The sequence below is a fragment of the Carya illinoinensis genome, chromosome 8, assembly GCF_018687715.1.
Source record: "Carya illinoinensis cultivar Pawnee chromosome 8, C.illinoinensisPawnee_v1, whole genome shotgun sequence".
Classification (NCBI taxonomy): Eukaryota; Viridiplantae; Streptophyta; class Magnoliopsida; order Fagales; family Juglandaceae; genus Carya; species Carya illinoinensis.
In genome coordinates, this window is record NC_056759.1 from 6,979,371 (window position 1) to 7,032,381 (window position 53,011).

Sequence of the window (53,011 nt, forward strand, 5' to 3'; positions counted from 1 at the left end):
TTTCTATTAGTACTGGTTCTTGCCTCCCATGCTAGCTCCTCATCAATATCGTTACCCGTGACCTTGTTAGCTTAGGGTGCCAATTACACATTTAGTAGTTTAGGGTTTTCATTATCAGTTTTAGCAGTTTAGAATGTAAATCTGAAAAGACTGACAATTCATGAAGGGTACGAAATATAATTTTCGCTAAACTTTTTTTATTTATTATTCTTCAGATTTTTTAGTGTTCAATTCATGACATTAATTCATGTTAGCTTCTTTGTTGCAAATTTAGCTTAATGATTTCTTACTAATCGATTTACTGTCGTGATTGGATGCAGCAAGGGAAGACATGGGCATATTCCCTTTAGGGACTCTAAGCTAACACGCATTCTACAGAACTCCCTTGGTGGCAATGCCAGGACAGCCATAATCTGCACCATAAGCCCTGCCCGCTGTCACGTTGACCAATCAAGAAACACCCTCTTGTTTGGGAGTTGTGCTAAAGAAGTGACTTCTTACCCAAAGGTCAATCTGTTGATGTCCAGTAAGGCATTGGTAAAGCAACCGCAAAGAGAAATGGGTAGAATGGAGATCGAGTTCATGAAGAGCTTAGCACCAAATTCCATCACATATGATGTCATCTCCATAATGAAGGAGAAAGATCTCAGGATTGCGAAGGTACGATGAGATGAATGTTTATACTTCAGTCTCTACAAATTATTAAGAAAGATGACCTTTCAGCTAAGTGATTATTTTTTTTCCTTAAAAAAAAGGGAAAAAGTACTATACTTTGTATCCTTAAATTATCGAGGGTTCTATATCTTGCGGTACAAGTGGACTAAGGATTCTATATATACATCTAGAAATAATAAAATATTTATTATATCCTACAAAAGAAATGATAGTTGTAGTCTTAAAGTGTGTCAACTTCATACACTTCATTTAAAAAAAAAAATGAATAAATTTGTGACCCACAAAAAAAAAAAAAATCATTTTTCAATAGTATTGAATCCTATTTATTTTTTCAAAAGAAGTGTGCAAGGCTTCCACACTGTAAGACTATATCATCACACTACAATTACTAAAAATTTGTATTTTGCACCCACATTCGATTATGACCGTTGGGATGAATAAAAAAATAGATTATGTGACATACTCTTGGACCGATTTTAACGGAAGGTGGAAAATGTCAAATTTTGATAATTTGTAGGTGCAATGAGTTGATAACAGTAATTTAGGGTGCAAAGCAAAACCCATGATAGTTTGAGGATGCGAAGCATATTTGACCTTTTTGTTTTATTAGAACAGATCGGGTTTGCTTTGAAAAATTCAGATAAATGAGATTTGCCACAGTTTTTCTTTCCTATTTTTCAAGCTAGAGCAATGATCCCGGCCTTCTTGTAAATTTGTCGACTTCGTAAGGCACACTTTCTAGAAGTAGAATTAAAAGCTTTCCACCTAGTAATCATAGCATTTCGAATGGACATGTGACTTTTGACAAAAGACAAATATAATATATGGGACATCAATAGAATGAATTTTATGCTTTTCTTATGTGTCATGAAATCATGAGAATTTATATCCATGAGCTTGTGATTTGTTCACTTCTACCCCATATCGTGGGTGAGGCAAAAGACCCATAGAAAATGTCTCTTTTTAGAGACTTCTTGATGTTATCATCAGTTTTTTCAATTAAACATATTTTTCTGGCATGATCAATCTTTTACTTGATTTATGATTAAAAAGTAGTGCACAGCTTGCCAAAGCTTTCATTGGAAGGTGATGTACTGGCCGGGCTTGGAATTTGAAAAGGGGATTGGCTATGAGTCAGAATGTAGTCGGAAAAAAATAATAAAAAAGAAATGAAGTTTTACCTATATATAGTTGTTCACAGTTCAAGTATGTGCGGCCTTCCCATGCAGATGAATCAAGAGATTAAAGAATTGACTCGGCAATATGAGATGGCTCAGTCTTGGGTTGGGAGTATACAACAATCTACTGGAGATGAACAGGTTTTAAGAATGGATGAATGTCCTATATTCCATTCATCACAACTAGTCAATCCTCGTTTTCTCGGTCTTGTTCCCAGGACACACGGTTTTTCTAAAGATTTTTGCAGACCAAGTGCACGCAGTTTCAACAAGCAGTACCCCCAACAGTTTGCTGAGAATCATGAAGACAACTTTCTGCTGGATGAGAATCTTGAAGGCAACTTTCTACTGGATGAGAATTTTGAAGACAACTTCCTGCTGGATGCCGGTACCGTTGGCCCTGATCCATACGAGTGTTTGGATTGGACTGCTCAAATGGCTGATTCAGAATGTGAAGATGACTGGAAGGAAGTTCGATGCATCGACGTGGAGGAATTACGAATGGATAGAAAAGTAGAGGCCCCTCTGTCCTTACCTGGTCCTGAAGAAAAATTTGGACACTTACCCTTGACAGAGGTCATGAATGAAGATGGTGTAACATCCCCAAAGAAGGGACCTACGGAGGCAACGAATGGAGATGTTGCAACATCCCTAATGAAGGTATCTAAGGAGGCTATGAATGAAGATGCAATATCATCTCCACAGAAACGATCTAAGATGGTCATGCATGAAGAAGCAGTATCATTCCCTGAGAATGGAGCTCAAGATTTGAGTGATGTCAATGTAGATTACGTTTATGATGATCTAAAGCAAAGAATTCAGAGGATGCAAAAGGCTATCGACTGTCTTATTAGTTTCTGTCCGTCAGAGGATGCTCCTAGATATTCTGATGCTTATATGTTCCGCTCTAGAAGGCCAACATTGCTTAGAAGCAGAAGTTGCAGGGCAGTTCTCGTGACTATTCCACCTACTGGATTTGAGGACTTCCCTAGAAGTCCAGAACACCCACAAAAAATTAATTCCGCACCGAGGTTTTGTGTTAGCGATGAATATTTTTCTAGAAAAGATTCTCTAAAGTCTCTCAAGAGTTTTTACATAGAAGCACAGAACAGAAACAAGTCTGATTCAGAGCTGGATGCTTTTGCTGGACTGAATGAAGCCAAAACTACATCTGTTAAACGATCTGATGATATGGTGAGATAGCAAACCTCTCTCTCTGTGTCACACACTCCACCTTTGGGTCTCTAATTCACTTGGTTCTAATTCAAGTCTGTAAGGTTGGGAGTTTAGTATAATTCATTAGGGAGTACTTATATTCATCCTACTGATCATATCACTTAAAACTTATCACTTTTATTAACTACCGGAAAACGTGCAAGTTGATACAGCAAAGAAATTATGGGTGGGTTAATAGCCATTTTCAGCATTAAATACATATATTGTGCTCAATTTCATTATGGGATTGTCACGTGTCATAGGTGCAAAGGGCCGTACACAACATGAATGATGCCAAAGACAACGTAAACGAGATTAGCTTGGCTGAACAAGAGGGTAGTTTGCAGTCAACCTTAAACAGGCTCTCCAAATTTGAGAGGCAGAGAGGTGAAATAATTGAACTCTGGGATGCGTGCAATGTACCATTGGTCCACAGAACCTATTTCTTCCTTTTATTCAAAGGTGATCCTTCAGACTGCGTGTATATGGAAGTAGAGTTCAGACGGTTGTCCTTTCTGAAGGACACTTTTTCGCATGGAGCTAGCATGAAGGATAAGAGTGGAACTCTCACGAAAGCTTCAAGGTATAGGCTCTTCCATCTGGGAGATTTATCTTCTACACACACGTACGTACAAACATGAAACTGGAGTGCCGTACCAGTACCCCGTGACCAACCGAAACACCCCATCTATAGATTATTATTATTATTATTATTATTATTATTATTATTACAATATCATAAAATTACAGATTCCCAAACACGGAAATGATGAAATTGAGACTTTCGTAATCCTTAAAAAAATTACGTTATTTCTTGATAGGGTCCAGAAATTATTGCTTGAAGACAAAGGAGCGGTTGTAAATGTTTGTAGTAATATTCAGTTCCTTGTTTATTAGAAATTATAAGTAGTGTGATCATAACGCATGCAAAAAATGTCTAATATATTTGTTTTTGGTTTGTTTGGTGGGGCAGCGCGAAGGCTCTTGATCAGGAAAGGAAAATGTTGTGCAGGAAAATGCATAAGTTCACAAAAAAGCAACGAAAACGGCTTTACCGGAAGTGGGGTATTAATCTGAAATCAAAGCGGAGGAGCCTACAATTAGCATACCGCATATGGAAGGACACGAAAGACATGAACCATATATGGAACAGTGCTGCCCTCGTTGCAAGCTTGGTGGGGTTAGAGAACCCAAGTCAAGTCTGCAGGACGATTTTTGGACTCGGTTTCTTATCCCTACGGGAATCCCATAAATCCTCTATATGGAAACACAGTTTTCCATCTCTCTCGTAAGCTCGTTGGATTTAGGGGGCGTATCCATGTCAACTTTTAAGTATTTGATGTTGCTAAGTTGTCCAGTTCAAATTAGATCCACACAGTTGCAGTTTAATATGTTAATTGAAAGGTTTGAAGTAGACTCTTCTTACAAATTGAGCGCGATTCTTCGTAACAGCATGTATGTATATCTGCAATTTGAATGAAATGTACCAGAGGTTTGTAAAGCTTGAGGATTGTCTGATATTGTACGGGGCTTGTTTCGTCGGAAAGAGAGCAAGCGGAACGAATAAAAGGGACAAGTTTTTTTGGGGTCCCAAAAAAATAATTTTCAATGTGATTTATCAGTTGTTTTTAAGTTACATCCTAAATTACCAAATCTAATAATTTAGGCTATGATTGAACAGTAAGGTGATTTCAAATTATTTGTGAATAGTAAAAATAATAATTAAAATATTGATAAAATATTAAATAATAATAAAAAATATATAAAATAATAATAAAATATTAAATAGTAATTTCGGACTACCCAAACACAGCCTTGAACTCTAATATTCCAAGTTTTGATATAATTAAGATTAGATTGTTAAAATCAATTTAAAAAAAAAAAAAAAGGCAACACATTGATCTAGAGATTGTTGTAGTCGGTCTTCAAGGGAGAATCTTGCTGTTTGCTTGCTATATCCCTCGTACGTTCTTGGCATCTTGCACGGCTTGGCTCGTCCTTCGAGCCCTGCTTCTCCCTTCTCCCTCCCCCCTTCTAAGAATATAGCCTATCGTGAGGCATCGGTTTTTGGTACCAGCATGCAAAGGTTCGAGACCTTTTTACTCCACATTATTAATATGGAAAATAATATTATGTCGTCTATATTATAATATTACTCCACATTTAAAAAAATTAAATTGCATATTATATTTTGGATAAAAAATTAAAAAAATTATGATTATGAGATGAGATGAAATGAATTGAGAATGTTTCTCAATCCAAACAGGACCTTAATAGTTAAGGAAATGACTATATATATCGGAGTTTTTTTTATTTTTTAAAAATACTTTAATAATTTTAAAAAATACAATTTGTACTAATGGGCCAGTGGCACACCAAGTAGGCAAACTTGGATGATATAGTAGCACTACCCTATTAACATTATTAACACGCATGCAATGCGATTTATCAAGAATTAGTTTTTTTTTACTTTTTTTTTTATATCAATGGGTGTTCAGGTCAGTTTGCACGCATCTCGATTAATTCTATGCAATCTTAAAATTAACTATCAGGTAAATTTCTAATGATCTTAAGGAGATTCGAACCAGTGACCATTGAAGAGCAAACTCACTACAAGAAAATACACTTGTCCCAGCGTTTTTTGAACTGCTGCAAATAAACACGCTGCAAATGGGTATTATTTGCAGCGTTTTTCACATCGCTACAAATATGTTAGCACATTTATTACATATCCGAGAGGGGGGCACTGAAATTATTTTTTACAGCGAGTTTTATAGTAATAGTGACAATTAACAGCGCTGCAATAAGAAATGGACTTGTTACGGCGCGCCGAGCTACGTCGGGATGAAGCTGGGCGCCAAAGTAGTAAATACATTTTAATTTCCCCCCACCCCCCGCCCCAACATTTCGCAGGCCACAGTACCTTTCTTCCCCCGTGTTCAGAGAACTCCCTAACCGCAAGCTTCTTCGACAAAACCTATTTGCCCTACCTCCACCTGCAAATTGCGAGTTATACCAACTGATATTGTGCGAACCGAACTTGAAGCTAGAAGGATTCACAAGGCACACACTTTCACGGAAATTCTCTTTCAGTTTTCGGAGTCCCATTTTCTGACCCCCTTCCCCCCTTGTTCGTGTAAATTCCTCTGTTTTTGGTCTATCAATTTCGACTATAGAGCCCCCTTCGCTGAGCATTAGGTTTTGGTGCCCTGTTATGGTGCTGTTTACCTCGGATTTGGGCTTAAATTTGCAGCGTCGACCGATGCTGATTTTCAGCTCATAGTGGTCATTGTGAAGGTATTTTTCTTGTCCCTCTAATTTGCATAATCACTTCTTAATTAACTTTGTGTTCCTCCACCGATTAATGGCCACTAACTCGCTGCCTCCACCCATTTGGTGCTTGCGGAAGGAATTTCTGGGTTTTCCTCTTAGGAATGTAAACACCAGCCCATGTGTTTGACGCATTATTCTGAGATTTTTTGCACAAAATCCTCCTTTTTGTATATACTAATCCCCTCCGTTATTGTTACAGCACGATCCTTTTCTTGGTGGCAAAGGGTTATTGGTATCGCCTATTCCCCTTCATTTCCTCCACTCGGTTGGCATGATTTTTAGCTGGTAAGAACCTCTGTTTTTTTCCCCAATTTTATTCCCAGCGTTTAGGTCAAGTATAAATTAGCATAGACTCTTTGTACATTAATGGAACCTCAATCCAGTTAGCCTAAAGTAGCTAAAAGATACTGGGTAATTTGTCTCAGATATGCCTCATGTATTTCATTTTGTTTGAAATTGCTATTTAATTCCATGGTGTAACCAAAATTATAAGTTACTTCAATATCTTACTTCAAATTTAGTATACTTTGTGCACTAGTATTCCCTCATATTCTTTGAAATTGCTTGGAAATACTGAAACTTTGGAAGCTGAAATAATATGCTAACATTTGGTTGATGTAGACTTGTGTTAAAAAAGAATTGACCATAGTTTACTTGCAGCTTGTTGTTGGTGTCTAGTTAGCAAAAGAAAACATAAATAAGTAGATCTCTAAACTCTTTATTTGCAGCGTTTCATTTTCTGTGAAAACTACAAGTGTAACCCTCCCCTTCTCAATATGATCTTGTGGATAACCCAACACGCCCACATAAGCTTCTTTTACCCATTTGGAATGAAAAATTTAGATAGGAATTCTGTAGTTTCATCTCATCAAGTACTGCTCATGAGATTAAGTGATTATGGTTGTTGATAATAATTCCTCCTGGTAAAATTTGAAGGATAGAAATAAGATCTTAAGAACGCTATTTGTTGAATCATAAATGTATCTGAGAAATTAACTTAATTACATTCGGAATGCCAAGTTTTGAATAAACCCATGCACCTCAACTACGCTGATCATACGTTCGCATGAGATGTTATAAGTTTGAAACTTTTACAAAATCTACTGATATTGGATAAAATAGGGACTAATAGATATATCTAGTTTAAGAAAATAAAATGAAATAGATGTCTAATCTTAATAACTATTTCGTCCATGATTCATACAAGCAATGCAGTAGCCTATAACTTGACTATAATGGAAGTAATGAAAAACTGATTTAGAGTTGTTTTGCTTTTTTTTTTTTTTTTTGGTATGTTAGGGATAATATAAAATCAAAGATTTGCTTCAATTATTATCTGCATGAACTAGCCTCATGTATTGCTCTTTTAAAGAAGCAATACAGCCTCATCTTGATAAATATATATTTCTTTATCAAGTTTTTAGTTTGCTGGTCTGGGTGATGCTGGCACAAGGATGTTTAAAAAAAAAAATGGTTACTCACGGGGATTGCTTGGAGCACTGGATTTTTTAATGAGCCAGTCAGTGTTTCGAGAATTTGAGTGTTCGAAGTGAATTCTTGTTGATTGATTTTGCTTGGTTTTGTCGAGTTGGATTGAATTAGGATTTGTTGATTCTTAGTGCAATTAAAGATCTGGCTTTTACCCCCATTTTCAAGATTACTTGCAGTCAAATTTCTTTTAGAATTTTCATCAGAGACTCAAGCGAGGGATAGACACTACTTGGACGACAGTGGCCACTTTCCACGCCAGGCAAATTTTCAGCTTTGGAATTGGTTCTATCAAGCTTGAAGATTTGATCTTTGCACATTTATCTTTGTATCTTTCCCACGCAAAAAAACTCTCTGTTTCTAACGCCCATAATCAATATTATTTGTCAGCCAACCAAAAAAAGTGGGCTGGGCAAAAATCCAGCATTACAGAGATTGGAGAGAGGGTTTGAACTCAATAGCGAAGAACAAGAACTACAGGAAATAACGCTTCTGTAGTAGGGATCTGTTTTTTGATAGAGAGGAACGCAGTTTATTTACTGAGAGTTCGTTTTTTTAAAATATAATGTATTCACCTCAGCTAGCGTGCGGTGTGCTCTTGGATTTAAAGAAGCTTCTCCATAGCACTACTCCCACTGCATTCGGGCCCATTTCTCTCTCTTCTATGCCCCATTGCGCAGGGTTTATGATTTTAAACAAAAAAAACCCATTTTCTTGTGACTGTTTTCATTTATCTTCCTGGACTTTATCGTTGTATATCGAATAATTATATTATTTGCCAGTAATTTTGCTCATAAATCAGTGTACATGGTGGATCGGATGGTACTATGTTTCAATTTCAGTATTTCTATTGGATCATGTTCAAGAAGGGTTACGGTGATGGTTTTGTTGAAAATTCCTAATTTTCATGGCTTTGGGTTTTTATTTTATGGTTTTATTTATTTAGTACCCCGGTAAACAGCTTGGGGTTGGCAATATGTTTTCTCTTCGTTCCGATACTTCATTTGTTTTTTTTCTTTTTCCTTGTGGTAAGTGGGCATGTCTCATTTCATTGGCCGTTGTTATATATCATTTTTTTTTCTCGTATTGTTGATGAGAGAAGGTGCTTAGTTGTAATCCTACATTTCATCTAAAAGTCAGAAGTGCCTTGTTGTGTGGATTGGTTACGCACCTTCATAAATCTGCAGGTTATGAGCGCCCATTCCCTGAAAAATTAGTTCTTTCTCAGAATTTCGAGTTCTGGAATTCTATAACCAAAAAGTGGTTTAGGCTCATCCAAAATATGGCTTTTGGGGTGGAATTTGTGGCGTCAACTTATAGGGTTTATCTTTTTTCTAAAATCTTCCCTAGCTATAAGGTAAATATTATCCTAGTGATTTACCGGAAGCGTTTTCCAAAGCTGTAGTAGCAGCTTATTACACTGAATATTGGTTTTTATAATTGTGTAATGTCATAAAAAATTTAACACCCACTGATTTAATTATGACATGTACAGTTTTTTATTGTTTGCTGTATTCACACTCTGGTTCCTCATAGTGATCTTAACATTGGTCTGTAGATTTGTAATATATGTTTTTGTTACTCACCTGTTTTCCATTTATCAGCACTATAGTAGGTAGCATGTTGTTGTTTTAGTCTTTTGTGATATTTATTTCTTTAGGTCACTTACAATGTGTGGGGTAATTTAATAATGACATGTACAGTTTTCCTATAGTTTCCTAATTCCACACTCTGGTTCCGACTTTATGATCCTAACATTGGATGGTAGATTTTGGCTATTTTCTTTGTTCCTCACTTGTTTTCAGATTTGGTAGACTTTTAGAAGGCCACTTGATCTTTTCACTAATTTCGTTTCTCCTTCTGCAGATTGTGTGACCCATCGTTCCCTGGCATACAAAAGCCAAAGTCTACTCTCCATCTTTTCTGTCCGACTAACTTGGCACGGGCATTCCATCATCAGCACTAATAGCCAAATAAGATTAGCTTGGGACTCTGTTTTCTGCACCACAGGTATCTCTCAGCTAGCTAATTTTTTCCTGAGCTACCGGGATAGAATAACTCACTTAATACTCAGGGACAATATTATACATGTCATACACCTTTGCATGCTCATGCCGAGCCCTATATACTATAATAATTCCTGCTGGTTTTTTTGTAATTTCTCTGCTTGCCAAACACTAATTGATGGATCCTTGAATCAATGTCTGCAAATGTTGTGATAATTTCACACACATTGTATCAGTTATGGGTAGAAAGTGATTGGCTAAGTGTTTGTTCAACATTTAACACAATGCTAGTTTGGTTCTAGGCCTGATAGCTCTAATTGAGAGTAGATATATGCTGGAAAAACACTAGTAGTGACACTAGTTATACTTCACCTGATTCCAATGCAATTAATCTTATACTGAAATGACGAAACACACTATAACGACGAAAATTGAATAGAGTTCCTTCTCAATATCAGAAACCATGATTTCCATGCCAAAAATCTGTGAGATAGTGTTGCCCTATAAGGCTGGAAACTACTTTCAGCCCCTTCTGTTCTTCTTTGTCATTTTGCAAGTCCAGCTTCAACATTCCACACAGCGTGTCAAACTCATGTTATTATCATGGTTCTAGATGTTGCATACACCAAACACCATTATTGTATTTTCTCAATAAAAAATCATAACATAGTGAGTCAGGGAATAATCTAAATTTAAAAGTGAGTATTCCAACTTTTAAAACTGTTTTCCATGAATAATGTATCACGCAGTATTATTTAAATACTGTGTATTTTATCCAGTTTAAATTCCAAGCATATCATATTCTTTTTTAAAATAATGTACAGATTCTAAACCCCCTTAGTCTGTATATTAAACCTCCCTTCTTCACATATCCATGAAAATATTCAAAATGTGACACTACTTCCATGCCTCAAACCGGTGGTTATTCTTATTATTCTATCATAAAGTTTGCAAGTCATCATGTAATTTATTCCGCACTTACAATCCGATGTATCATTTATATGATACTGTTTGTGTCCAAACGCCTACCATGGCCTGAAATAAACACTATAACATAATAGTCCCAAGAAATGAATACGTTCATATATTGTTCTATGCTTTTGTTGTCGAGGTGATATTGTGTCTACCTTTTTTTTTTTTTTTAATTTACCTTTCAAGTGTATTATAATTAATAAAAACTTGGTATATTTCTCTTATTGATAGTTATTATGGATAATGTTTAGTATCACCTCCAAAATGATACTACTTCTTAATTTAAACATAAGTTTAAATATTACAAGTTTAAAATATTTATCATTGTGTGTGTTCAACTAGCAATTTCGTCCTACTTGTATCATGCTCCACATGCTAGTTTGTTCTAGAATCTACCGCTTTTATTATTATGACTCACCTTGACAAAACCACTCATGCCTTCTTCTTTTTATTAGATGGACAAAAGTTGGATGAGTGAAGGTGATAGACTTTTATCACCTATTTACGCTGAAGGGGTTAAAAATTTCCTAACAATGGCACGAACCCATTCCATGGGAAGTGATCGCATTCGGTGTCCGTGCCGTATATGCTGTAATAATCTCTTCTTGCCTATATTTGAGGTGGAGTCTCACTTGTTCATAAAAGGGATAGATCCAAACTACACCCAGTGGATATTTCATGGGGAGGAGGAAACTCTCCCCATCATTGATGATGATGACGATCCCGAAGTTGAAAGTGGAGACGTCTACATTGATGACATGAACCGTATGTTTGATGACATACGGGCAGCCACATGCGGAGATGCTCCTGATGACAACACTACATCACCAACTCACTCAGCAATACCACAGTCCTCCCCAAACCCAACTTTTGACCAATTACTAGATAATGCCCGACGTCCTCTTTTTGACGGCTGCACAAAATTCTCAAAGCTCTCTTTTGTTGTGAAGTTGTTACACATTAAAACACTTGGTGGGTGGTCAATCAAGTCTTTTGATATGCTCCTAAGCCTTTTGCGGTCAGCCTTTCCTAATGCTGAATTGCCACAATCATATGAGGAGGCCAGGACTTTGGAGCGAGGTTTGGGATTCACGTACCACAAAATTCATGCATGCCCTAATGACTGCATCTTATTTTGGAAGGAAAATGCTAATCTTAATGAGTGCCCTATCTGTAAGGCTTCGCGATGGATGCCAAATACACACGGGTCACGAGTGATCCCTCAAAAAGTGCTTCGTCATTTTCCTTTGAAGCCAAGGTTGCAGCGTCTCTTTGTGTCAAGCAAGATAGCAGGTGACATGAGATGGCATAAGGAGCAGCGGGTCACCGATGACACTAGTATGAGACATCCTGCTGACTCTGAGTCTTGGAAGACATTTGATCAAGCTCACCCCAGATTTGCTAGGGATGCTCGCAATGTGCGGCTCGGTTTGGCAAGCGACGGATTTAATCCATTCAACAATCTGGCTAAACCTTATAGCATTTGGCCAGTGATTCTTGTCCCGTATAACTTACCGCCGTGGTTATGCATGAAAGACATGTTCTTCATGACATCCCTCATTATCCCTGGTCCAAAATCACCAGGAAATGATATTGATGTTTATTTGCAACCGTTCATTGATGAGTTACTTGAACTCTGGTCACATGGGGTACCTACATATGATGCATCTACTAAGGAAATGTTCATGTTACATGCTGCCTTATTGTGGACAATCAATGACTTTCCCGCCTATGGAAATCTATCTGGGTGGTCAACAAAAGGGAAAATGGCATGTCCGTCTTGCAATGCACAAACAGATTCCAACTGGTTGAAGTATGGTAGGAAGCATTGTTACATGGGACATCGACGCCTCTTACCGAGAGATCACATTTGGCGAACGAGAAAAGGGTTGTTTAACGGTAAAGAAGATCTTCGCATGCCCCCAACAATGGTTGAAGGAGCGGATCTTTTAACTCAATTACAAATGCTTGGAGATATTCAATTTGGAAAATCTTGTAGGAAGAGGAAACGCACTGCAGAGGAGTTGAACTGGACTAAGAAAAGCATCTTCTTCAAACTACCTTATTGGTCAACTTTGCGGCTTAGACATAATCTAGATGTTATGCATATTGAGAAGAATATTTCTGAGAACATTTTGGGCACTCTTATGAACATTCCTGGCAAGACAAAAGATAATACTAATTCACGGCGTGATCTAGAGATCTTGGGCTTCAGAAAGGAATTACATTTGAAACGTGAAGGTGAGCGTGTTACAATGCCACATGCAGCATACACATTACATGGAGATGAAAGGAATAAATTTTGTGCGTGGCTTGCTGAGGTTAAATATCCAGATGGGTTCGCTGCCAATATCACTCATTGTGTATCTGTACGGGATTCCAAAATCTCAGGGCTCAAAAGCCATGACCATCATGTTTTGTTGCAATCACTACTTCCTACTGCTGTGGGGGGGTTCTTAAAGAGGGATATTGCGTTGGCTTTGACTGAACTTAGTAGTTTCTTCAAAGAGTTGTGTGCCCGAACACTAGATGTGAATCGTCTATCAAAGCTTCAACTCGATATCGTCACCATTTTATGCAAATTGGAGATGATATTTCCTCCATCTTTTTTCGATGTTATGGTCCACCTAGCTGTACACTTACCCCATGAGGCCATTATCGGAGGTCCAGTTCAATATCGGTGGATGTACCCGTTTGAGAGGTTTCTCGGGAAATTCAAACGGTATGTTAAGAATAAAGCCCGTCCGGAGGGTTCAATAGCGGAAGCCTGGGTTCACATTGAGTGTTTGACATTTTGCTCCATGTATCTCCAAGATGTGGAGACGAAGTTTAATCGACCAGATCGCAACATTGATGGTGTTGAAGAGGAGAGTATAGATGGGTTCAAAATTTTCAACCAGAAACTTCGTCCCTTGGGTATAGCTAATAATGTGCAATTAGAAGATAAACTCCACACAGCAGCCATTTGGTACGTGCTAAACAACTGTATTGAGATCGGACCCTATTTAGAGTAAGCAATCATTACTCTACTTTCGTGCTATCTCGAAACAATCTACTACCATTTGTCATTTAATTTACGTCACTGATCACAATCTGTTTCCCCATTTGTGTTCTACAAATGCAGGGAACACTATGAGAAATGCAAGGTGTCAAACCCGAATTCTATAGAGCGCACCCAACAAACTGAGTTTCCCATTTGGTTCAAGCAACGTGTAAGTTAAGAAACCTATTTAGACACTAATTCACGTTTTATACCAGACGCTGATATTATGATGTCACTGAAACTTACACGTTCACTCATTACCCCGATTGAATGTAGGTTCTGGACCAGCGTAGCAAGAATCCACTTGATGTGTCCCCAGATTTGTATGCGTTAGCTTGCGGACCTGATCGGTGGATTGCATCATATGCGGCTTGTATTATAAATGGTAAACGGTTCCATACGAAGTCTCGTGAACTTCGCCGACGTTCACAAAATTCCGGGGTGTTGGTAACTGGTGACCAAGATACTGATAATGTAGACTTTTATGGTGTTATCAATGATGTTGTGGAGTTACACTACATGGGGGGTCGTAGAGTATACTTGTTCAGCTGTGATTGGTTTGATGTTGGTGACAAAAAACGGGGGGTACGAGTAGACGATCATTTAACTAGTCTCAATATGAATAGGACTTGGTATAAAGACGAACCATATGTGTTGGCATGCCAGGCTTCCCAGTGTTTTTACATTAGGGATCTAAGGGAGAAAGGGAATTGGTATGTTGTGCAGAAGTACAATAATAGGAATGTGTATGATATTCCACCAGTGCCGAGGGTTTTAGAAAGCATTGATGGCGAATCGAGTGACGATGATGCCTATCAAGAGAATGAGTCTGCATATGACTATCCACTTTTGCATTGTGATGCATGTCCAGTGTCAACTCCACTTAGTAGGACTGATATAGAACCTTCCCTTATTGAGCCACGAGACCAGATGGAGTCGGGTGGTAATAGCAGAATTTTGGGAGATTTTATTGATGACGCTATGGCTCCATCTGGTTCTGGAGATGCTTATGGTGATTGGGAATATTCAGATGATGATGAACCATCCACCGAGGAAGAGTCTGACTCAGAATAACCAACTGACAACATAATGATATTAGGTGAATTCTCATATCTTACCAAAAGATACATAGTATTTCGATACTCGACAATTCTTATTAGTTTAATGCATTATGAAAATTGGAGTGTGCAGTTATATTTGTAAACTACACTTGAGGTTAGAGATAAGAGACTAATTTAATTATGATCTCAGGTCGGGTGAAGAAGGGTTCACATATTCCTATAGTGTTCTAAAGGAATCCGTTGCAATCCCATCTGAAGGAATTCACACTCGAGGAGCATGAACGGCTCAGGTTGATATTCAAACTTTTTTTTCGCTTTATATTGATTTTTGTAAATTATGATCCTAACACAAATGATATTTTCTGTTGGAAATGCAGGCGAGCCAGTGGGATATAGTGGCCGAGGTCGGCCCAGAGGCCGAGGATTCCGTGGTAGAAGAATGGTGCCTTACTCATGCCGAGCCCGCCGGCCACGAGGTGCTCGAATTAGTTCATATCATAGTCCTGATAATGTCGAGGAGGCCAGCTCGGATGACTCTACCCAACCCCCAAGCCATCCATGGGAGCCACCATGTGCGACCACAACACTGGAGGCAGAGCCTAACAGAGTCACCTCACCCAGTATAGTGCCGGAGACAAATAGAGTTCAAATCGGTATAGTTAACATGTTTATGAGTTTTTTCATATTCTCTGAATAAATATCATAGACTTCTATATATTTGTAAATTCGAATTCACCCTGACTACATATTAACACTATTATGTGATACAGGTGTGGATGCCCCAACAGAGCCTAACAGAGTGAGCGCACCCAATATAGAGGCAGAGCCTGCAAGAGTTGAAATTGGTACAGTCCACATATGCTGGCTGTTTTTTATGTATATTCTTAACCATTTACACAAAAATGGTTTTGGTATATATTTGTAAATTCCATCAGAACCTGTATGACATTATTGTTATTATGATATACAGGTGTGGACGTCCCCACGGAGCCAACTCAAGTGACCTCACATGATATAGAGGCAGAGCCAGCAGTTCCTCAGATCGGTAATGCTCACATAACCAGTTTTATTAACTGTAATGACATATTTTATCATGCTCCATATGCTCAGTTTTATATAACATCAAATAATGTAACCATATATATTTGATGGTATTTATGAACATACAGGTGAGGACATCCCCATGGAGCCTGTACCAAACCAGGCTCAGAGGAGACGTGGACGTGGCCCAGCCAAGTGCACTGAATTTGAAAAATTGCGGAAGCATGGAAAGGTGCTGTTGAAGATAAATAATGGAGAAACAGCACCATGCTGCTCAAATGCCAACATGTTTACAACACGATTAACATGGATAGTCAAACATCATTGTGACATGAGTTATGCAAGATGGAGCGATGTACCCCAAGCACATAAGGATGAGTTAATCGATCGTGTTCGGGTAAGACTTTTCCACTTTAATGTTGGTAGGTTGAAAGTGGTCGTAGTATAAATGAAAGATCTGTAATACATTTGATTATATATGCAGGGGGATTTTGAACTTGATTGGGAATTGGAGAACCATCGATTGACTGTAACGAAACAACTTCGGAAGCGATTTAATGCTTTCCACCATGAATTGCATAGGATATATTTATCATATGCCAGCCATGACGAAGCATTGGCTAACGGCACAGTTTTGGTCAGCCCCCTTGTTTGGGTGAAGCTATGTGGTAGATGGGGTAGCGAGGCCTTCAAGGTATGCATCAAGCGTGGTCAATACAAACTTATTATTTAGTTAGTTAATGTATCACGGTGTGGATTGGATGTTACTCAACATATGCGTGAAAATTGATAACATGTAATGGGAATTTCATGGCAGGAAATATCTACTAAAAATCGGGAGAGTAGGAAGAGGCTGGTTATTAACCACACAGCAGGTCGCAAATCCTTTGTGCGGATTCTTGAAGAGAAGGTACTAGGTTTAGGCTATTACACTTGCCTAATAGAATTCCGTAGTAAAGTATTTTCATATAGGGACAAAGCATCTTGTCCCTACTCAACGTATAGCATATTTAATTGTTATTCTAAGTAATACCGGGATTAAGCTACCAATCCCGGGGTATCAATATGTCGACGTCTCTTTCCTGACTGTGTGTTATACCATGCCACATTCCACACACATTTGGTAGAGGGCTGAATCGGCGAATATGGTAGACTTCTTCAAGGAAACCCACTGGTCAAAGAAGAAAAATGACTTTTTAACACCTGCCACTGAAGACAAATATGTGAGTAAATTCGTAGAATTCAAATATTTGCCTAACTTATTGATAGTCCTTTGATTTTTGATTGAATAACAAAAAATGCTAACTTAACTAGACATCATTGTAGTTAATGGATTTATAATGTTGTATTTCAGAAGGACATGGTTTCGAAGCTGGATGAACTAGAACCAGAGCAACGAACTGACGACAGGATAGCGGGTGTCTTCAGAGAAGTACTTGGTCATAGACCAGGTTATGCAAGAGGATTGGGAGAGATGGTAATCCCAGAGTCTACGAGACAAAAGACATTGGCACGAGAGAAAGAGTACCTAGATTTGATTGAGAAACATAAGAAGGAGGCTGAATCATCCAAGAGTGAGATGGAGGCAATGAAGGCAAACATGCAGCTTCTGTTGGAGAGACAAGCGGAAACCGACCGCTTATTGAGGGCTTTCTTCGCTGCTAACCCGACCCCCCTTAGTGAGTCTCAGCGAGAGACTCAATGAGTGGGGACATCTGAGAAGATAAGGGTTTGGTTTTTAGTGGAATTTTGGGTGCATTTTTTGTTGGGCCGATGGTGTTATGGCCAGTCGATATATATATCCAATGGAAGGCTATATGTATATGTTTTGTGGGAGCAAGCTGGGTTGGGTAAAACAGTTTTTTGGGCCCTGTGAGATATCCTTGAATATATATGTGTTCAGTTTGGGCAACCAACAATCCATGAGATTATGCAATGTGGTAATATCATAAAGGTAAATATCTAAGCCACCATTATCTTTATAAATTTAAACATATTGTAGTTGCTAGCTAATAACTCACTTATTACTTATTGAAGACTTTGAAAAGTAATGGTAATATTTCTGTTGGGCTTGACAACATTATGTACAGGATATGCATAATACCAAACCATGGAAAGGTCTGAATGGGACTGGGAATTTTTTGCAATTGATTGGCATGCTTGGATAAATAGTATGGTAAGGTGTGGGCCTGTGTGATGAGTGCCAAAATAGAGGATGCATGAACTTTGGACTACATCAAAAGAGGCCTCTGTTGATTCAGGTGATGTCTTCATTCCCCATCTTCTCTTCCACCCACTGATTATGCATCCAACATTTTCTCAATAAAAGGGATGACTTATATTTTAATTGACTGAGATAGCTTTTAGGTGGCAGTGATTATAATTGTGTGGAAAACACTAGTATGACAATTTTCTATATATGATAATTTCACGTATGAAACAAAAATCTATTTCCCTTCTTGGGATTCATGTAGTGTTAGTCGAAGTGATTACTGCATTTAATAACTATCTTAGAAGCTTTTTCAGATTTCTCTTTGCATATTATGGAAGCACTTTAAACATAATTGTGTAGAACCTAACGATTGCTTATAGGGCTTTGATGCGTTGGATGTTACCAAAAGATACCTACGTTACAAGAATAAATGAAGGATAAATAAATAAACACCATGATAACATCATTAGTAACAGGCCACATCATTTGAGCTGTGATTGTTAAAACACATGTTGCTACATGTAATGGAAAGGAAAGGAAAAGTTTTAACTGTCAAACATCTACACTTGTTATTAGCCTCATGTATTGGTCTATGAAAAATTATGAATATACTATAAAAGATTGCTGATCTAGTCACCATAATCATTGATCTCAGGTCGATTGTTGTAGATGTCAATTATTGGGGCTGATTTTTCAATTTGCTGCTAGTGATGGTTATTGAGGAATTTATTGGGCTTTTTATTTACCTACGCTTATAATGCTGAAACCAAAGGAAGGTGTGCATTTTAAAATGGGTTGTTTTTAAGGAATTTCTAATCGGCAATTACTGACTATGGTGTTTGATAGGATGAACACAACTAGATATTGTTGATAATTGGCATGATATAGTTGACATGATGGGTCTACTTGACATGATGGACATAATATAGTATTCTAGATATAGTTGACATGATAATGCTTTGATCTGTTTGATGCGATTCATCCAGAGAGAAAGAAATGACTGGTGCAGATTTTTTTTTAAATGAACTAGAGATTCTGCATAAGTTTTGAACCTCTGGTACAAGAGCAGAAGAAGGCCTTAAAGTATATTCTTTCTGTGATCTCTTTTATCACTAGATTGTAGCCCATTAAGTCTTAAGCTTCCAGGATTTTATTTGGTAGCCTATAACTTGAAGGAACATATGCTATAACCATGTGCAAGTAAAAAAAAGGAAAAGAGTAGGGATTCAGGAATAAATAGCAATTTATCTAACACGTGCAACAACCATTTGCAAGTAAAACCTACCAAAATTCTACAAAAGACATACAAGAGAATGACGATACAGATAAATTAGGCCCATGCAGACAGTGATTAGGTATACTTCACATTTGGTGTAGTTTAAATTAAAGATCTTTTTTTCATTATGCTGAGAAGAGTCTATTAATTGTTTAAAGAACCTGTATGCAGCAGCTTAAAAGCCTCAATGTCCTGTTCAATCAATCCTCCATCACCTCATTAATAAAGGCCTTCCATCTCTAAACTCTATTGTCAGTTCAAACATACACCCCAATCTGAATCTTCATTTATTAATGAGTTTGAAATGTGTATATATATAGAGTCTGGATTGTATAATTAGATCTTAAATGCAAAGTAGTTAATCATGGTTTTATTTGATATATATGTATATATTATATGCAGATAAGTAGATCTATGTGTAACCCATCTTTGCACATTGGTGTATTGCTGTCAGAAGATCCAGACTTTGTTTCAAGTGGACTGTTTTCATATGCACAGGCTGGGAATGCCAAAGAGTTGAAGCATGAAATTAATTTTGTACATTTGCAGCTGGATCTTTGTTTGCAACAACTAACATTGAAGGGGTACGCTTCCTATGGTAAAATTTCATGCATGGGGGGGTGCTGTAGATGTTCCAGCAGCTCTCGGGGTAGAAGCTTCATCATCTCCAGTTCCATGAACACCTAAACCTGCTGTATTGGGCTGTATTTATGGAGAGAACTTGAAATTTACACATGTATTTCCTGTTAGCTTAGCTCCGATACATAGTAGTTAAAATTCCCTTCCATTAATGCACCAACCTAATGTATTGATTACTAAAAGATTGTAACAATGTTGTATTGGATTACTGAATTTATATTATATTGAAAATGTTATGGTTCTTAAAAGGATGATATGCTTCTCTCTTGGATTGTGGTCTGAGTTGGATTGAATTAGGTACCAAACAGTACGTAACAATAACATACCGGGTATGTCTAAAAACAAGGTCATTCGCGGCGTTGAATGAGGCGCTGTGAAAAAAAATTTGCTTTATGAATGTTATTTGCAGCGTTTTATATCCCGCTGGGAATAATCTCTTACATTCCATGTTATTAGATTTTGCAGCGTTACAAACGCTGCTAAAAAGATATTCTCAACGTTATATTAAAACGCTACAAAGAAACAAGGATATTTGCAGCGTTCTAATTGTCTTTTGCAGCGTTTTATAGCGCTGCTAAAAAATTTATTTACAGCGTAATTTTCAAACGCTGTTAATAATGTACTGATCCTAGCAGCGTTCTTTGACAGCGCTGTAAGAGTTCACTTTATTTGCAGCGATTTTAGTGTTATTTGCGACATTGAAGCTACGCTGCAGAATGTTTTTCACAGCGTTTTATGGCCACAGGCAGACTGATATTACCAGCGTTTTTTTGATTTTTTGCAGCGTGACAAAACGCTGTAAATACTGGAATAAATCCAGCGTTTTTGGTCTATCGCTGGATTAATTTATAAGTGAGTATACAATTGCGACTATCATGCGGCGTATGAAAAAACGTTGCGAATAATTATTCCCAGCGTTTTTTGGGGTTTTTTGCGACTGTTAGTGGCGCTGGAAAAGACGTATTTTCTTGTAGTGACTCGAACCCTAACCAACTAAACTGCCCCCACAGGATTATCAAGAAAAAGCTGGCAACTACATGAGCAATATTGAAGCCTTTTAATACTGGTCTTAATACATGGATTGAGATTTTATCATTATTTGTAACCTCTGTACGTCCAGTTATAATTGCAGTATTCTTTCATTTCAAAAAAAATATTAATAATTGCAGTATTCTTTCATAAAAAATGAGGCCTATAAATAAATAAACTACACTTGAGAGAAGTGACTGAGACACCTCGGACTATGTCCGACAAGCCGCTCCATATCCCAATAGTCTTCGATCCTTAGCATCTCAACTCTCAAGTGCCAACGAATATCTTCGATTTCGCTTGATTTGAAGCATCTCTGTCGAGCCTGAACTTCTATGGTATGGGGACCTCGCCCCTACTCTCTTAATGCTTGCAACCATCGCGGTCTTGTCTTACTAAGTTACTGTATACCGCCAACAAATATCACTATATGCAATATTCATCCTGACACCATTCCTATGTTAGCACGAAGGAAGCTCAAGAAAGTTTAATGGTCACTTACGAAATTACCTTCAAATCGTGTTTGAGAACCAAACCCACCCCCAAAATTGTATTAATTAAATGACTTAGTTGATCAAAATTACAAGTATATTGAAATTGAAGTATAAAAAGTTAAGAAATTAATCTCAAAAAGCGAATCCACAGACTACTTTAATATGAAATCAAAGATGATCCTTAATTTTTTTAGAGGACGTTCTATTAGTATTATTATTATTATTAACAACATGCTGCTGACATAACACTTATTACAATTAATTAACAGATTTTTTACAGCAATAACTAATTTATTTATATTAAAATCAAGGGAAGTAAAAAGTTAAAACATAGGAAATAATTTAATTCTAGACTAAATTACGTGAACTATTTTTATATTTAACCTTCATTATTAATATAATGAGTCCCAATAAATTTATTGAAAAAATTCTGCCCAACAGCCGGTTAAGACACAACACACCGCACACCAAAGAAAATATCCGGGTCTAAATGCCAGGTCACGATTCTCCCCTTTGAGAGAGAGAGAGAGAGAGAGAGAGCTCGGTGTGAGAGAGAGTGGAGAGCTTGAGAGGAGAGAAACATGGATGGAGAAATAGAAATATGGAGAAATGGAAGGGGAGGGGGGGGGGGGGGGGGGGGGGGGGGGGGGACACTAACAGGAGTGCGGTGTAGGACAATTTATCGACCTAGCCATGCGGAATCGATATTGCGAGTCCAACTGGCTGCATAATTAATCCATCTGTTTGATTGTTTCACTATTAAACATAGTCCTAAAAATTAGCTGTAAACACGTTTGCGCACTAATATATACATTAATTTAATGTGATTGATTAAAAAGTAAATTTTATTAAAAATAATATTAATTTAAATTTTAAATATAAAAAAAATTAGTATTGATACGCAGATTAGTGCGCGACTTTGTTTGCATATAACAGAACTCGAAAAATAATTCTTCTTGGGTCATGGAAGCAGCATGCGAAGATAATTCTTTCGCTTTCAATTTTAACTGGATCCAGAAATCTAGCACGCAAAGGTTCTGCAACATTAGAAGTGGCAACATCATCTATTAAAAAGTAACAGGGCAGACAATTTAGAGCTCCCCCCATCACTTTCCTTAATTTTGTGGTGCTTTTCTGCTTAATTAGCATTTTAAAGAGCTTGGATCGGTACACTAAACCTGCAAGAAGGTTTAGGCTAAATCTCTACCACATTTTCAGCATGAAAAATTGAAGGTAAGCGAGAGGATGAGGACAAATCCTTTATAAAAGTATACACTATTTCTAGACAGCCCTTAATTAAATCCGCAAAATGCATAATCATATAGATGAAGAATTGAACGTCTTAAGCGGAAAAACTAATTTCTAATTCTATATCCTAGCACCATAACATGACACTTCCTGATAGAAATGGGAAGACAATCACCCTCATCAACAAGAATCTGTAGTAACACAGAAACAAAACACAACCACCCAGCAGAAGAATGTGCACATTCATTCAGCTCTTGACTGACCAGCTCGGGAAGAGAGGATGATGCCGACAATAAGACCATAGAGTGCCAATGCTTCAGCAAAAATAAGAATGAGGATCATCCCAACAAAGAGCTTTGGTTGTTGTGCATTTGCTCTGCAAAATATAATGGTTATATTAAGTGAAATCATCCTAATAAGAAACATTTTAATGAACAGAGTGCGGGTATATTGAGTGACATCTTACCACAACCCACAACAAATATTCTAACCCCAAAGGACCAGTACTACTTTGGAATGCTAATTTTTTGCTTTTTAACCCTAATGGCTTATATAACTGGGGAAGAAGGGTTTTTTTTTCCTTTGGAATTTTAAGAAGCCGGCTACATCACTTATGCCGTTCAGCTAGAGGTTATACCGTCAAACTAAAAAGACAAATTTTAGGTCAAATCAAAATCATATTCACCAGAAAACACAGCTTGCAGGATACTTAGGGTGTTGGAACATGTTGAAAAATCCACGAAAAATTAAAAATATTTAAGAATTTATTCATAAATGTCATTTGTACATCTTTCCACAGTACTTATTTTTATATGGAGAAGCATGCAAAAGAACAACCACAAATCTTACAAAAGAAACCGTTTGATTGTGGGGTAGGAGACAAGGGTGATGAGAGCAAGAGTACGAGAGAGATTTCTCAGGTAAATATCATGTCACCTATAAGCATTATAAAAACATTCATCAAAGAAAATGAAAAAATTGTTTCATTAAGAATTGACTCGCTAGTTGCAACATGTGATTGGGAATAAATATTTTACAATAAGTAGCATACCCAATACATGTTACTGATTCATAAATCTAATTGATCCCCCCCACTTCAGTTCCCGTCTCAGAACTAAGATGATCCCCCGTTTAAGGTAAGATGGGTCAAAATCAACTTAAACAACAAGTAGCACCCAAAATTCCCATATTCACTATTTGTATCCGAAATATAAGCAAATATGCCAAACAGTGATCCGCATCAATCACTTGATCCGATCGATCCACTCGAGCAAACCACAATCAATAAGTAAATTGACAACATGAGCAAATACAACTACATATATGTTAGAGGAGGGAGAGATATACCGAACACCGGCGTCACCAACGACTCCAATAGCCATGCCGGCAGAGAGGCCGGCGAGGCCACAAGCGAGACCGGAGGAGAGATGTGCGTAGCCATCGAAGAGGTAATAGGGTTTGGCCTTAGGGTTAATCCCGGTGCTGATGATGACGGCAATGATAAGACCGTAGATACCCAACACTCCAGCCATGACCACTGGCACAATAGACTTCATCACCAGCTCCGGCCTCATCACACCCATCGACGCCACGCCTACCCCACTCTTTGCAGTTCCGTACGCAGCTCCCATACCTGAAAGAAAAAGTTGCAGGCATTCGATGAAAACCCTAGACCCACATCAACCAAACCCTCGATCCATTCCCGAATTCGATCATTAATAAGCAAACAATAATCGCATAGATATAGAACTTGCTTACAGGAGAAGACGAGGGCAGCGGCAGCACCCAGGAAGCCAAAGAATGGAGCGGTCTCATCACCGTGAGACATTTCACTTTTGCTATAAATCTGAGAAGAAAATTTCCAGTTTTTGTTGTTGTTCCGTGGATCGCACCGTCCCAATCCTCGTATGCGAATGCCACTCTGCTCCAACCTCAGGTTCTCTTAGCCAAGCGAGGGACACAATTACAGAAACGACCTCGTCTCTCGAGGACTTGTTGGGCATGAAACTCTTTGTGGGCTTTGATTATTGAGAATCTCATAGGAAGCCCAAGAAAAGTTAGGCCACGTACGATTACAATACTGAAGTTATAGGCATATATTTTCAGCCACAAGCACTAATGTTTGCGGAAGAACATTGTTTAGTTTTCTACATACATGTGTATGTATATCTGTATAACAATATATGTGCATTACAACTACATGAGCCAAGCTTACAAGTCGAGTAGGACGTTATACGAGTTTGTTCGCGAACATTAATCGAGTCAAGTTAAGTTTTGTACGAGTTGTATCTTTTAATAATCGAGTATTATTTCATATTCACGAACGAGCTCATTTAATAAACGAATCGAGCACGAGTCGAGTTTAACCGAGTTGAATTCAAGCTACTTGTTGAGTAGCCTGTTCAGATACACCCCTATTAACAGCATACCACCCTTGTTAATGAAACACCAATAAAAGAACCTCCATCCCACCACTGCCAACATATGCCGAGAACTCCCCCCGACTTTTCAAAATCTTGCACGTTAATGAACTCGAAATAGGTCACAATCCTTTAGATCATCAAGATTTCACATCTGACTTGATTGCCATGTGCCTCTCAATCAATTTGTCCACAAAGGAACGGATCTGCAAGTTAAACACATGAGAACAGCTTAGAAGAAAAGAGGTACTAAATCATTCTGTTGATAATGATATCTGTTCGTGCCAGAAATAAAAGACTATAACAATAACTGTTGATTTTTCAAGGTAAAAGTGTCCCATAATTATTCAAATTATCTATTATAAACTTCAACGAAAGTATATTATGCAAGCCCCCCAGTGAAAGCACTAAGGCACGAATGCTTTTTCATGGGAATCAGTAAAGCCGCCTTTAATGACAACTATTTACAAGACGAGGAAGAAATTTCCCAGATAACTGGTTCTAATATTAAGCATATAAACGGAAATGCAAACCTTGTTCCTGCGCTTGAAATCAAGAAACTCTGAAACAGCCATGAATTTCTCTGCATCACTGGCCTGCTCCATGACCTGAAAATAGAACTAAGGTAAGAAGGGGCCCAAAATAAAAAATGGTTGTGACCTCCAGTTTAACCATGTCATATCTAATCCAGCTGCATTAAATTTTCAACATGATAGAGAAGGAAAGTAGAAAGTAGGGAGGAAGATGAAAAATCAATAACCTTAGTTGCAGTTTTCTTCATAATTGACTTGTATCCCTCCTTGTCAATTTTTCTTGCCTTATAAAGGGGCATGAGCAATGATGCAACATAATCTACAACAGCCTGTTTAATGCGATCTGCCCCTCGAGGATGATTTTTTACAGATTCCTTGTTTACTGTAACCTGTGAGATAGAACTCTCATTTGCCAGTCTATCATGCTTCCAGGTGGGTAGTCTCCAACTTGTGTTCGAATCTTCTTCATTTGAGCAAAAGAAATCAGAATCGGCAGCAGCTGCTTGAGATTGCCATCTGTCAATGGCATGATTGTCCTTTATCCCAACACTACCAGCCGAATCAACCCATGCTTTAGTATAAATACTGCTGTCCACAGCCACGCTTTCCCCAGAGTGCTCTCTGAAGTTCAAATGGCTAGCAATCTCATTTGAATGACTCCTCTGTGAGAGGTTATCCGCTGAAACTTTTGAACTATCAAAGTTCACACAAGCAGCAGAGAAATCAACTGACCAGTTCCTAACTTTGCAGTTCCTGGAGTCTATTTCTGATATACAATCTTGTCTTCCCAAAACACCACCAGACCACTTCCTTCGAGTATCAAATTCATCAATCTGGACATATTGATCTCGTCTAGCAAACTTGTGAAATGACGGTATCTTAGGTAGCTGCAATGATGTGTTACACTTGGCCTCTGATGCATATGCCTGCAACATACACAAGCGCTAAATTCCTCCAGCAACATTGTGAACAAATCAGAAAATCAAAGAGAGGAAAAGACTCGCATAGAAATAATAATAAGACTACTACTACTACTACTACTACAAGCCTAAGACATGTTACAATATGGGCACAGAAATGCAGTTCTACGGGAACCTACACTTACCAGATAAATGTGAACATAATTGAATGTTATCCAAACTTGCAATCACCTAGTAGATATTATTAACATAAGAAAAGAAAATGCAGAATCTCATTGCATTACTTCCTAAAGAGTATTAACACAATATGACATCAACAGCAAAGACCAGATGAAATAGCCTGTAGCTAAAATCTGACTGTCAAACATCGATCAACCTTGATATTTAGGTTCTCCAGAAATTTACTCCAAATTGATACTGGAATTAAGTCTCAAAATACCATCATAGGACTGGAAAGCTGGTAGCATTAGCTACGATGTAAAGAATAGAAATATTTAAAAGTGGAAGTGGTTGTAAATTGACTAAGCTAATAACCATGAACAATGCAATTTTTAAGGTAAGAACACAAAACAGTCACTCAAAGGCACTGTAACAAAAAAAGAGAAACAAACCTCAGCAGCTGCAAGTGCTGCCGCACGAGCTGCTTCTGCAGCTGCAAAGGCAGCTCGTTCTTCTTCAGAAATAGCAGTGTTGCTGTCCTCAGGCTCAGTATCCAATGCGTCTGTTGGACCTTGGGACCTTGATGTAAACTCCAATTTTGAGTCATTTGCAGCTTCAAGTTTGACTGCTCTGCCACTCACTTTCTTCACATTTGCATTCAAATGTAAATGACTTCCAGCAGATGCAAAGACCTGCAAGCTTCCTTTATTCTCTAGAGCACCATGATGTGTGTGCAGAGGCGGCTTTCCTATTAATGGATCTTTAAGAGATTTTCTCCTTGCTGAATCTACAGCACTTCCTTGCCTCAACTTCAACCCACCATTAGAAGCTTTTTCCTTGCGAAAGACTTCAAGCCACACATTAACCAGCTGACTTGCTATTGCACGTATATCACGGCTAGTATGTACACAAACTTTTTCTTTCACTGTTTTCCCTATGCCTACATCAACATTATCAACAATTGAATAACGATTTCAACAAACACAATCCATTCATCACCATTGTTGGTATTATATTTACCACTATAATGACTTCATATAAAATAATAATACAAGCAAATTCATGTGGGTAATTTACACCTAAGTTATGAATGATTCGCCTCTAATCAATCCTTATTAAACTTTTATAACAAAACATTTATGCCACAATTGTAGTGCAATTTCTTTTTATAAGAAGATTTTTTTTTTTTTTCGATAGATTAAGTAAGAAGATATTTTATTGATAGGTTGTATAACAATTATTTCAGCATACCTCAATTTAGCATAATTGTATACCAATTATTTCAGCATGCCTCAGTTTAACCATTCAAGTAAAGCTTCAATATTCGAAGAGCTATATTGTTGAAAATGTGAATGATTTTGTCTCAAGTAACTTTAGTTATCAACCTCCTGAAACTTAATGAAAGAGTCTTAAGAGGACAAGCTATAAATTAAAGCCAGATCAATATTTCTTTTTCTTCTTTTTTAGCACAGCCACACATCGATGAATATGTGCATGTTTTAATGCTGCATAGAAAACCAGGATAATAAATCAATACCTGACAAGCGCACAGCAAGTAAATCAGTTGAAACAAGCACAAGTAGACGAACACAATGCCGCAAGAGTTGAGTCCCATCCTTCCCCATTGAGTCCTGCCATCAGTACAATAAAATATATAGAATCAGAAACTTTGTTTGAACATTAAAAACATTGGAGGATTGACAGCCAAAGAACAATTATTAGTGAAAATTCCATATACCATATATATAGATATGGAACAATACTATAGAAGGGAAATGGTACCAGTATCCATGAGTTGAGTGTAGTAAGCCCTTCTTTGGTCCCAGCAAAGAATTTCAAGGTTTCAACGGAGAGATCCAATAACTCTTTGGCCACGTGCAATCGTCCAGCAGTGGTTTTTGCCTTAAAGAACATCTCCTGTAATAAAGCTTCCCTCGTCAAAATATGTGCTCCATCCAAAGAGTTCTTGTATAGAACATTAGATATATCGACTGCATCAAGCCTCTTTGTTATGTCCCTAACTTCATCTCTCTCAAAGTCACTGTGTCTATGTACAGCCTCCATTGCCTCTACTTCTGCAGTGTAATCATGCCCACTACTGAATATGTCAATTATACGCACAGCTTCCCGTAGCCCACTCATCATTGCACCACCAACTGTGTCAGGATGCTCCTTACAGGTGGCTTCACCGGCAAAAAACAAACAGTTATCTACAGGCCTGCCCAATAAATCATAATCTTCTCCGGATGCTCCAACTGCAACATAGGAGTAAGCACCATAGCTATAAGGATCCCTGCCCCAATCTGTCACAACCGATGCAACCGGATCAGGAACTGAAGCCTCTCCAAAAAGTTTACGGAGAACCATTAAAGCGTGGTTTACATGATCAGATGAGCTCATATTTTGGCCATCTATAGCTGCCTTGCCAACCACTAAAGCTATAAGAACCGGAGCCCCAACTGTTTTCCTGACATTCCAGAACATGAAGCACTGGCCCCTCCGGTTTGTGTCCTCTGCAGTTGCTCCAAAGTAATCCACAGAATCATCCCAAAACACTTCCGGAAACTCCAAAACCACTTTATTAAGAACTCCAAAACCAAGCCGCTGGATTGCAAAATGCTTCCATTGGGGCAAAGATGGGGAAAACTTTATGGTTTCTTCTTTCAAGCATCCAAGTGGCACTGTAACCAGGACAGCATCTCCAAAAAATCCAATTCCATTTGACGTAGAAACTTTGACTCTACAACACTGACTACCATTAGTTCCAGAGTCCTTGGTGTCGTACGAAATATCTGTGACTGCATGGTTCAGGTGAATGGCAAGTCCTTCTCCAAGAGACTCAACAACAGTGCTGTAACCCCCTTTAATCATACAATGAGCTCCTCCAAATCCTCCATAAACATCATCTTGGTTCCAGTAGGGAAGAGATACTTGCTTAAGCCGAGCAGCACAACCATACTCTAAGTTTGCAAAATGCCAATCCATAACCCTCCTCTCCAGAGGTGTCAAAATCTCTTCTTTAGAGCAATGTCTCTGTGGAAAACTGTCATCAACACTACCTTTTTCAGCATCAAAGAAAGCATTCACTGAACTGTGCACTTCAGTTTCTTCCCTTGTTCCTAATCGTGCCAAACGACGCCTCATAAGGGCATATTCTAAGCCATCCTCAAGAGACATTCTCATTGCGTGTTCCCCCTTTTGGGCAACAAGCAACACCATATCATCAAGAAGGCTGTTGTATTCTGCTTCCAATGCTTCATCCAGATCAGCAGGAACTTTTTGACCTGTAGCAATATCATAAAGAGGGCAGTCACTATTTAATACAGTCAACTCAAGGCCCAATTGAGCACAAACCAATGAGGAAGGATCTGGTCTTCTTTCAGTGGCCACATCAGCCTCAACACCAGTAATAATGCTAGCACCAAGATCCACTGGAACAGACAGAGATGAACAGTCTGTGAAGACTCGACCCCCTATCCTGCTCCTAGCTTCAAGAACGGTTACAGAAAAACCTTGACGTTGCAAGTGGCGTGCAGCAGTTAAGCCAGCAGGACCAGCTCCTACAACAATGATTTTCTTTCTGAACTCTAAATCACATTGCAGAGAGTGAGTCCCCTTAATGTAATCATCTGAGGAACAAATGGTATGTGAGTCATTCATTAGCTCAGGAGTGATGGCAGGGGGGTCTGTTGCACCACCCAGCATTTCACATGATGGACCAGTACTTAGGCATTCTTCACATTCTATCATATCAGATAATTCAAGTGTAACCGGAGTACCACGCCTCTTATCTTTAGTAGCTTCACACATCTGCTTTTCATTTTCAATAATAACATCACTCTTTGCTTCCATTGAAGTTTCAGCACTCTTAACCTGACCAACAATAAAAGAAACTCCATCCTCTAAATCTGCAACTGTAGCTCCAGAAGTCTCCTCGATATTTTTTTGTTTCAGAAGGTGATAGTTATGCCTAGCATTAGTTTCTGCTCTCTCCTTCTCAGAAGCAATTCCAACATTTATATAACCCTGTCAAAAGTTTCCAAGGATTAAACATAAACATGAAACAATTCATAGAGAAAAAATTACTCCCCCCCCCCCCCCCCCAAAAAAAAAAAAAAAAAAACTTAACCCAAATTACTTAAAAGCTAATAAGCAAAAAAAGAAAAGACAAGCATTAATATTGACAAAAAGCAAGGGCAAAGCATAAATAAACAATTGATGAATTTACAAAACTTACATTATGATCAAGAAATGCATAGATCTCCCTAATAAGTGTAGCGCGTGGTGGCTCATCCTCAAAAGAAGTGTCAGAGACCCCACAGTCAGCAAGTGGTAAAATGCGGCTAACATCTTTACTCCAAAGACTTAATATCTGATTCCTGCATTCCACCAAGCAATAGCTTTTAATTAGCAAAAACAGTTCCAGCTAAAAGATATTTAAATAGAGCTGTAACAGCTTAAACATTCCTGTCGGAAACAATAAGGAATTTGCAGGACCCAATCATTATTAATAATTAAATCATTTATGAAGCTAATAAGAAAGGGTCGGAAGGTAAGTTCATGAACTTCATAGAAAGGCATGTGGAAGCCACAATATTGGAGCTCTGCTTGGAGAAGCAAATCCATGACAGTTTTAAATGCAAAAACAAAGTAATCTTGGTCAGTTATGACAAAGGAGCAATAATCTAAACTTAAAAAGACAAAACGAAATAAGGGCACTAATGATAAATTATATATTACTAAATGTGGCACAACTAGAGACATCAGGGTGTAGCCTAGTGATAAAAAAAAAAAAAAAAAAAGGAGCTTGAAATGAGTTGTAGACTCAAACAATCTGGGTTTGATTTCGCACTAGGAGTTCCCCTACATGATTCATGGTTCTGGTTTTTTTTTTGGGGGGGGGGGAGGCCCCGGGGGCGCCAGGGGTTGTGGGGTGGGGGGGGATTGTGTATCCAGGATTACTAGTCCAAAAAGCCCTGCTTTGGTGAGGTTCTATGTCATAAAAAAAACAACCACCATTGTAGATCATTTACTCAGCAAAACATTCTTAAGATATAAGAATAAAAGGTAGGTAAGGAGGGGTGAGACCAATTAAAAATAGAACATGCCAAGAGAGCCAAAAGAACAATACTATCGGGGCTATTATTAAGGAAACAATGTACTCATTAGGTGTAGCCAACCTTTTTTTTTATGTAAGTAAAAGTAATGGGCGTAGCCAGCCTTTTTATCAAATAGATCCGCCTTAACCCATATGAAAGCTCAACACAGGGTAATGCTCACCCTTTTGCCCCAGCATCAATGCACTAAACATGAACTTAAATAGAAGGCTAGCAAAGCCAGCATGTAATATAAGTGTTCCATCATTAGAGTTCGCTTTTCCAGCTACAATTTCAATGACCAAGTCTTTTACAAGTTTCATCTATACCTCGATACTGTAATATAATGCAAAGAGAAGCAAATACCAGTTTCTTTATAATAAGAAGCAAATCTCCCTTGAAACTCATAAGTATATAATTTCCTTTCAGTCCAAGTCTAATAACAAACCTAGCTAAAGACTACATTTACAAAATGTCCAACTGTGAAAGGTCTTCAACGAATAAAATGGGGGCAGTGGTACCTAAAGGCATATCAACATCTTTCCAAGTCAGGTGGGAGAGAAACAGTAGTAAAAATTTTCTTTTTACAGTAAATCCTAAATAACAAAATAAGTGGGTCTAACTACTCAAAAGCACCCAAAAGAATAATCCTCTGTCCAGTTTCAAGTACATTCACCTGAAAATAACATGGGTTCACAACATGTACCCATACCATATCAAGCACAAGCAAGGTAATGCAACTATAACAGAAACTAAAAAGGTGTTTTTTTCCCAGGTTAGATAACACAGAATTAAAGTTTTTTTTATAAGTAATCAAAATTTTATTGAAGCATGCACAAAGCATAGCACAAGTATATGATGTATAAAAGAAACAATTAGGAATGGAAAAAAGGTGCAAGGAAATCATGATCATGATTTATTGAATATGATAGAAATGTAAAACACAAACTTCATAAAAATAGGACTTAGATTGAATATGAAAAAATATGAATATTTTAAATTAAAAAAGACGTTTGAAGAAAATGACAAAATTAACTCTTATTGCAGAAAATACAAATTTCTACGAGAAGGCATCCAAAAACACTACACAACGTGCAGGCATAAGGCCAGGTTTCAAAAGATAATAACTAACCTGTACTCCAAATATTCCTGAAGGCCACCTTTCCGCTTCAAGACCTCCTTAAATTTAATCTTCTCAACTGGACCAACTGCATGAGTTTTCAGTCCAGCTGATACTGCTGCTGCACCACCATTTTCAATCTCCGCAGAAGTATTTGAAGATGTATCACACTTCACTCTTGTTCCAAAAGAATGCTCACTGTCTATAACACCCTGACTTTCGAGAAAACCTTTCTCATTTAATAAATTCTCCCAATCAGCATCCCCCTCATAAGCCATATCTCCATGCCTATGCTTCTTAGGCCTGCGTGCAGCACGCTGGCCAGCTGATAGCTTTTTATCTTTGCTTTTGGAATCAGGCACAGATATCATATCTTCTGGGTAATTTTCATTTTCATCTCGAGTTATAGATGGAGGAGAACCTCTACAAACCTCTTCACCGACTGAATGATAATTGTGGCTATGAACATGAATACCTTTTGACACATCTTCTGAGGTTTGATTTTGAATGAAGGGAAAAGAATCATTCTTTTGCAGAGAATCTGAAGTAAGATCTGGCTCATCGGTGCACATTTTAAGATCATCACAAGCATTGCAAGTTTCTCCCATCTTCACATGGCAAGATGAATTTTGAGAGACAAATTTTGAGGACATCTCAAGAGTTTTTTTAGAAACCGAATTGTAAATTTCTTGGGAAGTGTATTTGCATGATTTGTTCAACAATTCACCTTCACAGCAAGTCTCAGAAATTTCAAGGTCTGCATTTGATACATGTGTTATCAAAACGCCCTCTGAGTGTTGGGTCAATGAATCCCTAAAACCCCTGTCAGAGTTGCCCTCGCCAAACTCATTGATCTCTTCCATTTTTTCTGGACCAGAGATAGAATTTGGCATTTCTACAACATCCTGCACCACAATGCTTGTGTTAAACATTGAACAAGGCTTTAATGTATCCTTGAATGTTCGAGTTCCCAATGCAGCCTTTTGGCTACAAGCAGCACAATTATCCTCGAAATGAATATGAGCAAACTCTCCATTACAAACTCCATTTGAGTTTTCGTTATTTATTTTAGATCCCCCTTGAGCATTTGAACCACAAGGGTCCTCCGTAGCCTCATCTTGGATCCCTCTAGAAGGAGATATTGAAGTTGGTGAAACTGCAGGTGGAACTTCTAAAATAACTTCGGAAGATAATCGGTGTCTATTGTCATTGGGTTTCATACTCTCCAGTTTAGCTGCTGAATTAGAAGGAAGCCTTCTCTTTGAATCATGATTCTCTTCAACGAAGTCAGAAATTTGAGAAGAACAGTCATCGGATCTTTCATTTCTAAATTTCAAACCATTGCAGCCAAGTTTTGAGGTAGAACCAGATCTAAGTCTCCTTCCAGTCCCAGGCTTAGAAACCCCTGAAACACTTTCAGAGCAAGGGTTGAAACCATCCTCCAAAGTCTCATCCTCTGTTTTCTGCTTTGAACTTGAAGATGCACGAGATTTCCTAGTGCCAGATTGTGCCTTGCGAACAAATGCTGATATTGAGTCTTCCAAAGGCTCATCCAAAAACTGAATAGGACCTTCCCCAGGCCACAAATTAGGCTCTTTCTCCCTCCAAGAACTACACCCAGATCCAAAAGACTCTAAATCAGTAGTAAATGCGGCATAAACAGCTGTTTTCGGTACTGAATTTATCTTGGGTTTCTTAACTTTCCCTTTACACTTGTTTGCTACCCCTACATCCATGGTCGTATCAGAACCATCATCACCCATTACATGACCTTCATCCACAACCTTAGATATCAGTTTTTCAACACATCCCCCATTGTTTGCAGGCCCATTCAATGATCTATCGGAAGAATCCACTACATTCAAAGAAGAACTCCTTCCCCTAACAATTCCAGATCCATTGTCTTTCTTTGGACCCCTCAACTTCTTCCTGAAACTCGCCAAAGTATCATCCATTTCACCCAAATTTTCAGCCTCAACCTCCAATTTCACTTCTCTAACTTCAAACTTCCTGAGCCCATCACCGCCACTCTCTAACCCTGACTTGACCTTCTTGGCATTTCTGGGTCTCTTCAACTTGAGCAAAGACCCAATTGGCTCATCCTCGTCCGACTCAAAACCAACCTCAGCCGGCTTCAATCTTTTCTTGGACCCACACTTCTTATCCTCCCCATCCATTTTATAAGCCCTAAATTTTAATAAGTCCTCTATAAGCCGTTTCGTTACCGCTTAGCCCATCCTCAGTGCCCAAATCAACATGAAACGATCTGGAGTGCGAAACATATTCCACGTAAAAAAACTTGAAGCTCATGTTTCGTAAAAGAATGGTCCTTCAACCATTAAACCCATATAGTCGAGCAAGATTGAAGCTAACCCAAAATTCCCAACACCCATCAGAAACCTAAATATTCACCAATATAAGGGAAACGCTAAAATTTGTAGATTAGGTTTCTCTCAATCAATAGCCTCTCTGAGCTTGAATCGAGAAATACAATGGAAACGAAAAAAGAAAAAGAAAGCCCTAGGGTAATCTAACAGAGTAACTAAGCCCTACAAGGAAAGGGTGACCGAAAGAGAGAGATGGGATGCCAAACCTGGGCGCCTTGAAGCTCTAGCTGTGGTGGCATTAATGGATTCGTCGAAGGGAGTCGAGTGCGCGCGTTAGCGTCTCGTTTGCGGGATTGCAAAGATCGGCTCTCCAAAGTACAAACTGCGCCGCGAAGACCAGTTGAATAAAAGAATAATAAAAATAGTATCGCTAATAGAAAATAACGACCGTATTAACGAGATAAACGTATTCTCACACCGGGCAGATGGATGCCAAACTCATGCGAATTTATTTCGTTTAATTATTATAATTTTTTTAAATTTTAATATAAAATATAATAAATAATTTAATTTTTTTAAATTTCTAAATAATAAAAATATTAAAAATAATATTCTAACAATATTTTATTTAACTTTTAACTTTTATCTCATATCAACTCAGTTCAGCTCGACATCCAAACGCAATAGTATTCCTACAATTCATATTATTATAATTAATAGTCATTCAAAATAATAATTTTTAATTTAATTTTTAAATCTTAACCTATTATTCTTTTATTTAAAATACATTTTTAAAGAATATTCCTCTTTAAATTTTTTATCATCATCTTCTTGTCATGAAATAGATAATATTTATTCGTAGTAAGATATAAGATATTTCAAATTTTCATTTATCAAAATATTCATATTCTTATAATTAATATTATTCAAAATAATCAATTTTCTATTTAATGTTTAAAATCTTAACCTATTTCTATTTTATTTAAAATAAAATTTAAAAAAATATTATAAATATATCATTATCTTGTTAAGACATATATAGTATTTATTCAGAGTAAGATATAAGATATTGTAATTACATTATAACCTTAAAAAGAAAAAGAGTTTATCATCCTCTGTCCTTTTGTGTCGGAGAGGAGGATGAAACTTGGCTTCTTTTCTCCTATCTATCAATTCGATTTAGGGCTATCTATCACTTTCCAACAAGCGATTGTCTATACACAGTTACACACTCCACTACACAACTCCTTAGTCGTCGATACATTAGTAAAGTGTAAAACCATAGTAAAAATCTCTACACTCAACTCTCATGTGTAGTTTAGCTTGCATACGACCACCACATGTCTTGTTCAAATAGCTACAAACGTCGTACTAATAGTTTCTGCACCCCCAAAATCTTTGAAATCTAACCCACCTAATCTCATTATTACTAACATGTGGCTTCCACGCCATGTCGTAGGCAAATGTAAATAAATCTGATCATTGCGATTCGGGCTAATCAATGTCATATATCCTACTATGTTATCACTTTTCCTAAGTGAAATTTTGAGCATAAGGATATCAATATCTTCTACAAACATCTTAGGCCAACAAGCTATAATGCACCTCCAACAATCACCGCCTCTAGTGTTGGCGCCACAATTCGTATAGCAAACTGTAAAAATCATCATTTAAGATGGCACATTATTTGTAAAGAATGGGTTGGAAACCAAATTTTTTTGTTCCAAAATCTGATTTATTTTTCTTTTGTACTGCATTTGTTGTAATCGGATGTTTGTCGGAGAATCACACTCCTTCATCATGCACCTTGATCTTTTTTATGTAAATGAAATGCTTGCTTTAGGAAACAAAAAGATATATGATATTTTAAAAATTTTCGTTTATCAAAATAATATGAAATGATCAAAATATATTATTTGTTACATTAAATTGATGCTATTTATTATGATTTGTTGAATAAATATATATATTTTTTAAAGCCTTTTTAGTTTAGTGAAAATTCAAGGAAGGTGTTATGTTAAATAAATAAACAAATGTGATCGCTTTTAAAGAATAGATAATAGATTTTAGTTTTCTATTGAAATGTTTAAAAGTTTTTTCTCCCGCTTCAAGTCTTCAACACGAGTTGTTCTGTGAGACTGATAGACTAACAAAATTTAGTTAAGGGTATGTTTAGTTAAGAGAAATTCTAAAAATGTTTGAGATTTTATTGATACTTTTTTACATATATTAAGACTTTTGTGAAAATAGATAGAACAATTTGAAACTTTAAATGATTGGATGAAACTTCAAACAGTTAAAACAATAAATTTATTTTACATTAATTTTTTTATAGATGTCTGGATTGAAGTATAAAATTAAAAAATACAGCTTCAAAAGATAAATAAAAAGTACATGTTTTAGAAATAAAAAAAAAAAAAAAATGCTAATATGCCTCCTGAGCTCGCCGCCCATATTTTGAACACTTATGTATTTAAATTTTTTTTAATTTTTTTTACTTAATAGCTAAGAAAATGAGTTATAGTGTATTAGTGTGTTTTTTAAAAAATATTTAAAGATATTTAAAAAATATGAAAAATAAAAGAACAAAAAACTAAAATATAAAATTTATCTTAGTGGACACATTCAGTAGTCAAAGATAAGCGGCACATTAGCATTACTCAAAAAATTAGATAACTAGCTGAATTGTTTCAGGACAATGACAGATGGTCACGGGCAATTTCCCTTTATTGTCAACTGAGATTATTGGTAACGAGCAAAAATACAACGAAACTATTCAATTTATCACTCATCTCAAAAGTTTAATTTTTTTAACAGGAATGACCATCATTTATTCATCAAAGAAACTCACATCATGACCAAATACATGCAGAGATATTTTCATATTAACTGTTATCTCATAAATCATATAACAGTTAATATATTTAGAGTTTCACTAGTATATTATTTTCTTTTATGATTGGTATGGTCTTCACTATTGTTAATACTTTCTACAAACAAACGTCTAAGAGACAACACTCTGTCTAAATAGAAACTCAACCCCACCTTTTATAGAAAAAAAAGACTCAACCTCTATAGACAAATGTCCAAGAGACGAACTCTTTTTTTTTTTTTTTACTAAACCATAAAGAAAGCAGTAAAATAGATGCGAAAAAAATGAATTACAGTTTAGACCACTTCCAGTAGACTTCTAACTCTGTGAAGGTGTATGAACGCAACATACTTGTCTCTTTTCAACCACAAAAATTAGATTTGATGGTAGTGATTTCGGTGATTTGGTGTGTGTAGGGAGAAAAATTGTCAGAATGAGTGGTACGTGAACCACGTGCAGTTTTGAGTAGTGCATGAAGACCACTGCGGTGATTATCTCAAAAGTTTAAATTGATAAAAAAAAAACTTAAAAAAGAGAGAGAGAGAGAGAGAGAATAATATAGATTTTATTATTTATATTATATTTTTAATTTTCTCAATCACGCGCGGGTCAAACTCTTATTTAATGAGTGAGTCCAACACATAAAATATTTAATTGAATGAAATAGAGTGTAGAGTCAGGACTCAAACTCTTTCTCAATAAATAAGTCTAACATATAAAATATTTAATTAAATGAGACAGAGTATACAATTAGGGTTCGAACTTAATACTTATACTCTAATGTCACTTGAAATTATTACTTATTCAAAAAGTATAAATTAATAGAAATATATAAATTTTATTATCTGAATTATATTCTTAACATTATTTACAAATTTTATACTGTTTATTACGTTGTTCCATACGGTGCAGTCTTTGTTTCTGTCCATGAGTTTTGCCCATATTTATAGCAAGGTTTATATATATATATATATATATATATATTACTTTTTTGGTCAAGGCAACTTCCTAAAAGTTCACAAATATTACTAGGAATAAATCCATCGGTATCTTTTTTTTTCAATAATTTGATACGATTAATGGAATAGAAGTAAAAGTAATATTATCCAAATTGAGATTCTCATTAGACTCGATTATTGAATAATATAAATTTTTATAGAAAAATAATATTTATAGTTGTAAGTGCATAAATACTTTACAATATTTTTAAAAAAAATAAATAAATACGAGACTCATGTAAAAAAAAATTTAATGATAAATTTCACTCTTTTTTAAAACAATTACATAATACTTACACAATCTATAATTATACAAAACATTACTCATTCCTATTCCTATAAGGCTCACATTACTTAATTAACATTTGTGAACAACGTTGTATAAAACTCCCTTCGACTCACATTTAATGATCTTGTGATTCTGTGAATAAAAATATTATGTTAATTTGTTTTTATCCGAGTTTGGACATAAGAATGTATTACTCAAATCGAGTTTAATCATTCGCAAAAACTCAACTTGAGTCGGGCTCGAATTACTCGAGTTGAGCTCAAACTTGAGCCAACCTTGATTGGTCATTGTTTGCTCGAATTTAGCTAGATTTCATTTTCAACCTTAATTCAAAAGGATATATAGTAATTATATAAATCAGTATACTCTACGGACTACGATATTAAATATTATTTGTGGACTATGTAAATTCCATCATTAAATATGGTTAGGAGAACATCTTCTATATCTATCCGAATGGTAAAAATTGTTTAGTTTTGCATTTGACCCATGATATCCACCATCTCCTGTTTGGAGGAAAGGAAAAAAAAGAAAAAAAAAAAAGAATGATAACCCGTACCAGAACCAAATGGAATTCTGCTAACTCAATCACTCAATGAAGAATAATAATATATATATAATTGTAAAGTGCGTAATAATTATGTAGTCGTTTTAAAAAATAGTAGAGCTCATTTAAAAAAAATTAATTTTTTTATATGAGTTTCGTATTTATTTATTTTTTTCAAAATGATTTGTAATACTTACACACTCACGATTTCAATGAATCATCTCATTAACAATAAAATCTACAAATTTTATTTTTAACGCTCTACCTATTTAGGCTGCATTTATAATTTTTTTCATAAAAATTACAAATTTCAATGAATGTAAATAAGTGGATATAAGTTTATCTTTTTTTATAAAAAAAGAAAATTAAAAAAATAGAGAACTTATTAATGATCGAGTTGAGATGAGTTTAACAACCAACCATAACTTTTTAAATTATTTAAAAATATGTAGTAAAATCTATTTTTTTTCCTTCTTATTTATCCTTTATAATCTAAGTTGATGGCTTAAAAATTGGACCAAACTACACAACAAGAATCTCGTTAGAGTAATGGTATTGACTTAGTCAAATGTCTTTGCAATCTAAATTTTGGCTAATAATCCTTTAAAATTGTTGCATTGGAAGAGGTAAAATGGTTTGTATTTGTTTCGAATGTTACGGTATATCTCCTAATATATATGGTTACTATTTACTCTCTGATTGATTAATTTATGTTATTTTCTCTCTCATCTCTTTTCCTCACGCTTAAACTCTTTTATCTCTTCGATTGATATGTTTATATTTTTTGATGCGTGGATTATTAAAAATTATGAAAAGTAAAGTAAAAAATTAGGTCAAAAAAATAAAAAAAAAGATATATATATTAATGTATAGATAAAAAATTTAAAATTTTTATAAAAATAATAATATTTTATTATTATAGCTAGTGATATGATTAATTTAAAGTGGGATATAAATTATTCAAAAAGTGAAATTTTATTCAAAATTTGCTTAAGGTACCATTTGAATAGTAAGTTGAGATAAGATGAATGGAGATAAAAATTAAAAGTTGAATAAAATATTATTAGAATATTATTTTTAATGTTATTATTATTTTAAAATTTAAAAAATTGATTTTTTTTTTAAAGATTTTGTGTTAAAATTTAAAATAATTATAACGATAAAATAAAGTGAAATAAAATGAATACTTTTTATATCGGGCCTAAGCCTTTAGCTATGCTACTAATCATCTTTAGAAAAGGTTAAGACACAAGCCCAGATTTCAAATAGAAACATTCAGATTCCCGCAATGACCCGTGTGCTCCTCACCCATATTCATAGTCCAATCGGCCCAAAATGATATCAGATTCATAGTCCAATCAAGTTCACTTCCAGTTCCAATATTGTATCCAACAAAATACGTTATTTATCAGCATCCTGCGTCATCGGTATATAATAAAAAATAATTTTTAAATAATGAGAAAATAATTAAAAGAACAACTAACAAACAGTGATATTCTATTAGACGCATGGTGTAATTAACATATAGAATGTATATTTTTTTGATAGAGGAAAAATATAGAGTCAGTTATTTATTTAATGAATGAATCTCTATCATTACTTGACTTGGACCTAGAGGCAAACCCACAATTCACAAAAAAAAAAAAAAAGTTACCATGCCGCCCGTTAGTGACCACTCCTTTTGACCATTAAGTAAATTTTTTTTTATTTAATAATTAATGAAGTAATTTTTAATATATAGTTATATTTTTTTATTTTTTTAAAAATAATAAAAAAATATGAATAAACAAATAAGATAAAAAAAAAAGATAAACTTTACTATTAACGGTAAGATGCAAGCGGCACACTAATTCGATTCTTCACAATAATGAAATGACGTGGCACCCCTCCGGCCGAGAAGATCAAAGGGTTGAATACGACATCCCACTTTGCTGCTTATTTCATCGATATATCCACGTTGTTGGCAGTTTGGTTGCCCAAGGATCGGAGCACCTACCTATGCTATTAATTTGTTTACCGACAGAATATATACATGCTTGTTTTTTTAAGGAGAGAATTAAGGAGAACGGAATAATAATGTTACATCATCGTCCTTCCCGGAGGACTCCTCCCTAGTTTGCTGACATTTCATTCTACTACCTAAAACTGTATAATATTATTAGAATTCCTGGTTATTAGCATAAGAACTACAACCTTTGACCCAATTTTTAATTTTTATAATTTGACGATCTAATTGATTTTATTTTTGGAAATAAGAAACTCAAAATTTAAAAAAATGGAAAAAATTAAGTTGGCAAATTCGTTGAATTAAATCATGTGTTCGTGTCATTTGTTATGGCCAGTAAGTACATAGCATGGTTGGTGGTCTTAATATTAATTAAGAAAAATTCTATACACCATACTCTCATTTCACTAACTAAGATGTGACATATTTATCATGATTAAGTGATCATTTATTACATGTTTCATTATCATTTAATTGTGATGAATGTGCTATATCTTACTTAATAAAATGAGAGTAAGATAACAATATGATACATAGCATTACTCATTAATTAATATTAGTTTTCAACTTCATAATGCTTTTACTTCTTCACTTAGCTATGATTCTCTAAAACAAAATATGATGTGGGAATTTATTTGTCATTATTCATGGAGTAATGCTATACAATATATACCACACTATCATCTCACTATGTAAGATGTGACATATTTATCATAATTGGATGATAAATAATCATCTAATAAAGGATCATCTAATAATGATAAATATATCACATTTTATATAATGGGATAAAAGTAAAATGATAGTGTAGTATATAAAATTTTCCTATTCATGAGCTATGTTAATCACAATACCGCTTGCTCCATATGATCGACAATCCCAAAACTCGATTGATAATTAATAGCTTCGAGTCTTGTGACCTTGCTTCATGCTCAATGTCATGGCCTCTTATGAAGGACACAAGAGTACTTCACATCCTCTAAATATATATTTTGTTCAGAGTTCTCTAAGATGGCATAAAGCTTTTGCACCAAATGGACGTAAAATGATGTTAGATCGATGCAATATTTTCAATTTCTAAATTTCATGGGAGTTAAGAAATTAGGATCACGGGCTGATCAAGGCCTTCGAATATTGGCTAAATTCGAGAACTAGCCCGATGCCATTTTGATGGTTTCAAACTTTTTTTTGAACTCATTTGGCCTAAGAGTAAGATGAGATAAAAATTTTGTAAATAAAAAATAATATAATTTATGAATATTAGTAAGATAATTTGAATTAAGCAGTTTTTGAATTTTGAGAAATAAGAGATAAAAAATTGAATAAATTAAAATATTGTTAGAATATAATTTTATAATATTATTTTTATTTAAAAATTTGAAAAAGTTATGCAAGTAACTTATTTATGTTATTTGATTATTGGCAATTTATAACTTACACGATCCGACTTCAATTGCTTGGCACAAAATAATAATCTACAATCATAATCATATGCATCCAATATCATATTTTATTGTTCTTATCATCCTCGAGCTAGGAATGTACGTACGCAACCGATTTTTTATTTTTTATTTTAAAAAAAGAAAAGAAAATAAAGGCTATTTGACTAGTTTATATACATTAATTCCATAGAAGATCAATTGGGATAACGAAAACAAAATTAAAGAATATTGGGGAACGAACCCAAATAATGCTGGTTTGTGTACATGAAGTCAAATTATATATCACACGATAATCGTGCTTATATATATGATGATTCAAAGTATACTGTTTGGTAAGAGAATAACGTGACCAAAATTAACATTACGAGAAAATATTGCTCGACCAACTCATACGGAATATTGCTATATATTGCTAATCTAACCTCCAACATAAACCAAGTATTTAAATAACGATTTGATCATTTGTCGACCCAACTGACGAATTCCTATGAACTCCACGAACGTCACACCACCAATAAATGCTTATAAAAAATATTTTTCATTTTTTAAGAAATTAGGACAACATTGACCCAATGCATAGGATAACGTATGGGAAAAGAACTATCACCAGGGAGAATGAAGATTCTCTATATATTTGTTTTAATTCCTATCAACTATCTGTATGGATCGAGTTCCCATTGTTCGAAACAATAATGATATATATGGATAGTACAATCGAAGCTGAGATTTACATATTATATATGTTTATCTAAGGTTAGGTTTGGATAGTAAGTTGAGATGAGATAAAAGTTGAATAAAATATTATTAAAATATTAATTTTTTAATATTATTATTATTTTAAAATTTAAAAAAATTGAATTGTTTATTATATTTTACGTGAAAATTTATGAAAATTGTAATGATAAAAATAACTCTCTTCGAATTGAACAAAAACTTGAAGAGCTTCTTTATTCCTTGATTCGTATTTCAAGGAGAGATCAGTTTCTTTTCTAAGATAATTTGACATATTTAAGGCCCTTTAGTTATGTAAAATAATGTTTGAAAATTCTACCCTCTATAAAGATCAAAGATATAAGTATATGAACTCTAATAGTTTCCTTTTTTTCTCATTTCTTTGTGTTCTATTCTACCAATCTCTCTTCTTATTGTTCTTTTCTTTATTTTTGAAATTTGCTGAAAAGCATCTACAATCTCATTATAATATACTTACATATTGTAAAACATATTTTTTGTAATTCTCTTCTCTCACACATACAATTCACTCTTTTATATTGCGTTAATGTTTTAAATTATTCTATTCTCAAGCTAATATATAAAGCACACTATCTAAATCACTTAATGGTATGATTTTATTAATAAGATTTAAATTTTAAAATTTATCTTTCAAATCAAAATATACTACATAAGCAATATGTAGTGTAGAGTTTTTATAATAGTAATACTCTATTTCTTTCCACAGCAGGTATGTGAAGCATGTGACGATTAGACCCGTGATCTCTCCATCAAATTTTGTCATTAAAAGAAATGATATTATAAAGAGATGGCATGCCAATTGAGCTCTAAATAAATTCTTGTAAATCCATACCCTTGGATCACTCTCTTCCAAAAGACTCAAAAAAACTTCACTAGATTTTACGGTCAGTGATCTTCACATGAGGAGTTCCAAATTTATGCATATTGCTATAAAAGTCATGAAACAAACTTCAAACTAAGAATAAGCAAGAGAATAGAATGTGATATCGAATACATTTTCATAAAATTCTCACTAAAATAATGATTCAATGCCTAACTATTTGCTTATTTATTTTCTTGCTGAATATATTGAATGCCTTGTCATAAGAAGGAAAGAAACGTAAAGAGAGAGGATTATGATCAATCAACCTAATCCTCATCCTAATAAAGTTGACTTGCATGATCCTGATGTGACCTCCAATACATTCTTCGGATTCTACAATGATTGGTTCAGGATTAGCTCTCGAAGTACAATTTTGATAAGCTAATGTTGGGCCCACACCCTAGTCTTTCTCTCCCTCTCCCCAAGTACTTAAGAGGATGACATTCCGACATTCTCTGCACTCGAACAAGGCAAAAAGCAATACACAACACCAATGGCACGAAATCACGTGATGCTTTCCTTCCTCGCCTGGCAGCTGATCCTCCTCTCTGCCAAACCTTATCTTAGTGACGCCGCTGGCGGGCGCTGGCAGCTCTTGCAAAAGAGCATCGGCATTACAGCCATGCACATGCAACTCCTCAAAAACGACCGCGTCATCATTTTCGACCGCACCGACTTCGGTAATTCGAACCTGACCCTGCCCGGCGGTAAATGCCGAACCGTCCCGAAAGACTGCACTGCTCACTCTGCCGAGTATAGCGTCATCACCAATACCTTCCGAGCACTTTTCGTCCAAACAGACGTTTGGTGCTCCTCTGGGGCAGTCATGCCCGATGGCCGTCTGATCCAAACCGGTGGATTCAACAGTGGTGCACGTAGAGTCAGGACATTCATACCTTGCACCGGCTGTGACTGGACAGAGACACCCAACGGATTAGCAGCTTCGCGATGGTACGCCACAAATCATATTCTTCCCAGCGGACGGCAGATTATAATCGGCGGGAGAAAACAGTTTAACTATGAGTTTTATCCCAAGAGCAGTGGCGTACCTAATTTGTATAGTTTGCCATTCCTATCGCAAACCAACGACCCAAACATAGAGAACAATCTGTACCCATTTGTGTTTCTTAACGTTGATGGGAATTTATTCATCTTCGCAAATAATCGATCTATTTTGCTCGACTATGCCGCCAACAAGGTCGTGAAGACGTACCCGGAAATACCGGGCGGGGATCCGAGGTGTTATCCAAGCACTGGCTCGGCAGTGTTGCTTCCACTCAAGAACCTGCAAGCCACGTCTGTAGAGGCTGAGGTTTTGGTTTGTGGTGGAGCTCCAAAAGGGGCTTACACCGAAGCCAACAACGGTAACTTCGTGGAAGCTTTGAACACCTGCGCCAGGATCAAAATCACCGATCCAAATCCCCAATGGGTCATGGAGACCATGCCTATGGCCAGAATCATGGGCGACATGACTCTGCTTCCAAACGGAAACGTCTTGATAATCAACGGCGCATCAGCGGGGACGGCTGGATGGGAAATCGGTCGAAATCCGGTCTTGAATCCTGTCATTTACCGACCTGACAACAAGTTGGGTTCACGTTTCGAGCTACAAAACCCGAGCACAATACCTCGGATGTATCATTCGTCGGCCATTTTGCTTCGGGATGGTCGAGTTCTCGTTGGTGGGAGCAACCCTCATCCGGGTTACGTATTCACCAACGTGCTTTACCCTACAGAACTTAGTTTAGAGGCATTTTATCCTCCATATTTGGACGCACAATTCTCAAATTTGCGTCCACAAATTGTATCACCTCCTTCCCAGACCAAACTTAACCCTGGCAGAAAGCTAGCGGTTCGCTTTTCAGTCGCCGGTGCTTTGGCTCAAAATCAGGTCTCTGTGACGGTGGTGTCGCCGTCTTTTACCACGCACTCGTTCTCCATGAATCAAAGGTTGCTGGTACTTGGTGCGGAGACGGTGACAAGTCTTGGGAATTCTACGTATGAGGTACAGGTTACTACACCGGCCGGCTCGGGCTACCTTGCACCATCCGGATATTATCTTCTCTTTGTGGTTCATCAAGAAATTCCTAGCGAGGGAATTTGGGTCAAACTACAGTGACAAACAGTACTACTGAAGTGTTTTCTTTTAAATTTGATTTCTCGCACGGTTTGAAAATAAAAATGTTGGAGAAAATAATATTATTGTTCCAGGCCATGCATGTAGTTCAAACACAGTAATTTGTAAATCGCATGCAGAATTGTAATATATATAGTACTGATCATTATAAATAAAGTCATGAGTATTAATTTTCTTTTAATAATAATTAGTTATATGCATGCATAGCTCTTAATTAATCCTTGTGTAAGGCTAGCTAGGAAACAATAAAAATTTAATTAGAGGAATTATTCCTTCAAACTCATGAATCTATTAACTAATTAATTATTGATCTCATGCATCCTTTGAACATGCACAAAGAGGAGTAACGACACGAACACATCCTCGTTCGTTTAATATCTAACAACCATTTTATATCATTATTAATCTAACATGTTCCTTTAATCATTTTGACAACTTTCTAGCTATTTACTGCATGCATCTAAAAATAGAGGAACACTCTTTGCATGCATGTTTCGTGCTAAATCTATTAGATCAAATACTCTCGACCAATGATCTCATTTTAGGGAAATTTTGTAGTACACCCAATAGAGTTTATAGGTTTGTAGTACGCCCAATAGAGTCTTGCACCTTTTTTTTAAATGCGAATAAATTTAAAATTTACGTGAAAATTTATTATTTTTAATATTAGACTCAATTTTTTTAATAAAATATGCAAAATTTGGAGAGTACTCTTAAAATATAGTTCTTTCACGTACGGTTTTGACATTTGTATAGCATCGTACAAATATCAGATGTATGTCCTCTTAAAGTTTTTTCTTCGGCATTTTGTTTTAATGAAAGGTTAACTTACCAAAAACATATTTTTAAATATTTGATCTTTTACAAAAAAAAAAAAATGTTTGAATTGACTCCTTTTTTTTTTTTGGGGGGTAAAAGCTTGAGTTGACTCCTTCAAATCAACTAAATTCATTAATTATAAGAAAAATGAATTTTTACGATTAATTTATTGTAACGAAAAGATTATTTACAACTAAAATTAGTTATGAATAACTTTTTCGTTATTATAAATTGATCGTAAAAACCTATTTTTCTTGTAGTGAAATAAAATTCATGAAGAAAATGTTTCTGAGATTTATATTTGTACGCACACCTCATTAGCTAGCTAGTTCCATATTTAATGATTTGGTGAAGTACTGCCTAAATCTCACGAGCACGTTGATATAGACATTCCAATTTATATTAATAAGCCGGTTCAAACCAGCTTGATCAATTATATATAGAGATATTTTCAAAGATGATCATCAGTTCATAACATAACGTCCAAAACCCTAGCACAAGAATATATAATATTATACACACGCTCAACCTGCCATCTCCGATCATGTAGTACGTGGTATATTGGCTAAACTCGAGTTAATTAGCCCCATGCCATTTCGTTGGTCTCCTCACAATTCAAATTTTTTTTGGGCTCGTTTGGTCGGAGAGTGAGATGAGATGAAAATTTTATAAATAATAGTAATATAATTTATGAATAATAGTGAGATAATTTGAATTAAGTATTTTTTGAATTTTGAAAAATGAGAGATAAAAAATTGAATAAAACATATTATAAAATTAAAATATTATTAGAATATAATTTTATAATATTATTCTTATTTAAAAATTTGAAAAAGTTATGCAAGTAACTTATTTATGTTATTTGATTATTGGCAATTTATAACTTACACGATCTGACATCAATTGCTTGGCACAAAATAATAATCTACAATCATAATCATAACATTAGACATGCATCCAATATCATATTTTATTGTTCTTATCATCCTCGAGGAATGTACGTACGCAACCGAATTTTTATTTTTTATTTTAAAAAAAGAAGAGAAAATAAAGGCTATTTGACTAGTTTATATACATTAATTCCATAGAAGATCAATTGGGATAACGAAAACAAAATTAAAGAATATTGGCCGGGGAACGAACCGAAATAATGCTGGTTTGTATAACAAGAAGTCAAATTACATATCGCACGAGAATCGTGCTTATATATATGATGGTTCAGAGTATACTGTTTGGTAAGAGAATAACGTGACAAAAATAAACATTACGAGAAAATATTGCTCGACCAACCCGGCCATTCGGAATATTGCTATTGCTAATCTAATTAACCTCCAACATAAACCAAGTATTTAAATAACGATTTCATCATTTGTCGACCCAACTGACGAATTCCTATGAACTCCACGAACGTCACACCACCCACCAAATAAATGCCTATAAAAAATATTTTTCATTTTTTAAGAAATTAGTACAACATTGACCCAATGCATAGGATAACGTATGGGAAAAGAACTATCTCTAGGAAGAATGAAGATTCTCTATATATTTGTTATAATTAATTCCTATGAACTTATATCCCTATGGATCGAGTTCACATTGTTCGAAACCATCATACATGGATGGTACTATTGAAGTTGAGATTTAAATATTAATTATCTTTATCTAATTACTCTCTTCGAATTGAACAAAAACTTGAAGAGCTTCTAATTAATCCATGATTCGTATTTAAAGGAGAGAGTTTCATTTCTAAGATAATTAGACATATTTAATGCCCTTTAGTTATATAAAATAGTTTTTGAAATTTCTACCCTCTATCTTCTTATTGTTCTTTTCTTTATTTTTTAAATTTGTTGTAAATCATCTACAATCTCATTATAATATACTTACATATTGTAAAACATATTTTTTGTAATTATCTTCTCTTGCACATACATTTCACTCTTCTCTATTGTGTTATTGTTTTAATTTATTCTATTCTCAAGCTAATATATAGAGCATACTATCAAAATCACTTAATGATATGATTTGATTAATAAGATTTAGATTTTAAAATTTATTTTTCAAATTAAAATATGCTACGTACGAAGTGTGCAGTATAGAGGTTTTATAATAGTAATACTCTATTTCTTTTCACAGCACGTATGTGATGCATGTGATGATAAGACTCTTGATGTCTCCATCAAATTTTGTCATTAAAAGAAATGATATATATTATAAAGAGATGGCATGCCAATTGGCAATTGAGCTCTAAATCAATTCATGTATATCCATACCCTTGGATCACTCTCTTCCAAAAGACTCAAACAACTTCAATAGATTTTGTGGTCAGTGATCTCTATAAGAGGAGTTCCAAATTTATGCATATTGCCATAAAAGTCATGAAACAAAGTCCATAGCTAAGAATAAGCAAGAGAATAGAATGTGATATCGAATACATTTTCATAAAATTCTCCCTACAATAATGATTCAATGCCTAATTATTTACTTATTTATTTTCTTGCTGAATAATATACTGAATGCCTTGTTATAAGAAGGAAAGAAACCTAAAGAGAGAGGATTATGATCCATCAACCTAATCCTCATCCTAATAAAGTTGACTTGCATGATCCTGATGTGACCTCCAATACATTCTTCGGATTCTACAATGATTGGTTCAGGATTAGCCCACGAAGTACAATTTTGATAAGCAAATGTTGGGCCCACAACCTACTCTTTCTCTCCCTCTCCCCAAGTATTTAAGAGCATGACATTCCGACATTCTTTGCACTCGAACAAGACAAAAAGCAATACACAACACCAATGGCACGAACTCATGTGATGCTTTCCTTCCTCGCCTGGCAGCTGATCCTCCTCTCTGCCAAACCTTATCTTAGTGACGCCGCTGGCGGGCGCTGGCAGCTCTTGCAAAAGAGCATCGGCATTACAGCCATGCACATGCAACTCCTCAAAAACGATCGCGTCATCATTTTCGACCGCACCGACTTCGGTAATTCGAACCTGACCCTGCCCGGTGGTAAATGCCGAACCGTCCCGAAAGACTGCACTGCTCACTCTGCCGAGTATAGCGTCATTACCAATACCTTCCGAGCACTTTTCGTCCAAACAGACGTTTGGTGCTCCTCTGGGGCAGTCATGCCCGATGGCCGTCTGATCCAAACCGGTGGATTCAACAGTGGTGCACGTAGAGTCAGGACATTCATACCTTGCACCGGCTGTGACTGGACAGAGACACCCAACGGCTTAGCAGCTTCGCGATGGTACGCCACAAATCATATTCTTCCAGGCGGACGGCAGATTATAATCGGCGGGAGAAAACAGTTTAACTATGAGTTTTATCCTAAGAGCAGTGGCGCACCTAGTCTGTATAGTTTGCCATTTCTATCGCAAACCAACGACCCAAACATAGAGAACAATCTGTACCCGTTTGTGTTTCTTAACGTTGATGGGAATTTATTCATCTTCGCAAATAATCGTTCTATTTTGCTCGACTATGCCGCCAACAAGGTCGTGAAGACGTACCCAGAAATACCGGGCGGCGATCCGAGGTGTTATCCAAGCACTGGCTCGGCAGTGTTGCTTCCACTCAAGAATCTGCAAGCCACGTCTGTAGAGGCTGAGGTTTTGGTTTGTGGTGGAGCTCCAAAAGGGGCCTACACCGAAGCCAACAAGGGTAACTTCGTGGAAGCTTTGAACACCTGCGCCAGGATCAAAATCACCGATCCAAATCCCCAGTGGGTCATGGAGACCATGCCTATGGCCAGAATCATGGGCGACATGACTCTGCTTCCAAATGGAAACGTCTTGATAATCAACGGCGCATCAGCGGGGGCGGCAGGATGGGAAATCGGTCGAAATCCGATCTTGAATCCTGTCATTTACCGACCTGACAACAAGTTGGGTTCACGTTTCGAGCTACAAAACCCGAGCACGATACCTCGGATGTATCATTCGTCGGCTATTTTGCTTCGGGATGGTCGAGTTCTTGTTGGTGGGAGCAACCCTCATTCGGGTTACGTATTCACCAACGTGCCTTACCCTACAGAACTTAGTTTGGAGGCATTTTATCCTCCATATTTGGACGTACAATTCTCAAGTTTGCGTCCACAAATTGTATCACCCCCTTCCCAGACCAAGCTTAACCCTGGCAGAAAGCTAGCGGTTCGCTTTTCAGTCGCCGGAGCTTTGGCTCAAAATCAGATCTCTGTGACGGTGGTGTCGCCGTCTTTTACCACGCACTCGTTCTCCATGAATCAAAGGTTGCTGGTACTTGGTGCGGAGACGGTGACAAGTCTTGGGAATTCTACGTATGAGGTCCAGGTTACCACACCGGCCGGCTCGGGCTATCTTGCACCATCCGGATATTATCTTCTCTTTGTGGTTCATCAAGAAATTCCTAGCGAGGGAATTTGGGTCAAACTACAGTGACAAACAGTACTACTGAAGTGTTTTCTTTTAAATTTGATTTCTCGCACGGTTTGAAAATAAAAATGTTGGAGAAAATAATATTATTGTTCCAGGCCATGCATGTAGTTCAAACACAGTAATTTGTAAATCGCATGCAGAATTGTAATATATATAGTACTGATCATTATAAATAAAGTCATGAGTATTAATTTTTTTTTAATAATAATTAGTTATATGCATGCATAGCTCTTAATTAATCCTTGTGTAAGGCTAGCTAGGAAACAATTAAAAATTTAATTAGAGGAATTATTCCTTCAAACTCATGCGTCTATTAATTAATTAATTATTGATCTCATGCATCCTTTGAACATACAGGTCATCAGCGAGAGCACAAAGAG

General features: G+C 36.2%; 6 protein-coding genes across 7 annotated transcripts in view; 4 read left to right on the forward strand and 2 right to left on the reverse strand.

The window, feature by feature from the left end:
- Positions 1-4,569, forward strand: part of LOC122318143 (kinesin-like protein KIN-7C) — a 7,264-nt gene extending 2,695 nt beyond the window's left edge. The window contains exons 9-12 of the mRNA XM_043135323.1: positions 321-660; positions 1,905-3,047; positions 3,332-3,651; positions 4,042-4,569. Coding sequence (XP_042991257.1) covers positions 321-660; positions 1,905-3,047; positions 3,332-3,651; positions 4,042-4,360 — 2,122 coding nt within the window. The 3' untranslated portion in view covers positions 4,361-4,569. The remainder of the gene's footprint in view (positions 1-320; positions 661-1,904; positions 3,048-3,331; positions 3,652-4,041) is intronic.
- Positions 4,570-12,165: 7,596 nt separating this feature from the next.
- LOC122274345 lies at positions 12,166-14,984 on the forward strand. The gene is made up of 3 exons (XM_043083392.1): positions 12,166-13,748; positions 13,992-14,079; positions 14,187-14,984. The coding sequence occupies exons 1-3, from the start codon at positions 12,166-12,168 to the stop codon at positions 14,982-14,984; spliced, it is 2,469 nt and encodes an 822-aa protein (XP_042939326.1).
- A 7,924-nt stretch (positions 14,985-22,908) lies between these two features.
- LOC122318986 (V-type proton ATPase subunit c1-like) lies at positions 22,909-24,883 on the reverse strand. The gene is made up of 3 exons (XM_043136822.1): positions 24,669-24,883; positions 24,258-24,543; positions 22,909-23,286 (listed from the first exon to the last, which is right to left on the reverse strand). Exons 1-3 carry the CDS (start codon positions 24,736-24,738, stop codon positions 23,154-23,156), a joined length of 489 nt encoding a protein of 162 aa, XP_042992756.1. The 5' UTR covers positions 24,739-24,883; the 3' UTR covers positions 22,909-23,153.
- Positions 24,884-25,198: 315 nt separating this feature from the next.
- LOC122318985 (lysine-specific histone demethylase 1 homolog 3) lies at positions 25,199-35,912 on the reverse strand. Of its 2 annotated transcripts, none has more exons than XM_043136821.1 (9): positions 35,752-35,912; positions 33,171-35,424; positions 31,180-31,321; positions 28,725-30,968; positions 28,480-28,573; positions 27,395-27,882; positions 26,091-26,789; positions 25,864-25,938; positions 25,199-25,536 (listed from the first exon to the last, which is right to left on the reverse strand). In XM_043136821.1, exons 2-9 carry the CDS (start codon positions 35,333-35,335, stop codon positions 25,471-25,473), a joined length of 5,973 nt encoding a protein of 1,990 aa, XP_042992755.1. In that variant the 5' UTR covers positions 35,336-35,424; positions 35,752-35,912; the 3' UTR covers positions 25,199-25,470. The 2 variants fall into 2 exon arrangements, with proteins under 2 accessions (XP_042992755.1, XP_042992754.1); XM_043136820.1 differs by having other exon boundaries at positions 33,171-35,558; positions 35,752-35,902.
- A 9,813-nt stretch (positions 35,913-45,725) lies between these two features.
- LOC122319323 (aldehyde oxidase GLOX1-like) lies at positions 45,726-47,571 on the forward strand. The gene has a single exon (XM_043137340.1). It carries the CDS (start codon positions 45,747-45,749, stop codon positions 47,370-47,372), a length of 1,626 nt encoding a protein of 541 aa, XP_042993274.1. The 5' UTR covers positions 45,726-45,746; the 3' UTR covers positions 47,373-47,571.
- Positions 47,572-50,991: 3,420 nt separating this feature from the next.
- LOC122274260 (aldehyde oxidase GLOX1-like) lies at positions 50,992-52,803 on the forward strand. Its single transcript, XM_043083280.1, has one exon. The coding sequence runs from the start codon at positions 51,009-51,011 to the stop codon at positions 52,632-52,634; it is 1,626 nt and encodes a 541-aa protein (XP_042939214.1). The 5' UTR covers positions 50,992-51,008; the 3' UTR covers positions 52,635-52,803.
- Positions 52,804-53,011: the final 208 nt, after the last annotated feature.

Coding starts and splice junctions, on each gene's coding strand:
- LOC122318985 (XM_043136821.1), bottom strand. CDS start 35,335: ATGGATGGGGAGGATAAGAAGTGTGGGTCCAAGAAAAGATTGAAGCCG. Junction 30,969..31,179: donor ATGCATTTCTTGATCATAAT/GTAAGTTTTGTA, acceptor AACTTTTGACAG/GGTTATATAAATGTTGGAAT. Junction 28,574..28,724: donor CACTCAACTCATGGATACTG/GTACCATTTCCC, acceptor TACTGATGGCAG/GACTCAATGGGGAAGGATGG.
- LOC122318986 (XM_043136822.1), bottom strand. CDS start 24,738: ATGTCTCACGGTGATGAGACCGCTCCATTCTTTGGCTTCCTGGGTGCT. Junction 24,544..24,668: donor CGCTGCCCTCGTCTTCTCCT/GTAAGCAAGTTC, acceptor TTTTTCTTTCAG/GTATGGGAGCTGCGTACGGA. Junction 23,287..24,257: donor GTTGGTGACGCCGGTGTTCG/GTATATCTCTCC, acceptor TATATTTTGCAG/AGCAAATGCACAACAACCAA.
- LOC122319323 (XM_043137340.1), top strand. CDS start 45,747: ATGGCACGAAATCACGTGATGCTTTCCTTCCTCGCCTGGCAGCTGATC.
- LOC122274345 (XM_043083392.1), top strand. CDS start 12,166: ATGAGATGGCATAAGGAGCAGCGGGTCACCGATGACACTAGTATGAGA. Junction 13,749..13,991: donor GAAGAGGAGAGTATAGATGG/GTTCAAAATTTT, acceptor CTACAAATGCAG/GGAACACTATGAGAAATGCA. Junction 14,080..14,186: donor CCATTTGGTTCAAGCAACGT/GTAAGTTAAGAA, acceptor GATTGAATGTAG/GTTCTGGACCAGCGTAGCAA.
- LOC122274260 (XM_043083280.1), top strand. CDS start 51,009: ATGGCACGAACTCATGTGATGCTTTCCTTCCTCGCCTGGCAGCTGATC.